General features: G+C 46.7%; 1 protein-coding gene across 1 annotated transcript; it reads left to right on the top strand.

Annotated features, from left to right (window-relative positions):
• Window positions 1-19,028: 19,028 nt before the first annotated feature.
• On the top strand, window positions 19,029-70,694 carry PPP1R1B (protein phosphatase 1 regulatory inhibitor subunit 1B). The gene is made up of 9 exons (XM_081168714.1): window positions 19,029-19,391; window positions 25,490-25,550; window positions 32,237-32,259; window positions 43,519-43,594; window positions 56,068-56,241; window positions 60,258-60,308; window positions 62,321-62,392; window positions 67,444-67,587; window positions 69,769-70,694. Exons 1-9 carry the CDS (start codon window positions 19,311-19,313, stop codon window positions 69,870-69,872), a joined length of 786 nt encoding a protein of 261 aa, XP_081024840.1. The 5' UTR covers window positions 19,029-19,310; the 3' UTR covers window positions 69,873-70,694.
• The last annotated feature ends 995 nt before the right edge of the window (window positions 70,695-71,689 follow it).

The raw sequence follows: 71,689 nt of genomic DNA, 5'->3' as shown, positions 1-71,689 counted from the left end.
TCCTTTTCACATGTACTGCTCTCAAGCCAGGTGTCACCCATCTTGTATTTGTGCCTCTCATTTTTTTTGCCCAAGTGCAACACTTTACATTTCTCCCTGTTAAAATTCATCTTGTTTGTTTTGGCCCAGTTTTCTAATCTGTCAAGGTCGTTTTGAAGTGTGATCCTGTCCTCTGGGGTGTTAGCCACCCCTCCCAGTTTGGTGTCATCTGCAAATTTGATCAGGATGCCCTTGAGTCCATCATCCAAGTCGTTGATGGTTGTGTATATGCAGATATGGCTGTAGATATACAGTGGTACCTCGGTTTACGAACTTAATCTGTTCTGGAAGTCTGTTCTTAAACTGAAACCATTCTTAAACTGAGGTGTGCTTTTCCTAATGAGGCCTCCCGCTGCCAGTGCCCTTCCACCATTCTGCTTTCATTCTTAGACCGAGGTAAAGTTCACAAACCAGGACACCACTTCCGGTTTTGCAGAGTTCGTTAACTGAATAGTTCGTAAACAGGGCTGTTCTTAAACCGAGGTACCACTGTATTATATATATATCAAGAGAAGTGGGTAGCACCGTGGTCTAAACCACTGAGCCTCTTGGACTTTCTGATCGGAAGGTCAACGGTTCAAATCCCCGTGATAGGGTGAGCTCCCGTCACTTTGTCCCAGCTCCTGCCAACCTAGCAGTTCGAAAGCACGTCAAGTGCAAGTAGATAAATAGGTACCACTGTGGCGGGAAAGTAAGCGGCGTTTCCTTGCGCTCTGGTTTCTGTCACAGTGTTTCGTTGTGCCAGAAGCAATATTTAGTCATGCTGGCCACATGACCCGGAAATAGCTGTTCAGGGGTTCTTTACCTTTACATTTTACATATACTATTAGCAGAGCCAGTGTTGAGGTTAGGGGACAAGACCACCCCCTGCCGATGAATGGCTTGCCTAGCTTTCTCCCCACGTTGGGAGAACCCTGTGGTAATTTGACAGAAAAGCTCTTCAAGCATACAAATCAATAGTGATTTGTAAGCCCAATGTGCCTGGAGTCCTAAGAGTGCTCACCTTTAAGATCAGTAGGACTTACCAAAGGGAGAGCTTGTTTGAGTCAGAGCACTGATGTGACTGATGCCGTTCTTATTAACATAGAGGTTTTCAATCCCAGTCACTTAGTCAGATAAGGTTCTAGGGGGTTCCAGACAGTCCTTCGGATTCTTGTCAAAGTTCATTTTTTGCAGAAGGCAAGGCAAAGTTAATGTTCTAGGTAGCACCCTGGACAGCTCTGTGTGGTGCTAAGGCTGGAGATTCCTAAGTACAGTGGTACCTCGGGTTAAGAACTTAATTCGTTCTGGAGGTCCGTTCTTAATCTGAAACTGTTCTTAACCTGAGGTACCACTTTAGCTAATGGGGCCTCCTGCTGCTGCCTTGCCACCAGAGCATGATTTCTGTTCTCATCCTGAAGCAAAGTTCTTAACCAGAGGTACTGTTTCTAGGTTAGCGGAGTCTGTAACCTGAAGCATCTGTAACCTGAAGCATCTGTAAACCAAGGTACCACTGTATAGGCTCAGATGTTGCTTCAGCAAGAGACCATCCCAGACTGGGACCTTCAGAGACCTTCAGCCCCATCTGGGTGGTTAGCTCTGCCTTCATTGAAAGAAGCCTCTTCCAATTAATAGAGCATTGCCTGCTTCAGCAGCCACTTGTCCCATCATAGAACTGTAGAGTTGGAAGGGACCACAAGGGTCATCTAGTCTACCATGACTGACCACCTCATCGAGGAGCCCCTACTAAGTTCCAGGGGGACACAATGAGTGGATTCCTGAGATATCACTTCAGTCTCCTTGTGCCTTTCAGGCTTTTATGCAACTCTAAAGCTGCTTTGCATGCAGGAACTTTTCCTGCATGCAAATTGCATTTGCTGGGTTGGGGTGCTCAGTTCTCTGCGCTCCCCCCTCATCATCTCCCCTCCCCTCCCAACAAAGTTGATGACTATTCTGTAACAAAAAGAGACACATTATGTTCCATCAAAACAACCCAAAGTCATAAAATATAATTTAATTCCTCGAGGAGGGTGAAGCTGTAAGTGGTAATTATCACAAATGTTCTTCTATTTTTATGCTAACTCTCTCTCTTCTCTCTTTCTCTCTCCCCGTAACTAAAATTGCCGCTGCGGCAAAATGCAGCTTTTACCACCAGCTACAAAACCAGCATGGGGGCGGAGGGGGAGGCGTTCCAGTGTCCCTGGATCCATGAGATGAGGGTCAGCAGGAACCAAAACGAGATGAATGTCGCTCGCATGTGAGAAAGTGATGATCTGGGGAATGGGTCCACATGGAAGGGTCCCCTTTCCTTATGCCAACAGGATGCCCTCCAGGTGTCATCAGACTCCAACTCCCATTAGCCAGAGCCAATGTGTCCAGTGATCAGGGATGATGGGACTTGTAGTCCAGTGAGAAATGGAGGACGCCACATTGGCTACCCTTGGTGTCTTTGACCCACCATTCCTGCCAAATTTGCAACTTCAGCCTCTAATTAGTTCTAAGCAATGTGGTGGTTGCCTCACTTAAATGATAATTGGGGGGGGAGAACACCCCTGGATGCTTCTCCTGAGTTCCCTGGATGTCCCCCCAGAGTCCTTCTGGCCATTCCCATCCTCTTGAGCTGACACTCCTTGCTTGTTGCTGGCCTGAGCTAGCTGAATGACCAACTGGAATTGAGTGATCTGCAGAAGCCGGCGCAATATGTTGATCATTTTTTACTTCCCACAATGCCCTGCTGTAGCATCACTCTGGGGCAATGTGCAACATTTTTAATGGTGAGCTGGTCACATGCCCTGTGAAAACCAAGCCAAAGGCAATTGTCAGCCCAATTGTGTAGTAGCTATTGAATCTTGGCACCTGCAAAGACTCAAAGTCAAGGGCAGCTTTCCCCAACCTGGTTGCCCTCTGGAAGTTGCTGAACCACAACTCCCATCAGGCCCAGCCAACATGGACAATGGTCAGGGATGATGGGAATTGTAGTCCAACAACATCTGAAGGACACCAGGCTAAGAAAGGCGAAGTGGAGACTTGTGTTCACATTAGCATTTAAAAACAACAACATGAGGATGATATATCTCTAAAATTCCCTTAAGGCAAAACAGGGATGTTGTTATTTAGTCGTCTCAGTTGTGTTTGACTCTCCGTGATTCCATGACCCAGAGCATGCCTTGGAAACTCTCACTTTCTTCACAAAGCTTCTCCTTTTTTATGTGCATGGAGTTTTCTTTGCAAAATACTGAAGTGGTTTGCCAGTTCCTCCTCCCCGTGGATCACATTTAGTCTAAACTCTCGGCTATGACCTGTCCATCTTGGGTGGCCCTGCATGGCATAGCTCATAGCTTCTCTGAGTTATTCAAGCCCATTCACCACGACAAGGCAGTGATCCATGAAGGGGGAAACAGGGCTAGCCTCTGGTAATTTGAGAACAACAACTGGAGTGTATGATTGCAGAAAGATGCTTACTTTGTGCGTGGCCAAGAGTGCAGACAAAAGAACTGATGGGAAGGAAGTCAAACGACCATGTGGCTGGTATGGTTTGAGAGTAGTAGAGGGAGGCCAATGAACCCGGAAATCAGTTTTTGGCATCTCTTAAGCAGATCGCTTCGTGCTCTTCTGCACTCGCAGGCCCCATTTGGGGCGTGGGGGACAAGTGGTAGGAGATCGTGCCGCATACTTGTCAGGCATCAAATCCTGTCAAAGCAAAGGTGGGGGAGTAATCTCCGCGGATAAGTTTTTCTGCAGTTTCAAAAATCAAGGAAATATTATCTAATAGTACTTAAAACACACACGTGAACGCACATGCAGCACTTGTTGCTATAACAACCGTGCGGCCTTCTCAGTCTCCACTGTGCAAGCTGCATCTCATGTCACAGCTTCAGTCAAAGTAAAGGGAAAGTTTTCTTTCCCCTCCTATCTTCAAATGTAACCAGTCTCTCTTCACAGGCAGCCCTTTTTCAGGCAGCCTCGGCCCAGTATATCTGAAGGAGCATCTCCACCCCCGTTGTTCTGCCTGGACACTGAGGTCCAGTGCCGAGGGCCTTCTGGTGGTTCCCTCATTGCGAGAAGCAAAGCTACAGGGAACCAGGCAGAGGGCCTTCTTGGTAATGGTTCCCACCCTGTGGAACACCCTCCCATCAGATGTCAAAGAGATAAACAACTACCTGACATTTAGAACACATCTGAAGGCAGCCCTGTTCAGGGAAGTTTTTAATGTGTGACATTTTAATGTATTTTTAATCTTGGTTGGAAGCTGCCCAGAGTGGCTGGGGAAACCCAGCCAGATGGGCAGAGTACAAATAATAAATTATTGTTATTATTATTTCACAGAGGTTTTAGCTTCCTGCTCCTTCTAAATGTCCATATCCACAATTCCCAAATCTATTTCCCCTCCACTTCTGTCATTTAGTCTTCCGTCCAGTCTTGTATCTCTCGCTGCCTCACTGACATTTCCTTCCAAATGACTCACCGGTGTCTCAGACTGAAAATGGCAGCACCTCAGAAACTCCACCAACCAGGAAGGCAGCTGAGGCCTGGGCCTAGCAAGCGCCATGTGACTCAGCTTAGGCCTCAGAGTCCCTGTCCATCCTTGAGCTTACCCAGGCTATCTGCTTTATGGTGTGGATGTGGCCAGCTTTTGGTTGGTGCCATGGTAAAGGTAAAAAAGGTAAAGGACCCCTGACAGTTAAGTCCAGTCGTGTCTTTAGTAAGCAGCAATAAGTGGAAATAGGTGAAGGCAAAGGGACCCCTGACCATTAGGTCCAGTCGTGGCCGACTCTGGGGTTGCGGCGCTCATCTCACTTTACTGGCCGAGGGAGCCGGCGTACAGCTTCCGGGTCATGTGGCCAGCATGACTAAGCCGCTTCTGGCGAACCAGAGTAGCGCACAGAAACGCCATTTACCTTCCCGCCGGAGCGGTACCTATTTATCTACTTGCACTTTGACGTGCTTTCAAACTGCTAGGTTGGCAGGAGCAGGGACCGAGCAACGGGAGCTCACCCTGTCGTCACGGGGATTCGAACCGCCAACCTTCCGATCGGCAAGCTGCTGCTCCCAAGCTCTTGCATGGAGTCCTGAAGACCTTGCTTGCCACTGCCTGTGGGACATACTTACTAGAACCAATCCAGCAGTGATGGGAACCATCATGTTCATGTGTTCCACGCTTGCCCCATTCACATAGAGTTGTGGTCGAATCGGCCTTCGTCAACCTGGCAACCTTGAGACGTTTGGGGCTGATGGACGTTATAGTCCAACATATCTCAAGGATACCTAGTTAGCCAAAGCTGGCCTTATTTTTATAACAGGTGAGCTGATCTCTCCCTCCTCACTTTTTAGCACTTTAGTCGGAAGAGAGCCATTGGCTGTAGAGGAAAACGTCTGAAGTCAACCAGTTCAAGGTGATATGGTGTGAGAAGTGGGCAGAGTTCAGTAACACATACATCTTGTGTGGGCAACTTATTGTAAAAAAAGGGGGGAGATCCACTCTGCCTTCCCCGTGCCCCCCCAAATACTGGACACAACTCGGTGTGCCTGCTCAGGGGCCACTGCAGTCCAAAAGAGCTGCGAAGGGAACAAAGGGAGCCGTGTTAGTCTTGTTGCAGCGGAAACAACAAAGCATCACTTTAAAGACCAACACATTCATTAAGGCGTAATCTATCCTGGACTAAGTTCACACTTTATCAGATAAAGTGGACTCTAGCCTTTGCGGCTCTTTCTAGGCAGTGAGATGGGCAAAAGGGCAACCCCCCCCCGCCCATTTCTTAATTGGCAAAGTACATGTTTTCTTTTCAGATGCTTCCAGATTCAGCTCCCAGCACCTCCATTTCCAAAAAGGAGTGGTCAAGGAGCACATTCCCTCAAGGGTGATCTGACAGGGTCCGAATATCAGGAGCAGGTAGAGGCGGTGCCGGATTAAACCCTGTGGAGGCTCCTAGGCAGTCAAAACCTCTCCTGCCCCTCGCAAATTATCTTCTAATATTGATTGTCATATTTTTCAATATCAAATCAATATTATCTTGATCCGTTGTTGTGGGGTCCCCATAAGGTGTGGGGCCCATAGGCTTACTCTGCCTATTTTGTAATCCAGCACTGGGTAGAGGCAGAGATAAATGTGGCTTAAGCCACATCCCCTCTCATATCTTAAACCCCATTCTCTCTCTTTTCTATCACTCCCTCTTCTTTCTGCTACCTCCTCCCTCCCAACCCCCTCCATGCTCCATTTCAGCCACAGATCCCTCTCTTTCTTATTTCTGTCACCCACTTCTCTAACCCACCATTCCTCCCCACTCAGCAGACTACCAGGGGAAGAGATTATCATTTTTGCCCGATATCTGAACTGATCACTCGGCAGAAGGCTTTGGATATTAAGCCAGAGCCCCATGAAAATATAAGTCTGCAGGCTGTCTGTCCCTGGTTTCAAAGGAGAAGGCAGAGAACAAGGCTAGGAAATAACTCTTCTTGAGACACTGGGCTATCCACCACAGTAGGCAGCAGTAGGCCAGATGGACCAATGGCCTCATGAGGTGGCTTCCTATTTTCAAGTCACCACCACTCACCCTTTTGGGGAAAGCAGCTGGAGGATGTGCTGGGACTGAGCTCAGCTGCCTGGCTCCTTAATGCGCATGGGTGGCACTGTGGTCTAAACCACTGAGCGTCATGGGCTTGCTGAGCAGAAGGCCAGCAGTTCGAATCCATACAACGGGGTGAACTCCCGTTGCTCTGTCCCAGCTCCTGCCAACCTAGCAGTTCGAAAGCACACCAGTGCAAGTAGATAAATAGGTACTGCTCCAGCAGGAAGGTAAATGGCATTTCCGTGTGCTCTGGTTTCTATCATGGTGTCCCGTTGCACCAGAAGCGTTTAGTCATGCTGGCCACATGACCTGGAAAGCTGTCTGTGGATAAACGCCGGCTCCCTCAGCCTGAAAGTTAGATGTGCGCTGCAATCCCATAGTCACCTTTGACTGGACTTAACCGTTCAGAGGTCCTTTACCTTTTAATGCACATGCATGACCTACTCAGTCCAAATATGCACACTAAGTGGAAATGCTACTACTTACCGCCCCAACGCTGCCGCCCAAACACAAACACGCACACCAGAATTCCCGGTTTATTAAAAAAATGCACAAGCCCAAACATTTAAACTGAAAACAAGATACTGTCAACTGACCCAGAGGTCGAAAAGCTGTCTAGGCTAGGTTTCCCCTCGCCCTCCATCAGCTGTAACCCGAATCTTAGCTCAAAGTTCTGTTCCCCAGGATTACCTGGAGGGCTGATCATGTGTAGGGGATACTCGCCGTGTAAGCCAGCCCTATAAGAACAGGCAGGGAGCCTCATAGGGCTTCAAAACAGCACTCCTTGTTCTGCAAAGAGCCTGCCATATATATATGCTGCCTTCACGCTTTCAAGCTTCTCTCCAAAGCTGTGAGGATTGTATAACCAGGCAGGTATAATTGGCAGGCTTTCTCTCTCCCGCCTCCAGCTTTTGTACAACATGCAGGCAGAGTCTGCCTCTCCAGAGGGCCCTGGGTGACTCACGCCTCTGCTGTGCCCACCTGCGATGGGCTTTCTGGACCGCCACTGATGGGAAGCTCTTTTGCTCACTATCCTGGGGAAAGGGGAAATCCTCAAAGAACCGAAGGGAAAAGAGGCAAAACACAGAAGCATGTGAAAGGATGTTTACTAGTGTGAGTCAACACTGGGCATTTTAAAACCATGAGATTGTGGTGATCTCTGGAACATCTTTAGTGGCCTTTGAGATGTTGATGGGCTGTCTCCAGTGCCAGATTTAGATGGAGAGGCCCTAGGCTACTCCACTTTTGAGGCCGCTCCCCACCCCCACCCTGACAACTAGAAAAAAATTGAGTGAAGCCAAGAATGATGACGGGTATTTAAAATTCTGCAATTCACAATTTCTCCTCTAAAGAACATAAGATATTATTGTTAAATACCATGGTGATTTTAAAAAATGCTTAAAATTAACACTGAGAAACTTCTGCAATAACTGAACTTTGTAAACCTTCTGCGGCCTAAGCAGGCCGGGTCATCCTCTTATATACCTGCTGGGATTGACAAGGCATCTGACCCTCACCTTAATCTCATAGCTCTACTGTAGCTGCCTCTGATTAGTTCATTTAACTCTTGGGGAAAATAATTAGCATCACATGTCATGTGCATGGAAGTTCCTGAACCAATTAACGAACTAGAAAAATTACTCTTAATAGCACCAGTTTTCCTATACCTTAATAATGCTGGATAGTTTTGATGAATTGCAAAAGCATTTTTAGTTTGCTTTCTGTTGCCACTCTGGAACTTTTCTTTATTAGTGCCACTTTGTTTTGTACGATTCCTTGCAAATGAAGGAAAACAACTTTTCTGCTTGCATATGTTGATAATATAATTTTGGTTACTAAGGACAAACAAGATTTTACAAAAACAAGATTGGGTGCAGGCCTGTCCAGGACATAGGCGTCCTGACTGTGACAAAGGTGACCTGTGTGCTTGCTTGCTTGCTTGCTTGATTAACAGCTGTTGGGAACTTTAAGGTCCCTGCTCTCCCTTCTTATGGTCTTTGTAATGGACCTGGAGACTCCAATAGAGAGCATTCCATGTCAAGAAGGAGGGCAAATGGGCATCCTATCAAATGACAGGGCAGGAGCTACACAGAGCAGGGCCTCTTCACTGGTGGTGCTCATTGTATGCCTTGCTCTTCCCAGACCTGTTCTCTTTTGGCCTGTATTTTGGAGCTTTATAATTTAGGAAGACTTTGGAAGAACTGGTTGACAAGTCTTATCAGTTGCTGACGTATGAGCGGATTTTATTTGCTGCTATTCTGTGTTTCTGGTGCATCAGGGTTTACACCAGCATAATAGAGTTGGTCAGGATGCCAGAAGGGATACAATTGATGAGCTTTCTCCATTATCTGCACAGCAGGGGGTGTTCAGTCAACAGTGCAAAGGCTGAGTGGAAGCATTCACTGCTGGTTACCTGCTTTCAGCAATAGGGGTCACTGTTTGCTAGTACCCAGTTAGTTACTCTAGAGCTCCCTATTGGTGGCTCTCTGATAATTCACAAAATACACAAGATTCATAAAGCAGTAACATACCAAATCTCCATTGCTACATATTGGGTGTATATTTCAGCGGACTTCTTAGAGCTCATCTGCACTTTCTTTTGTTCCACAATTTCGAGGCACAGGTCAGAGAGGTTTTTTCTTTTGCCCGCCACTTTCCACAGGGAAAAACCCCACTGTTAACTGTTGAAACAGAACAAAAGTCAATCCTCAGAAAACTTGTTTCTCTTTTGTTCCAGTTCTGCAGTAAAGAACGAGTTTTTATTTTGTTTTTCTGAGGAAAGCGGCAGGATAAAAGAAAAGCCTCTCAGACCCTCGCCTGGAAATCACATAATAATAATAATAATAATAATAATAATAATAATAATAATAATAATAATAATAAATTTTATTTATATCCCGCCCTCCCCAGCCGAAGCCGGGCTCAGGGCGGCTAACAACAATCAAATAATCAAACAATCAAATAGTCACACAATCTAAAAATATTTCATTATAAAAATTAATTAAATCAAATTGATGGCAACCAATTAAGCAAAATTCTGTGCAGGTTGCCAGAGGAGGGAGTCAGGCTGCGCCCTGACCAAAGGCCTGGCGGAACAACTCTGTCTTGCAGGCCCTGCGGAAAGATGTCAGGTCCCGCAGGGCCCTAGTCTCTTGTGACAGAGCATTCCACCAGATAGGAGCCGCAGCCGAGAAGGCCTGGCTCTAGTTGAGGCCAGCCTAACCTCTCTGAGGCCTGGGACCTTGAGGATGTTATTATTTGCAGACCGTAGGTTTCTCTGTGGGGCATACCAGGAGAGGCGGTCCCGTAGGTACAAGGGTCCTAGGCCGTATAGGGCTTTAAAGGTTAAAACCAGCACCTTAAACCTGATCCTGTACTCCACCGGGAGCCAGTGCAGCTGGTATAATACCGGATGAATGTGATCTCACAGCGAAGACCCCATAAGGAGTCTCGCCGCGGCATTCTGCACCCGCTGGAGTTTCTGGGTCAGTCTCAAGGGCAGCCCCACGTAGAGCGAGTTACAATAATCCAGTCTGGAGGTGACCGTCGCATGGATCACAGTGGCTAGGTCAGGGCGAGAGAGATAAGGGGCCAACTGCTTAGCTTGGCGGAGATGAAAAAATGCCGCCAAACATGGCAAACAGAATAAAACATGGGACAAACAGAAGTGAGAAAGAATCCTGAAAGCAGGGTGGTCCAACTTTTTATACCAAGTAGGCTGCAAAAGTACTTTGATGGAACTGCCTGGTCATGTGGGGAGGGAGGGAGCCCAAAATTTGACACCTCCCTAGCCCTCGTGCTGCCTTCCCAAAGCCGGATAACGGAGGCGCTGGGCTTTGGGAAGGTGGCGTGAAGCTCTGGCAGGGTCCACCTCCTTCCCTAAGCTGGAAAAGTGCTAACTAACTTTTGGGAAGGAGAAAGTAGGACTCTAGGACCCTGTGAGACCCCTTATACCTCTTTCCCAAAGCCCAGAGCCTTGCTTACTTGGCTTTGGGAAGGCTGTGGGGTGAGGTGTCCAATGTTGCTGAGGGCCACCAAAAAGGCCTTGAGGGCCACATGAAGAAGCAACAAATGGGACTCCCCCTTCTCAAGTCAACATGCATCGTACCCAAGATGAGGCAAATTTTATGTTGGCAAGCTGTGGCAGAAAACCCGTCTCACCCTTACAGTAAAAACACAGCAACTATAAATTATTTAGCCATTCGATGCCCTTTCATGACACTCAGAATTAGCTGCCTGAGGCGGCCGCCTCATTCTGTCAAATGGTAGGGATGGCCTAGCAGAAACAAACAAACCCAGAGATGGAGTTTTCTGAGATTGTTCAAGCCTTGCATTGGACAGGAAATGGTGTACCTGAGTGGGAATCCATGAAAGACTGCTCTTTGAGGGCTGGTGCAAAGGAAGGAGCTGCCTGCAGGCAAACAGCCCAAACATAGGCTGTTGAAAGGACAAACATGATGAGACTGTATCTCAGTGGTAGAGGAAGCTCTATAATCCAGAGGAACAATAGCATTATTAAATTCCACTTAAGATACAATAACATTTATTTTAAAAAATGGAAAGTTACTCTTAGTTTACCAAGTGCCTTATTAAACATTATATACAACCATGCATGTAAGAAAAGCCCAACAGTTTTTCTCCCCTGCAGCTTGGGGAGGGGGGATTTCGAAAGGTAGGCTAGAGGCTGTTTAACCCTTTCACCCACCCACTGCTTTTCTGTGCCAAGTCCCATCATGGCCCAGCTGCATATTTACTCACAAGTAAGCCCCAATCTACTCTGTGGGGCTTTCTCCCAGCGAAGCACCCATAGCATTGCAGCCTCTGTGACACAAATCGGGGTGGGTTGGAACGACTTGTGCCGCCACAAGCCCGATGTTGTCAGGGTACAACTTCCATTATCCCTGACCATTGGGCATGCTGGTTGGGACTGATATGTCTTATGAGTCCAGCAACATCTGAACAGCTAAGGTTCCCCATTTGCAATTTAAACGTTCTTCATTAAAGTGAAAGAATATAGATTTTCTGGATGCAGTTTTTTAAAATATAAAATATATGCAATTATATACAGGCCTGAGTCTATACATAGCTCTGATAATAAGGAATGCATGAACTGTTCAATGTCTCTCACATCTCTCATACTCTCCAGGGGGCCCTGGCAAATCATTGCCTTTCAGGGAAATCTTAGGAGTTGTGTCATTTTCCTTGCGTGCAGTCGCACGTGGTGGAACAGCAGCGGGGAGCTAGGACATGTTGTCAGACTACCATTCCCATCCTCTTCACTACAGAGTTCTGCAAGGCCAACACAGAGACGAAGGAGAGGGAGGGGGCTGCCAGGCAGTGACAGCCTCCAGATTGCTTGTAAATAGGGAGGCTGGCTGAGAGCAGACTGGGTTCGGTGGGTCAGTGCCCCTTTTGCCCCAATGGACCCTCCTCCTCTGGGTAGCTGCCACTGGCTGCTTGCTCCTTGGTTTTGCCTGGCAAGAGCAAGCCAACAAGGCAGAGGAGCAGAAGCAGTTGGCAACACTGACAGCATACCCTCCCACATTGCCCCAATGAAAATAGGGACATCCTATTCCATAATAATGATGATGATGATTTTATTATTTATACCCCGCTCGCCCATCTGGGCGGCTTCCAAAATATATAAAAACATAATGAAACATTACACATTAAAAGACTCCCCTATACAGGGCTGCCTTCAGGTGTCTTCTAAAGGCTGTAGAGTTAGTTATCTCCTAGGCTTGGGGGACACAGAACCCGCTACCATCCAATGAAAATAGGGACATCCTAAGGGAAAGCAGGACATTCTGGGATCAAATCAGAAACCGGGATGGCTTCTGTAAATCCTGGGCTGTCCCTGGACAGTAGGGACACTTGGAGGGTTTGTGACAGTGAGTGGGTAGACTCTCAGAGATAAAGGGGGTGTCTTGTGAGTGTTTTGCCACCCCTCACAAAACCTGGAGCCAGCACTTTCATTAAATGAGCTGCAGCGATATTTCCCCCATTTTGTCCAGCAGAGCAAGAGGGCAGCTTAATTATAACACGGAGAAGGCCACAGCCTGGAATCCTCTCTCATTTGCCCACATCCCTCTAAAAATATATAAAGAGAACAGACAGATTTGCTCCCACACACAAAACTTCTTTTTTTTGACAACAATCCAGGTATGTAGAAAACAGAGCGGAGCTTCTGGCTGGACGTTTCTGTCAGGGTAAATATTTTTCTTCTTGCTAGAACGGTTGGAAGCCAGCCATGGAGGCAGTTGAGTTGCCTTGAAAATCCCAGAGTTTTCAGCTGCTGAGGACTTTCGTCCCTGCTTTCTGAGCCATGCTAAACGTTCTGTAATGAATCATGCCCGCCAAATTGTGGGATTTTGCTGCCTCTGGGAGATCCCTTGGAAGGGGACAGAGATCTCGGAACCCAGCAGAACCTAGCAGAGTTCTTCTTCTTTTTTGAAAACATCACCACAAAACATTTATGAATGGGGGCACTGGGGTGGTAAACTGTTTTACCAGAATTCTGACGGGGACTGCCATAAGTCAGAATATTGGTTGCCAGGATAAGCTTGGGCCCCTGTGAAATTTCTAATAAGAAGATTCAGTTGGGTTTTGCTCATGCACAGATCCTGACTGCCATACCTAGAAGTGGGAAATGATATTCCCCCTGGTCATTAGATTGGCTTATGATGAGGCTGTATTCTCCTGTAATAGTAGGGATAATAACACATTCCCTAACTGATAGGTCCACAGAATCATTTTCTCCTCCTGAAAGTTGACTTCTTCAGAAAGCCTGTCCTGTTCCAACCAGCTTTGTCAGGGATGGCCCATCCTGTTTTGCCACCTGAGGCGAAATGAGAAGGTGCCGCCCTGAGCACACACAACATGAAGTGCAGCCCACCCCCAATGAAGCTTTGCTTACCTGGGTCACACAAGATCATGATGGCAGCTGCCATAGCCATTTCTCCTCACTCCTCTGGTGGCAGAGGAAGGGGGCATGGCAATGGAGACGCCCCTTGAATTCTGCTGCCTGAGGCAGCTGCCTCAGTCTGCCCCATGGACAGGCCGGCCCTGAGCTTTGTGTTAACCCAGGGATGAGGAACCTGTGGCCTTCTAGGTGTTGGTGGACTACAATTCCCATCTTCCATTGCTGTTGGCCATGCTAGCTGGGGCTGATGGGAGACTGAGTCCAGCAACCTCTGGAGGTTCAAAGGCTCCCCATCCCTGCTTGGAAGGGTCAACAGCACCCAAATCCCACCCTCTTGAACCAGAAAGTGACCAATAATCTTGTCGACACAGATATTGATTATGGGGGACATCCAGTTTCCTATTCTGTTCCAAGGAGAATTCAAAACAGCCTATACCAAAGTAAGGACATTCATGACTTAAGTGTGCCCTTTCTGGAGCAGAGGCTAGCATTCGTTTTAAATAGAGCCCTAACTGTTTGAAACCGAGGGCATGTTGTGTTTGAAAACCATCCATTTATAATCCTTTTGCTTCCTACTGCAATCAATGGGACTTAAAAGTACTAAACATTGGCTGCATTGTCTCCCTGCCACTGGTAAGCTCTCTGGGGCAGGGTCTCACCTTGGTTGCTTTGCACAAAATAAATGCTAAATAGTAGTAGGCAATGGGATGTTAAAACGACTTCTCCAAGCACCAATAAAATTCACAAAGGGAAATGTTCTTACACCTCTGTCACCTTGGGCAATGCTGTTGCCCTGACTTCTCAGGTCCCTTCTGCCAGCACCAAGTGTCCCCCCCCCCTCCTGTTGGGTCACAACCAATTCCTGGGGCTTATTTTATTCTGTCAGACGCCTCCAGAATAAATATCCAAGCCAAACAAGGAACGATGTGGCTGTTGGGTTAGAAGGGGCCACCCGGATTAAACTGGAGCCAGCAAGCTCACTAAGCTTGTTTGTGGAGGTGGCTTCTGAAGCCAAGGTTTTCCAGTTTGTTCTGCACATCTTGCTTGCTGTAAGTCAATGCCACAATGTCCAGAGCTGCTTGCCCCCTGGGCAAGCTGTTTTAGGGGGGCACCACCTTTTAATGGTGCTGGAATTATGGTGCTGGAGGAGACTCTTGAGAGTTCCATGGACTGCAAGAAGATCAAACCTCTCCATTCTTAAGGAAATCAGCCCTGAGTGCTCACTGAAAGGACAGATCCTGAAGCTGAGGCTCCAATACTTTGGCCACCTCATGAGAAGAGAAGACTCCCTGGAAAAGACCCTGATGTTGGGAAAGATGGAGGGCACAAGGAGAAGGGGACAACAGAGGACGAGATGGTTGGACAGTGTTCTCGAAGCTACAAACATGAGTCTGACCAAACTGCGGGAGGCAGTGGAAGACAGGAGTGCCTGGTGTGCTCTGGTCCATGGGGTGACGAAGAGTTGGACACGACTAAACAACTAAACAACCACAACACCGTTTAATGGAATTACTTGGCACCAGTAGAGGGCAAAGTGTTGTATCAAAGAATCATAGCATTGGAAGGGACACTGAAGATCATCTAGTTCAGAGCTTTATAAACTTTCCATGTTGGTGACACACTCTTTAGACATGCATCATTTCATGACACAGTAATTCAGTTTTACTAGCAAACCAGAGGTTAGTTTAACCTCTAGTTTGCTAGTAAAACTGAATTACTTTCCAGCCCCGGGCAAAGCATGGGGAACATCCGTGCGACACACCTACACACTGCAGCCGACACACTAACGTGTCACAACACAAGGTTTGGAAAGCTCTGATTTAAACCAACCCCCTGTAATGCAAGAATATGCAGCTGTCCCTTACGGGGATCGAACCTGCAACCTTGGTGTTATCAGCACCACACTCTAACCAGCTGAGCTATCCTTTGTCACAGGCTGCAGTGCTGTGCACGTTTGCTTTAACTTAACGGGTCTCACTTCTGAGCAAACGTGTATAGGATTGTGCTGACAGCCTCTGTTTCCCGAGGAATGTAGAAATGAAAAACATTGGAGAAAAAGGTGGTGACAGAAGATTTTTAAAAGGCAGAGCATGACAGACAGAAAAAGTTGAGCCATGGGTGAGTGCTTTGATTGCAGGCAGGGCTATACCTATTGATTCTGCATTTTCATCACACAGATCTGATGTCGAACACAGAATTCAGTACCCTAACAATCTTAGTGGTTCACCTTTAGGTGTGTTTATTCTTGCCCTCTGATATAAACTTAGTGACGCAAGTAAGGCCCCTCCAGACTCATGTTTTATTATGGGTGTATTCTGCAACATGGGTGTATTCCGCAACAGTGCATTGGTGGTGGATTTGTTCTGCTTTATTGTTGTTCTGCGATGCTTCCTCAATGTTACCATGCTACTGCTGTCCGAACGGACTACAGTGGGACCGAAAAACCCCAACCAAGAACATTTGTGACATGGAAAGTTACCGTATTTTTTTGCGCTTTCACTGTGCAGTGATCCCTCTTGCTGTTCTGGCTTCTGAGATTCAGAATTTTTTTTCTTCTTGTTTTCCTCCTCCAAAAACTAGGTGTGTCTTGTGGTCTGGTGCGTCTTATAGAGCGAAAAATACGGTATCAGATTTCAGCAGGATGTTACAGGATATGCACTGGTTGGAAATGAAGCAGTATAAGCACCTGAAAACATCTGCAGGTACAAATAGTATTGAAAGCAGGATGCTTATGACCTCCCCAATGGCATAATGAACATGTGGAAGGGCCCTCGGTCTGCTTTTAAGGTTTCCTCTGCTGTTTTAGGTATTCTGAAAGTAGCCTGAAATCTGGTGTGCTGAAGGACGGTAGAAAAAAAATGATTTAAATTATCAAACAAAACAAAAAAGCTTATTGTGGGACATCCCAAAACCCAGAGAAGAATGTGAGCAGGTTTTCTGGTCAGCATTCCATACGGACTATACCTTTAAAGCACATTCAGAGTGCATTCTTTCCCTCAAAAAATTCTGGGGCCTGTATTTTGCCCCTCACAGAGTTCCAATTCCCAGCAACTGTAACAAACTACAGTGCCCAGAATTCTTTGAGGGATAGAATGTGCTGCAAATGTGCCTTTACGGTACAACGTGTGCCCAGCCACTAGTGATAAAACAGAATAAATGAATAAATGACAAAAGCAGAATAAATGAGTAAATCTCAATGGCTGGGAGCCTTCATTCCAGGTATCACATTACAATTTGTTTTGCATTTATCCTCCCCCACTTGAAAATGGGCAAAGGGGTCAAGCGGATGTTTGAACTGTGGACAGAGACAGTACAAACGTCCAAGTTTTGTTATGAGATTAGGATAAGGCTGTGCTCTGGGGAGATATCATATCACAGTGTTTTTTAAACCTTTTTCCTGGACACGTTGAAAATGGGGCTCTTTCCGGGGGGAGTGTGTCTCCAGTTGGTTGTCTTGAGGGCAAATAAGGGGTCATTGTTTCTCCCCGTCTAGGATATCCCTTCTGATATTGCTGAACCCCACTCCCATCAACTCAGCCTGCAAAGGACGATGGGAATTGTAGTCCAACAAAATTTGGAGAGCCACAGGCTCTCCATTCCAGCTCTGCATACCCTTCAACATTTCTCTGGTGAAAACAGGGAGGTCCTATTCAATGAGAATAATAATAATCCACTTACCCATCTGATTGGGTTGCCCCAGCCACTCTGGGCAGCTTCCAACATACATTAAAAACATAACAAAAGACTAAACATTAAAAAACTTCCCTATACAGGGCTGCTTTGAGATGGCTCAGGAGTCAGGCAACTCCATACCCTCCAACATTTCTCTGATGAAAATAGGAGCATCCGAAGGAAAAGTGGGACATTCCAGGATCAAATCAGAAACTAGGATGGCTTCTGTAAAGAGTCTGTCTCTGGCGTTTTAACGCATTCACATGAAACCTGTTGAATTCTGCCTCTCTCAGAATTAAGTGCACTATTTTCTCAGCCTTACCTACCCCGCTGGGCTGTTGTGAGAATAAAAAAGAGGATGTTGAGAAGAATGTACACCACTTTGAACACCCCAGAGAAAGTATGTCTGCCCCCCCATGCCATATGATGTCATATGATGTCACATCTGTGATGTCACGTATGGGGCAGGTGGAGACACGGTTGCCCATGCACAACCAGGAGCCTTAAAGCCTGTTCCTGATGGTGTGTCAGCAAGGGAAAGCACCTTTGGGCTTTACCACCCATTAGCTGGTGGGAGCCGGAGCCGGAGCCGAATCCTGCTGGATCAGGGGCACAGGGAACGCCCTCTCATAGCCAATGCCTGGCATAGCTCTTGCTCCCAGGTGTTCGTAGGCTGCTTGCGGTCACCTGTTGGTGAAAGTGAGGTAGGAGCACAGGTAGGTAGTTAAAAGAGCCTAAACCCATGACCAAAAAAAAAGTGTGCTTAAAATTCTCACATGCCCCTTTATATATACAGAGGTGGATTTAGGTATCTGAGCAAATTACTGGTGGCTGGGGTGTGCTATTTTTCTGTTTGCCCTGCAGCCCTGCAAGCAAAAGTTCTCAACTAAGTTTGTTTTTAAAGTGGGATGGAGACAAGGGCAGGAGTATGATAATCCAGTGCAAAAGATTATGGACCAGGAACTGCAAGATCAGGGTTCTAATCCCTCCTCAGTCAAAAGAGCTCACTAGGTGGCTTTGGGCCAGTCAGTGCCTCTCAAGCCTAGCCTGTCTCGCAGCGTTGCTGTAAGAGTAAAATGGGGGAGGAGAACATTGAGCTCTTTGCGGGGCTCTTTGTGGGGTATATAAAACATGGGTTGTGAATGTAAAAATTACCATATTTTTCTCTGTATAAAAAAACATTTTTTTGCTTTATTTGTGTGTTTTTTTGTCAAAAGTTGGGTGTCGTCTTATACATGGATCGTTAAAAAAACTTTGAGAGCGATTGCCCCCCTCCCAAAAAAAGGTGAGAAAATTGCTGCCACCGCTGATCATCTGGATTTTCACTTCTAGAGATTTGGCAACCCAAAAGATTTGTTTTTTGTTTGTTTTTTAATAAAAGGGTTCAAAAAAATTGGGGGGCGTTTTATACATGGAAAAATACAGTAATAAATAAAAGGTGCCAGCACTAAAGCACTCTGCACATGTTCAGAGGCACTCTCTTTTTCTTCCTCATTATTTCAAATCTTTCCATTTCAGTATGTCCTGGGGCTGAAGACCTGAACCTAAAGAAAGGGGGAGGCTCTCAGGCTGATGAATCGAAGCCTTGCCAAAAGAGCCAACTTTGGGTGTTTGCTCCCCCCGTCACCTCCAGAGCTCTGCTCATTCACACACACAGCTGAAGGCGGGCAGTTGGCATCCTTTGACTGGCGTCCTTTTAATGGGCACCCAGCCGAGGGCTTGTTAAGAGGCTGAGTCCTCCTGGTGCCCACCTGCCTTGGGAGAAGAGGATTAAATAATTCAGATTGCCGCTGGAGAGCAGCCAGCTGCCCCTCCCCTCCTCTCCCCACCCCCTCTCTTCCCTGCCTCCTCCTGCCCTCGCGTCTCTACCTACACAGTTCCCCAACGCAGCAGGAATGAGGTTTGAGCTCAGCTACCCTCAGTTGCCTTTCGCAGAGAGGGAAGTTGGCACCGGGCACCTCTGCTGCTGCTGCTGTTGTTGAGGGGGGTCCGTCTCTCCCAGGGAGCTGGATCCAGAAGGGGGCTGGCAAGAGATCCAGAGACCCCCATCCCCATCCTTCACAAGAGGGGCAGAGTGAGTGGGGGGCACTCTTCCTTGGCGTAGGCTGGAAGAAGACACGGGCTCTGCTACAATGGACCCGAAGGAGAGGAAGAAGATCCAGTTCTCTGTGCCTGCTCCTCCTAGCCAGCTGGACCCCAGAGCGGTGGAAATGGTAAGGGGGACGAGGGTTAGGGTCAGGGGGGGCAGCAGAGGCGGCTTGGGACTTAGGAATCAAGTTGCTGGGAAGTGTGAGCTGGCACTGATTTGCCGGAGTCTCTCGCAGGCAATCTTTCAGCTTGCAATGCAAATAAGCACATCCAATGTGCTTCATGTTCTAACACACACAGAGAGACGGGAAACACAGGAACTTCGGTCTTAAAAATATATATATTACAGGGAAGGAAGACTTGCTGAAATCTGTGGGACTTATTTCCGAGTCCTCAGGTTAAGCGCGTCTATGAAATGCCCTTTGTACGATGCATATTTCTTATATCGAATGTGTGTGGCTTCCACTCTTTTCTGCTGTGAGCATTTTAGTGCTCCTTTTTAAAAAACGTGTTAAGAGTTTTCTTGTAATTTGCATCATTGCCGTTTTAACTTTGTGTAAGCCTTCCCAGAAACCTGTTGAAGAGCGGGGTGTATGAACCAGCTAAGTAAGAGAATTTAGTATTTGAAGCATTGTGTATTTACGTAGGGATTTGAGTGACTTGCATGCAAGTAACACCTGTGAATGCAAGACCAAAATGAACTAATGAACCCAACTAGGAAAATACAGTTAATGCATTGGAAATGCTCTTTATTCCCTCCTTCCACAGGTGCACATACACGCCCAGATGTGCACTGTTCGCTCTTCTTGCACAACCATCCCTGATTCCAAGCTTATTTATAAAAAGTAGGCACTTTTATCCCACGATGGCCATTTAAGTATACATTCCTGCACACCCCACATTCAGTGTGCGTCCAAACTTTCTTTTCATGCATTTATTTTTACTCCAATGAGCAAATTCTCACATCAGATGCAAATCCCTGATTTTCACACTTGCCTTTGCGCTTTTTGCAATTTCACACTTAAACCATGCAATCACACACATACACACACGGCGAAGAAATCAACACTTTGAAAATTGTAACTTTTGTCCACTTTTTTACAACCATGGTTTCTGGTCCTTATGGCTTTGGAAACTTCTCAGTGGAAGTGTGAGGACAAGTCCTGGTGGAATCTCTGAAATCAGAAACAGGGCTCTTAAAAACAGGATCTCCAGAGATCAGGGGGTGGAGCATCTGCTCTCTACTCTTTGCTCCTCCCTGTGACCAACCGAAGAGAATGTGCGATGCAAAATAAGCAAATATATGTGTGTTTGCAGATGCCCACTTTTCCAGAATTTGAGTTACCTAGATGCAGATTTCACTCTCTCTCTCTCTCTCTAATTAGTTAATTCCACATGCCCACGTAGTATACATAGCCTCCGGCCAGAAGTTTTCTGTGAGTGGCGTTGAGCAAATAAGTCACTGGCTTGCAAACTCTGTTCACCATCCGTAAAATGCCAATACTTACAGCCTATCTCTTGGGTTTGTGTATGTAAGGATATGCACGCCCACATCCACACACACATAATCATAATGTAATTTGCACACTAAAAGTGCTACAGAAATTACAGTGGTGCCTCGGGTTAAGTACTTAATTCGTTCCGGAGGTCCGTACTTAACCTGAAACTGTTCTTAACCTGAAGCACCACTTTAGCTAATGATTTCTGTTCTTATCCTGAAGCAAAGTTCTTAACTTGAAGCACTATTTCTGGCTTAGTGGAGTGTGTAACCTGAAGCGTATGTAACCTGAAGCGTATGTAGCCCAAGGTACCACTGTATTATAATTTCTAGAGCCACGATCTAGTAAGAAAGATGCACTTTCGAATGTGAGAGTTAAGCACGTGTTTAAACCTTTCTCATGGAAACTAGTGGAACTTAACTGTATCAGTGTTGAGGCTATAGACTGTACAGCATTGATGGATTGCATTTATAGACCATCTTTTTTCTCCACAATAACTTTGTGAGGTAGGTTAGTCTGAAAGGCAGTGAATCTTCCTTTCTCTTACACACACAGAGCATGGATTGGCTAGTACAGGGGAAGAATTACAGAACCACAGCCTTGTAGAGTTGGAAGGGACACCGTGGGGCATCTAGTCCAACCCCCTGCAATGCCCAGTGTGGGGCTCAAACCTACGACCCTGAGATTAAGACTCTCGTGCTCTGCTGACTGAGCTATCTCAGGAGACTGTTAGATCTTGGTAGCAACCAATTCCAAATCCCAGAGGGGTACTAACAGCAACCAAAGCAAAGGAGAATCCTTTTGGACCTCTGAAGACTAACCAATATATGGCAGCTGGCGTAAGCAGGGAATGGATTATAGAAAATATCTTGTCAGATGCACAAAGCTGTCAGCTATATATGCATACATTCCATGAGTGCAGCTGCACAAAATTGTAAATATAAAATGCTTCTTGCAGTGGGTGCAGCTTAACGGTTAACACCACCTGTGCTGCTTTAAAGGGTCCAGCCTTCTCCAATAACCTCTTATTACTGCAGTGGAGGTAAAGGTAAAGAACCCCTGGACAGTTAAGTCCAGTCAAAGGTGACTATGGGGTTGCAGCGCTCACTCATCTCGCTTTCAGGCCGAGGGGCATGGGTGGTGCTGTGGTCTAAACCACTGAGCCTCTTGGGCTTGCCGATCAGAAGAGGCTGAGTGGTTTCAGACTGCTAGGTTGGCAGGAGCTGGGACAGAGCAACAGGAGCTCACCCCGTTGTGCGGATTCGAACCGACAACCTTCTGAGTGGCAAGCCCAAGAGGCTCAGTCCGAACCCAGCAGTCCAAAACCACTGAGCCTCTTGGGCTTGCCGATCAGAAGGTTGGCAGTTCGAATCCGCGCAATGGGGTGAGCTCCCTTTTCTCTGTTCCAGCTCCTGCCAACCTAGCAGTCCGGAAGCACGCCAGTGCAAATAGATAAATACCGTAGGTATTGCTGTGGCGGGAAGGTAAGCGGTGTTTCCGTGCGCTCTGGTTTCTGCCACGGTGTTCCGTTGTGGTATAGAAGTGGTATAGTCATGCTGACCACATGACCCGGAAAGCTGTCTGTGGACAAGCACAGACTCCCTCGGCCTGAAAGCGAGATGAGTGCCGCAACCCTGTAGTAGCCTTTGACTGAACTTAATCATCCAGGGATCCTTTACCTTTACTGCAGTGGAGAAGCGAGCCTTCGGTCTTCCTGGGTCTTTGGCAATGGAGTCCAGTCAGATGATGGCAGTGCCTCATCCTTGAGAGAGGGAGGCAGCGGACAGATACTGGCCTTGCAGGCTTATGAATAAAATATTGGGGGGCCCTGATAAACCCCACCCAGCATAACTGATCACATGACACAGCACACACACATCATTTGAATGGCAATACCAGTGACGGATTTACGTATAAGCTAAACAAGCTATAGCTTAGGTCCCCACTCTCTTGGTGGGCCCCCAAAAAATTAAAGAAAAAATAACCTGGATATACATTTCCAAAATACAAGATAAAAAAACAAATAAAATAAAGCCTACATACAGCAACAGTGTTTTGTATAGGCTCCTATGATGTAAGTCATGGGCCCCGCCTGCTAGCCTGCTCCCTAAAATATCACTGGTTTGCTCATTTCTATATACAGGGTGCCTGCATTCTGCATGGACTGGTTACATGGCAACATGTGCAAATGGCTTTAGATACTTATTAGGTCCATAAATTACCATATAGCATATATTCAACACAAAAAACAACAACAATTTGTTGTTGACAAAGGACAGCTGGACATATGAAGGGCCCCATTACCTTCAGTAGCTTAGGGCCTCATCAAACCTGAATCCGGCTCTGGGCAATACCCATCAACCTTGGGGGGCTCCGGCCCCCTCAAATATTTTATGGGGGACCAAAGGGACCTTGGATCCTAGGAGTTGACTCCTATGTCTGAAAAGGGCTGTCCCTGAATGCCCTTCCCCTTCTGCATCAGGGTCTTCACCCCTAACCCCTGAAGATGAGGAACCTGACTCCAGAGTCACCATGACAGAAACACGTGCTGATAAGAAGGTGGAGAACACCAGGAAGTATTCTTTGTTTCAGATTCACGATGATTTGTTCTCATGATGCTCTTGGGGTCGTCACACACAACCCAGCTGCCTGCTCCTGCAAAGTTTTTTAGAGTTGGTCACATACTTCCTGTCCAATCGGTGCACATACTGTAACTCCTTGATGAAATTCCATAACTTTTCATACTACATATGTTCTGGTTTATTTCTGCCTTGCTTTTGTTACGCTATAGCCCCTCCAGACAGCAACAGCACTGGGGGAGAATCGTGGAACAAATGAAAGCAGAATAAATCCACTCCCTACAATGCCCTATGATTGTGTCAGAAACATGTTGCAGAATACGATAAAATGGAGGTAACCCGAAAAGTGATGGGATTTCAGCAAGAAGTTTCCAAACAGGCAATGATGGAAAATGAAGTACAGTGGTACCTCGGGTTACATACGCTTCAGGTTACATACGCTTCAGGTTACAGACTCCGCTAAACCAGAAATAGTGCTTCAGGTTAAGAACTTTGCTTCAGGATGAGAACAGAAATTGTGTTCTGGCGGTGCGGTGGCAGCGGGAGGCCCCATTAGCTAAAGTGGTACCTCAAGTTAAGAACAGTTTCAGGTTAAGAACAGACCCCCAGAACAAATTAAGTACTTAACCCGAGGTACCACTGTAGTGTTAGCACCCCAAAACTTTTGCAGCCACAGGCAAGATTAGCAGGGTAGCATATTATTATTATTATTATTATTATTATTATTATTATTATTATTAGGCTGCCCCAATATCATCACAAGCACAAATAATGAAGAATGCACAGGGAGGGGAAAGGAGGCCTCGGGGGGGGGGGGCTTAAGAGTCCTTCCCACTCTTCCCCACCCCAACGCTTTCTCGTATGCTGAGCAGCATAACAATAATATATTACAATAATATGAAGAGCTGAGCTGGCTGCTTCTTTCCTCATTCGCATCTGATTTGTCTTTATTTCCTCCCCTCTGAGCAGCCAATGGAGACCAGCAGGGACCCAGTCATGTTCTCTGGCATGCCAGGGAGCTCTTGCCAGCCAATTCAGCTGCCTCCTCCCAAGATGCAGGCATGGGCTCTCTTCCCAAGCCACTTACATAGCTGAGGGAGGCATCCCTGAAATCCAGGCACCTCTGGCAATTACCTAGGGCTGTGTTAAAACAGCACTTTATTCCAGTTTCCTTACCTGATCAATTTTTTTTTGCCTTTTACATCTCCTTCCACATTAAGTAAAGGCCACTTCTGGCCATCTAGCAGAATTTAGTTGACATTTAGCACTCATTTCGCTGTTAATTGCTTTGTCCGCAACCCCGTTAACCTGGAAAATTGCAGTATGAAATGTGGGGTGGTGGTGGTTCTGGCATAGAGGTCCTCCCTGCTGTGTGAATTGGGGAGGGGGGCAGAAGTGCACGTGCACATGAAGGGTGGGGTGTGTGTGGCAACAACGTGTTTGATGACGTCCGCTGTTGAGTCACACCACACCCACCGGTGGGAATGAAATGTAGAGCGGCAGGGTGGTATATCGGTCAAAAAGCCACAGTTTCGTAATGCAGCAGGTGATGCAATGAGAAACAAATGTTATGGACAGGGACAGAAGTGCTGGCATTTCAGCTAGGGAGACAAATGCAGCCTCTATAGCTCAGTCGGTAGAGCAGGAGACTCTAAAGCTTAGGGTCGTAGGTTCAAGCCCCACGTTGGGCAAAAGATTCCTGCACTGCAGGGGGCTGGACTAGATGACCCTCGAGGTCCCTTCCAATTCTACAATGCTATGATTCTGTGGTCCCCCATGTCTGAATGCACTCTAATTTGCCTCTATGGCCGTGGAAGGAACAGGATAGGGAAGCCAAAAGCAGTACCTTAAATTGTGCCCACAAGGCTGAAGGAGGACAGGGCATGGGGGAAACTGGCGGTCCCAGTGCTCATTCCCAAATCCAGGAATGGGGCCCTAGTTGCAGCTCCCAAACATGCTCAAAGTCTTGTCTCACAGAGAAGACCTTGCGGTACCTGGCTTGTGAATTTGTACAGGCAAAATTGGCGGGAGTAGTGTGTTCTCAGAACCTCACCCCCTTAAAAAAAAAAGAATGCATTGCCCATCTTTTTCCTTCTCATATTCCTCTGCAAAACTAACAAAACCTCCATATGATTTCCGTTCCAGATCCGCCGACGAAGACCAACTCCAGCCTTGCTGTTCCAGCTGTCAGAAACATCATCCCCTGGTGAGTCTTAATTCTTCTTATCAGGCCAGGATGGGGGAAGGAGAAGAGGACAGGTGGCCTGGGGTGTGGACCAGACAGGCCTTTGGCTTTTCTGATATCCTTAGGTCCACAGTGGCAGCATTTCAATATGTATATGAACATTCAAAAGTGGTTTATATCAAGTCAGAATGTTGGCCCATCTAGACCAAGAGTGAGGAACCTATGGCTCTTCAGAAGTCACTGGACTACAATCCCATCATCCCTGACCATTGGCCATGCATGCTGGGGCTGATGGGAGTTGTAGTTCAGCAACATCTGGAGTACAATGTTCCCCGTTCCTGATTTAGATCCTTCAGCTGGAGATAGCAGGGGTACAGGCAGGGGTTAGGCAGGAAAACAGGTAACAGACTGTATGGCAGAGACCTTCTTTTGCAAAAAAACAAAATCCAGACACTGTTTCCTTGAGAACAACAACAACAAAATTTTTAAATATTTTTGGGATAAGCTAAACAACCTTCCTTCCGATTCCTGTTCTCGATTTATAAAATCTCTGCATGTGTATGATAAGATGCATACCGAACATTTCAAAATTGTTCAGATGCCTGTAAACCCCAGTAACCCAAGGCTGTTCTGGAGCTGTTACATTTGATTGGCTTGGTTTTACAACTTTTTTTTTTATTTGTACAAACGACGTCAGCCGAAGAACTCTGGTTACAGAGCAACTCAGAAATACAACGCTATAAATCAGCAGTCCCTTACCCTGCTCCCCCCCTCCCCAAACAACCACACCTCTGTCAGGTTGGCTGGTAAAATCTCCAAACTGCAGATGAATAGAAGTTAGAAGCTGAGAATTTTGTGGTTTAGGGATGTAGGCAAATACCTTGTACCAAGCCAGATGATTGGTCTGTCTTGCTGAATAAAGTCTACGTCAGCCTTCGTCAATTTGATGCCCTATTGGCGCTTTCAATTACAACTTCCTTCAGGTTGGCGAAAACCGGTAGGTGCTGGCTGGCAACTTCTCAGACAGGGATCCTTCCCAGCCCTACCTGGAGATGCGGGGGCTTGAACCCGCTACAGCCTTCTTTATGAACCCCTCAGCTGTGACCCTTCCCCACCTAGTGCGTTTGTGGCTGGGGTGAGACCCGGCCTGGAGTCTGGCCAGTTCACAGTCTTAGCTGCTACAGTACATTAGCTGCTTAAAAATAAGTGATATACTGCATAAACACACGCTAAACAACTTAATGATTCAGAAATCTTTTGTAAGGAAAATGTAAACTAAGAACCAAGGAAGGGAAATACCACCACCCCCAACATGGAAAGCAGAGGCAACTGCCAGCCGCTGCCCCCCACCCTCCCCATAACAAGCCTTGCTTGTCAAACTGCATTGCAAGAAAGCTCATCGCTGGAGTTTCTTTCTGTGCTCAAGGTTCCATCCAAGCAGCTGGAAAATAAGACTATGTTCCTCAGTATCTCTTGCTAGAAGTGAACAGCCTTCCAGCCCTTGGTAGTTCCTTCTCTGGACAATAGCCTCCCTTGTTGTACAGGGACAGGCAGGGCATGAAGGACAGAATCTACCTATTCCACGGACTGATTCCCTCCCAAGGAACTTTCCGCAACACATCCTCCAGCTATGTTTATGTGGCCAGGAAACTTTCACAGTCGGAACGGTGGGTGAGCAGTGTTGTTGCTTAACTGCAGCTGGAATTTGCCAGTGGTTGGCTCCGTTCCAGACCTCAGAGTTGGGCCCCGCGAGTGCAGTTTCTCGCAGCGCACATTGGGGTGTCTTAACACACAACAGCTTAATTTCTGAAATGAGACCTTGCGTGCTTCCAGACCAGGAGGCTTTATATCACACATAGTGTTTATGAGTCTGTGATTGACGTATATTTCGCAAGACCTCTGTATTATTATTATTATTATAGGATTATTATACATGCACTGTGCAGAGGTCCTGAGCGAACACTTCCTCTGAGCTGCCTTGTTGAAATTCAGACGTGTCTTTAGTAAGCAGCAATAAGTGGAAATAGGTAAAGGCAAAGGGACCCCTGACCATTAGGTCCAGTCGTGGCCGACTCTGGGGTTGCGGCGCTCATCTCGCTTTATTGGCCGAGGGAGCTGGCGTACAGCTTCCGGGTCACGTGGCCAGCATGACCAAGCCGCTTCTGGCGAACCAGAGCAGCGCACGGAAACGCCGTTTACCTTCCCGCCAGAGCGGTACCTGTTTATCTACTTGCACTTTGACGTGCTTTCGAACTGCTAGGTTGGCAGGAGAAGTGGAAATAGACACACTTAAAAATCGAAGAAGAGTGTGCTGGATCAAGCAAAGCATCCCGTTCTTACAGTGGCCACCCTGTGGGAAACCTGCAAGCAGGATTTGACCAAAAGTGCACTCTCCTCTCCTGTGGTTTCCAGCAGATGGTGTTCGGAAGCATTGCTGGCTTCAACTGGGGAAGGCAGAACATAGATCATAGATCATGGCCCTTTCCTCCACGAATTTGTCCAATCCTCTTTTAAAGCCTTCCAGGTTTGTGGCCATGCCTGCCTCCTGTGGGAGCCAGATCCGTAGCTGAACTATATACTGCAGGAAGAAGTACTTACCGTATTTTTCGCCCCATAGGGCGCACCGGCCCATAGGGCGCACCTAGTTTTTTTGGGAGGAAATAATTATCCCCCCAAAAAAACCAGGTCAGGGAATCCAAACCAGGTCGGGGAACAGTGGGATGGCGGCGCTCCGCCTCCCCGCTGTCCCCCGAGCTTGTGGGGCTGCCTGATATCTGCACGAAGCCCGGGGCGCGCTGTGCAGCACGCCCCAGGCTTCAGGATGCAGGCTGCTATCTGCAAGCCTTGGGAGCCCGACAGGAACTCCCGCGGAGCTCCCAAGGCTTGCGGAGAGCTTCCTGAAGCCTGGAGAGTGAGAGGGGTCAGTGCGCACCGACCCCTCTCGCTCTCCAGGCTTCAGCGAAAGCCTGCATTCGCCCCATAGGACGCACACACATTTCCCCTTCATTTTTGGAGGGGAAAAAGTGTGTCCTATAGGGTGAAAAATATGGTACCTTTATCTGTCCTGAATCTTCCAGCATTCAGTTTCATTATTGGGGGGGGGGCTTTCTCCATCCACTATCTCCATGCTGTGCATCCCATAAGGAACAAAAAAGGCTAGGTTGTGCTCAGGTGAGGAACAAACAGAAGCAGCAGTGTGGTGATGGAGCCCACCCACAGAAATGTCACATAACAAACAGCCCGTCACAAAAATCCACTTGTGACTGTGGACATACACAACAGGTCATTTTATACTGATCTGAAATCCAGGTGGAACCACTAAAAGGCAGACACATTGGTGGCGGCGATATGTCCACGATGCAAAAGCATCTGAGAAGTTCTGCAACAAACTCCCATCAGTGTCAGGGTCAGGGTGGAGGAGGAATGGTGCAGACCACCTCCCCAGCCTGACCCTTCCAGAGAAGAAGGAGACAGTTCAGAATGACAACAGAAGTTTAAGGGAGGTCACACCTCAGAGGCAGATGAAGGGAAAAGCTGGGAAATAATGGGAGAGGAGGAGGAAGAAGAAGAAGCAATAGGGGAGAAACAGCTGATGGACTCAGTGTCTTTAGAAAGCATTCAAGACCCGCCCCCTTTCTCCCAGAACACGGTGGGCCTTGAAAGTAGGAGAGCAAAGAGCTCAAAGGCAAAGGGCATTTTCCAGCACCCATAGCACTGACTCATGAGGAAGTGGGAGAGACGGAGGGGGTGGGGTTTCACCCAGAGCAACGCCATTATTCCGAGAGGCCACACTCTCAAGCCTCTCTCTGTGAATATTGCATAAATGCAGATGGTTAGGACTTTTCCTTGTTTTGTCCGTTCCTGGCAACCTGCTGTGGGAGTTGGATCCTTGGCTGCCTGACAATCAGGATGCACTCCTAGCCATGTTCATGCAGAGGTAACCAGAGGTGGTGCCCATGGGTGAAGATGTGCCCACAGAGACCTTCTGTGCTGTCCACGCAGTCCCTTAGACTTGAAAGAAGCAACTCTTTTGTAGCCAGTAAAATAGGTGTGCTTGGTCCCTGGGTGTGGGTGGTTACCTATATTTTTTACCTGTTTGCAAATGTCCCCATGATTGGCGACCCCTTGCTAACGTATTCCCATAAGCCAGGCATGTCCAACAGGCAGATCGTGATCTACCAGTAGATCACTGGATGTCTGTAGTAGATCACCGGTAGATCAGTGGCTACCCCCAAAGAAGCTAAAAAACTTTGGCTCCCCTAAACGGGGCTTTCTTCCCTAAAAAAAGCTCAACATCTGAACCACCAAAAACAGGATTTTCCTTCCTAAAAAAAGCTCAACGTCACTTTCCTCCTCCCTAAAGAAGCTCAACAAGTTTGACCTGAACCCCGCAAAAGGGGGTAGATCACTGCCAGTTTTTAACTCTGTGAGTAGATTGCAGTCTCTTGGAAGTTGGCCACCCCTGCCATAAGCCATTGCTTTAACTCTGGAAGATCTAAACTCCAGGTGGTTACATACTGGCAGTGGCGTAGCGTGGGGGGTGCAGGGGGGGCCGGCCGCACCGGGCGCAACATCTGGGGGTTAGGGCTAGGGGGCGCAAGTCCACGGGTTAGGGGGCGCAAATCCACGGGTTAGGGGGCGCAAATTACTTGCCTTGCCCCGGGTGCTGACAACCCACTCTACGCCACTGCATACTGGTGATGGAAAGGAGCGTGTGAGATGCAGATTGCTGCCTTGTACCAACTCAAACCACTGGCCTATCCAACTCAGCGTCACCTGCTCTAACCAAGCCATGGCCCTCTGGGGATTTCAGGCAGGAGTATTTCCCAGCCCTGTCAGAAGATGCCTGGGCCCAGGCCCTTCCATAAACAACGAATGTGCTCCACCACCGATCTGTGGCCCAACATACAGAAACGGGTTCTGCGGAGCTCAGGCACATTAAGTATGGTTGCGATCTCTTGGGATCATGGACACGTTTAATTGGAGAGGTTCTTCTTCACACAGAAGATCTGGGCAGCTCATAACCAAGACACAAACAGTATTTTTTTTAAACGTGAAGATAATTTTCAGAAAACAAGATACACAGAGAGAGCATTGTTTATCCCTGGCAGTTGAACATTTTTTCCAAGCCAAAAGGTCTGGCAGAGGCCCAGGATGAAACCTGGGTTTTGGCTAACCACTGGAGGGTGAGTTCCAGAGTTCCACCTTTCTGAGTCCTCTCCTTGTTCTAAACGCCATGCTCAGCTGATCTAAAAACAGGGATGGGAACCTTGTAGCCCTCGAGATGTTTGCCGGACTACAACTCCCATCATCCATGGCAATTGGCCTTGTAAGCTGGGGTTGTTGGGAGTTGGAGTCCAGCAACAGCTGGGCAGCCAGAGGCTCTCCACCAAAAACAGGGTGGGGCAGAGTGCCCGGATGCTTCTTTAAGGAGCTACGGAGAAGAGGCCATTTCAGCAGTCAGGCTTGGCAATGAAACGAAGCTCTACCCCATCCCCATACCTTCCAACATTTCTCCAGTGAAATAGGGATTTCCTATTAGATAACAATAATAATTTTACTGTTTATACCCCACCCATCTGACTGAGTTACCCCAGCCCTTCTGGGTGGCTTCCAACACATATAAAAACATAATAAAACATTAAACATTTTAAAAAACTTCCCTATATAGGGCTGCCTTCAGATGTCTTCTAAAGGTTGTATGGTCTCTTATCTCCTGGGCTTTGGGATTGCATAACTCCATACCTCTGACATTTGTCTGATGAAAATAGAGACGTCCTAAGGGAAAGCGGGACATTCCAGGGTCAAATCAGAAATTGGGGTGGCTTCTGAAAATCTGGGACTGTCCCTGGAAAATAGGAACAATTGGGGGCGGGTCTATGTTCCCAGTTGCTGACATGGGCCTGATTTTGAAGAAAGGCCTGTGCGTTGGATTGCGAGTGGGGTGGCTTCTCCACAAAAAAGGCACAGTTACAAAAGACTACGTATTTGGCTTTCACTGACTTATGCCCACCAATAGCTCCATTCATCAGTGGACCCCATGAAGCTTCAACAGGGAGGCAGCTGCTCCCACGCTAGGCATAATGGATTTAACCAGGTTATTACTGCTGAATAGGAGGTAAAACATTCCAGCCTGGTTCATAAATCCAAGCAGCTGAGCAGGTACTCTCTGAACACGACTGCAGGCAATGCCATGCAGGAAAGCTATTTGCGTAAGCGGCTCACTGTGCTGTTTGGGGTGGTTTAAAAACATGCTGATGAGCTCCCATGGTTTGCAGAGGCACTGTTGAAATCAACCCAATGCGGGGAGCCAGTCACACAAATAGATTGCTGTGCCAAGCTGCCTCCGCACAGCCAAGTTGCCAAGTGGTCACCTGCCTGGTTGCTTGAATGCATGAATGAGACGCCCTGTGCCACCAGCACAACTTTGCCACAAAATGCCTATGAACGTGAATCAAGTCCTTTGCACCTCTCCCGGTGTCCTGGAGCAGGCCTCCCCAACCTGGTGGCCTGCAAATCCCAGCGGCCACCACCAATGGCCAGGGATGATGGAAGGTGTCCTCCACAACGTCTAGAGGATGCCACATTGGGTATTTCTGTCTCAGATTGCGGAAATTCAGATTGCAATTCTACGCCTCTCTGTTGTTTGCTTTTACTGACACTGCTCTCTTTTCTTGTTTGTTTCTTTCTTCACCCGCTCGCTGCAGAAGACGAAGGTTCTCCATACCAGGTCAGTATCACCAGTTATACATAGGAGAAGAAGGCATGCAAAGGAAAGGAGCAGTTGGGTGAAAAAGGCTACAAGGGCATATCTGGTTTAATAGTAATTCCTTGTCCCCAGAGATTCCTGGAGATGTTGGGTTGCCTGTCATGCTTATACAGTCATACCTTGGGTTACAGACACTTCGGGTTGTGCGATTTCGGGTTGCGCACCGCGTCGAACCCGGAAGTACTGGAACTGGTTACTTCCGGGTTTCAACGCTTGTGCATGCGCAGAAGCGCTAAATCGCGACCCACACGTGTGCACACGTGGCACTGCGGGTTGCGAACGTGCTTCCCGCATGGATCACGTTCGCAACCCGAGCGCCCACTGTATCTCAGCTTTCTTCCATCCTGATGGAATGGCAATTTGCACAGGCAGGATTCCTAGGTGCTGTGGTGTGCGGCAAATTTTTTCGTAAGGGGAACAGCTAGGGCCAGAGGCGCCAGCTTCCAAGTGCAGTCTAAGGTCAACATTGTGCACGCAGGAGTATTGCACCTCCCTCCCTAAACAGGGCAGAAGCTTCCTGGGCTTTGGGAAGGCGGTGCCAGGCCGCTGATGGGATGCCAGAGCTCTGCTGCCTCCTTACTCAGGGCTGGATTTAGGTTTGATGAGGCCCTAAGCTACTGAAGGTCATGGGGCCCTTTATATGTCCAGCTGTCCTTTGTCAACAACAAATTGTCACTGTTTTTTGTGTTGAATATATGCTATATGGTAATTTACGCCATGCAACCAGTCCATGCAGAATGTAGGCACCCTATATATAGAAATGAGACAACCAGTGATATTTTAGGGAGCAGCCTAGCAGGCGGGGCCCATTACTTACTTCATAGGAGCCTACACAACACAAAACACTGTTGCTGTATGTAGGTTTTATTTTATTTGTTTTTTATCTTGTATTTTGGAAATGTACATCCAGGTTTTTTAGTCTTTAAATTTTTTGGGGCCCCCCAAAGACTGGGGCCCTAAGCTATAGCTTGTTTAGCTTATACATAAATCCAGCACTGCTCTTACTCAGCATTGCTTGGGAATTCTAAGAAACCAAAAAATCAGTGCTGTGCAAAAGCTTCAGCCCTCCATCTTAATTTAAAATGGTGCCCCATCGTATCCAAACATGGACAAAAACCTGCTTCTTGACCTCAGGAACCATCATGAAGACTTTGGTTCGGATATCTCAAGAGGTGTCCAACTGCATAAAGCACAGACAGCATTCCAAAATACACAGTAAATTTCACAGTAATGGCACGCCAGCTTTCTTTCAGGGAGGCTTGTTCCCCATCATTGATCTCATTGGCTACATAATGATAGTATTCTGAGGTGCCCCAGTTTTCTCCAGAACACATTCTGAAAAGCATTGCTGCACTATATTCTGGAGGAGTATGTTATACGCCGCCCAAAACGGTGTGCATTTTCACTCTGCACGTGTGTGTGTGCCTGCCTAGGAAGGAGGCTGCTTCTGAATAAGTGCAGGGTGCTTACTACCCCTCAGTGCTGTTGCGTAATCACAGCCAGCCTCCCCCTCCAAGTATCTATGGGTGTGAGGAGGCAGAATTCCTGAATATGGAGGAGTGGTTGACTTCCTTACTGCTTCTCTGAACAAAGGCTTAGAACATTTTAAGGTGAACTGTTTAACGTGGAAATCAAAACTCCGGCTTTTATGAAATCAGTGGGTGGGGAAATGGTTCTGCTTGAAGAATATTGCATTTTCGCAGCATTCAAGCTTCTGCTTGCATGAGTCTCAGAGACAGCGCATGAGAGCCAGTGTGGTGTAGTGGTTAGGAGCAGTGGATTCATAATCTGGGGAACCGGGTTCGCTTCCCCGCTCCTCCACATGCAGCTGCTGGGTGACCTTGGGCTAGTCACACTTCTCTGAAGTCTCTCAGCCCCACTCACCTCACAGAGTGTTTGTTGTGAGGGAGGAAGGGAAAGGAGATTGTTAGCCGCTTTGAGACTCCTTAGGGTAGTGATAAAGCGGGATATCAAATCCAAACTCTTCTTCTTCTTCTTAAATGGGGGGTGGGAATTGTTGGTTCAAGGTGAATAATTCTCAAAATAGGGAGAGGTTGAGGTTTTGTTTATTTGCTAATTAGTGGATCAGTGTATTTATTTGTTTATCATTTGAGTATTGCTAATATTGCTCGCTACTATTTATGTAGCTTGTCCCCCACCCACAGATGTTATTTGTAAAATTAATGTATGATATGATACCCCCTTTCCTCCTATAATATTATGTATTGTGTATTTTTCTTTGCTGTAAATCACTTGGAGACCTTCAGATGACAAGTGACTAATAAGTTTAATAAATATTATTATTATTAATAATAATGGTGAGCAACTCAGGGTTTATCTACACCTCTGCTTGCCCCACTGCTCCCCCACCCCTAGGGGAACCTACTCTTTGGTGCTAAATCCAAACAAATGGCAGTTGGGTTGTCTGCAGACTGCCATTTGTTCCGATTTAGCTCTAAAGAGTGAGGGAAAGTCTGGAAAGCATGGGACAAGCAGAAAAACACTTGGACCCATGCTTTCCAGGCCCAGGACAAACAGGAGTGTGGACGAGCCTTTAGCTTCGTGCACTGTGCTGAATAGCAGCCCTTAGCTAGCAAAGAGGAAACTCACAGGAGAGCTGGAATGAATTAACCCAGGAATTCTCAAACTTTGTGCCAGTGCATGCTAATAAATCATTGTGGCGAGGTCAAGTAAATACGTAACAGAACCCAAAATACTTGATGAGGGGTGCCAGCTCAAATAAAATACAGTCATACCTTGGGTTGATTGTGCTTCAGGTTGAGCGCGTTCGAGTTGCGCTCTGCGGCAACCCGGAAGTAACGAAGCGCGTTACTTCCGGGTTTCGTCGCTTGCGCATGTGCAGACGCTCAAAATGACATCACACGCATGCACAGAAGCAGCGAAAAGCAACGTGCACGTGCGCAGACATGCCATCGCTAGTTACGTTTGCTTCTAGATGCGAATGGGGCTCCGGAATGGATCCCGTTCGTATCTAGAGGTACCACTGTAATCACAAGATGCAACGCATGCACACAATTTGAATGGCAGCTTGGGCTGGGGGGCAGGCCCCCTCAAATGTTTTACTGGGGGAGGGGTGAAAGGGCTTCAGCCCTAGCTGGCTCCTAGGTACTTGATACAGTGGAGTCTGCAGCAGTGTAGTTAGTCGCTCAGGCGCCTGGGGGCAGAGCAAGCCATCCATGGGGGCGGGGTGAGCTGGGCAGGGTAGGGTGGGGCGGGGCGCCCTGGGGGGCCTGCATGGAGTCCACCCACCGCTCCCTGCATGGGTGCCTGCTCTGAGGTTGCCTCTTTCCATCAGCCTTCGCTGGCTTGCTGATTCTCCCTCATCTCTGCAGCAGAACGTTCAATCACACTTGTCACAGAATCACAGCAGAATTATCCACCCTCAAAGCAGGCTGCACATGACTGGCGTCTCTGCTCAGGTCGGCATTGCTCAGATCGGCAATTCATTTAGAAACTTCAGCAGGCATCAACTCTTGGCAACCTCTGAGACAGTTGCCAGGGCCCCAGCGCTCTGGCAGACCCACTGATACCTTGGGGTCCATTATCATCATCATCATCATCATTATTCTGGCCTGATGTTCTGAAAAGCAGCAGGTGACTAGATTGAGCCCCCTTTTCCCCCCCACAGTGCCCCCAACCTAATATCGCTGTGAGAAATTAAGTGTGGTTAGACCCATCAGCCCATTCCTGCTTGGAGCTAAGGAAGTCCATCGGGCCCACTGACAGAAGAGGGGGCCCACCCAGGGCCCGTTGCCCAGAGGCCCCACAAACCTGACAGACACAGGAGAGGGTAGAACCCTTTGGAGGGAAGAAGTAAGGGAAGAAGAGTGTAAAAATTTGTCCACATTTGAGCATTATTTAGCTGTTAATCAAAATCCACCCCTGCATCTATTTACATTTGTATAGGAAGCAAAACTTTGGTCTTTCCCATGCACACCAGTAGGCAATCCCTTTTGTGTTTGTCCTTGCCTTCTCATTTGCTGATTCTATTGTGCCAGTTAAGTACCTACAGGGTGTGCATATAGATAGCTGTGCTTGGGGTTTGTTTGTTTTTTTAAAAAAAGAAAATTCCCCACCCAAGAAGTCTGCAAAAGCCCACACTCGGGCTTTTGAAAATTGCTTGTGCAGTTTTCTGTAAAGCTGAGGCATAGGAGCCAACTCCCAGGGGCCAATATCTCTTTGACCACCACCACCCCCATAAAATATTTGAGGGGCTGGGGGCATTGCCATTCAAATGGTGTATGTGTGCCATGACTTGTGATCAGTTATTTGGTGGAGGACTGCCTGTATTTTTTGCTCTATAAGACTCACTTTTTTCCTCCTAAAAAGTAAGGGGAAATGAGTGTGCGTCTTATGGAGCGGGTGCAGGCTGCGCAGCTATCCCAGAAGTCAGAACAGTAAGAGGGATCGCTGTGCAGTGATCCCTCTTGCTGTTCTGGCTTCTGAGATTCAGAATATTTTTTTCCTTGTTTTCCTCCTCCAAAAAACTAGGTGCGTCTTATGGTCTGGTGCGTCTTATAGAGCGAAAAATACAGTACTTGCCCCCTCCCCAATACAGTATTTTATTCAGGTTGGCACCTCCGACTGAGGGATCAAAAGTGTGTGTGTGTGTGTGTGTGTGTGTGTGTGTGTGAGAGAGAGAGAGAGAGAGAGAGAGAGAGAGAGAGAGAGAGAGAGAGAGAGAGAGAGAGATCTTCTAACGCTAACACACCAGCAAAAACACAGTAAACTCCATTGTGTGCAAACCCTGAGAGTGAAGTCAGAATGAGTGCTCAGTGTACAGTAAATAATCTACCCTCTCTGGATGCTCAGTAAGCAGGTCGTCTGCAAGCAACTTGTAATGGGTATGAGTTACTCGTGCGTAAACTGGTGCCTTTCTGGGTTAATTTGCCTTGTTAAAACTTTCTGACTGCACAGCCCCTTCTCATGGTGGCTGCCTCAGTCACTGGCAGAATCCGTCAGTGGGCGTTTCTTGAACCTCTTCCAACATAAAAGTTGTTTGACACCCAGTCTCCTCCTCCTCTCACTGCGCGGGAGTTTTCTGCGCAGGGAAGGCGTGGGTAGCGGAGGACCTGGGCTCTCCTCACTGATATCCAGTGAAGAGTCCTGGAGCCCTTTCTCCACTTCCCCCGTCTGCCTCCCTTTATCCCCGGTGTTGCGCTGATTGGCTTCCCCCTCTACTGAGCTGTTTCTCCCCCTGCTGCTGGGTCCTTCGCCAGCATAATCTGGGAGCCTCCCCTTCGCCTCTCGCTCCGATGTCAGTTCCCTGACACAACTGTTTCCCAGAACGTTTTTAAGATGGAGAGGGAAGAGAAGAGCAGCACAGCTGCCCTCCTGCCACACAGGAAGGCCACCCCTGTGGCAAAGCTGACACCCCCTGTGCTTTGAACAGCAGCCTGAAACTTAAACCCAGCACGTGACACTTTTCACCGTCACTTATCTCCCACACTCAGAAAAGCTTCGCCTGCTAAATTTCTGTTTCTGCCAAGCCAGATGAAATAGATGAGGCAGCCACCCTGTCCATCGGTGTGGCCTGAATAATTGCTCTTTTGGTTTTTTGAACTGAGACATGGGAAAAAATCCAGCATTCTAAAAGGTGGCAGAGAGACACAGGACACAGTTTGAACTGAATAATCCTGTTGCTGAGAGAAAAAGGTGGCTGACTTTGGAAAGCAGAGGTAGACTCTTCCTTTCTTCAGATGCTAGGTATCCTTCAAGCTCCCCCATTACAGATCCTCCATGTGTCCCTATGTTCCAGGGATTTAGCTGATTTAGAGAAGCCATCCCGGTTTCTGGTTTCCTGGAATGTCCTGCTTTTCCCTATTTTCATTGGAGAAATGTTGGAGGGTATGGAGTTATTTGACTCCCGATCTGTCTGTATAGGGATTTTTTTTTAAAAAAAAAGGTTTAATATTTTTTTACATTTTTATACAGTGGTACCTTGGATTAAGTACTTAATTTGTACCAGAGGTCCGTTCTTAACCTGAAACTGTTCTTAACCTGAGGTACCACTTTAGCTAATGGGGCCTCCTGCTGCTGCCGCGCTGCCGGAGCACGATTTCTGTTCTCATCCTGAAGCAAAGTTCTTAACCCGAGGTACTATTTCTGGGTTAGCGGAGTCTGTAACCTGAAGCGTCTGTAACCTGAAGCGTATGTAACCCAAGGTACCACTGTATATGTTGGAACCTGCCTAGAGTGGCTGGGGCAACCCAGTAAGATGTGTGGGGTATAAATAGGAAAATTATCATTATGGAATGGGGCATCTGTATTTTCATCGGAGAAATGTTGGGAGGTTATGCCATTATTTCAGTACAGTGGTACCTCAGATTACATACGCTTCAGGTTACAGACTCCGCTAACCCAGAAATACTACATCAGGTTAAGAACTTTGCTTCAGGATGAGAACAGAAATTGTCCTCCGGCGGCGCAGCAGCAGAGAGAGGCCCCATTAGCTAAAGTGGTGCTTCAGGTTAAGAACAGTTTCAGGTTAAGAACGGACCTCCGGAACGAATTAAGTTCTTAACCTGAGGTACCACTGTAATAGTAAGTGCAGGAGAGGGGAGGGAAACATGAAGGCCAGGGGACTGCATCAACTGTGAGACTCTGCGTTTCTTCATTGAATGCCCTTCACCTGGGCATTGCAATCTGCAATTCTGCTGCGCTAGAAGACCTTGGAATTTACTCAAACAAACAAAGAATGCCCCATTGGAAAGTCTGGCTCTTGAGCTTATCCCACCCCTCTCTCACACACACAAACACACCCAAGCCTGCAGAGAAAATTTATTCCTGCTTGCATTTTTCCATGACTTCCCCTTGATCTTCAATCACATTAAATTCCTCTTTAATATGCGACAAAGTACTGTTCTGGAATGGGATCCTGGGGACAGCAAGTCAGGAGCCAGAAGCTTAGTGCCTTTGAGAAAGACTGGCTGCTTTTCAAACTCTCCCCATGACTTGTCTGTTGTTTTATCAGATTATCCATTTAATCGCTGAGTGTGCCGCCCCATTCACCAGTTGGCAGCTTGCTTTCCCCCCCCCCCTTTTTTTTTCTGGGTGGGGGGAGGTAAAGCCCTTGGCGGAGGTCAGACAGAATGCGTACCTTTTTCACCTGTTTCCCAACCCCAAAATGAGCAGGGAACATGGACATTTTCCAAAATGCGATCAGAGCTTTTGTCCAGTGAACAACAACAAAAAAAAAAGGAAAGGAAAGAATTTTGCTGGTTTCCAGACCTGGATAGCTAGGTAACGGCTAACTTACACAGCAGTCAAAAACTGCTTTGAAAAAACTTTACTGCGATTAATCATCTGGGTTTTAGCTTGTTTGAGTAATTAAATGTAAAAGTTATTTCCAAAATCTATATATTTTCAGATTTCTTTTTTTAAAAGCTACTGAAATATTTAAGCTACCGAAAGAACGTGTGAGAACTCACAGTTTAATGCAAAAGAAAGGCCATCGTTTTTTACATATGTAAAAAAAATAAAAATCCTTCCATTCTGTATTACAGTTACATCACAAGAACCAAAATAACCTCAACAAAGTGTGAACATAATTCTCAGCCCTGCCTTTCAAATATCTCCATCACCAATTAAACAACTAACACTTCAGTTGCTTAATTTTCTGATTAAAGGCTGCAAATTTAGTAATGCAGATATTATTTATTTATTTATTTATTTATTTATTTATTTATTTATAGTTCCATTTAAGAAGCCCTGTCTAACGCCATAAACACCCTCATTCTCTCTGTGAACTGGAGTTCGGGGAGGAAGTGGGGCCAGTGAAATGACCTGCTTTGGGCAGCACCAGGGAAGGGAAAGAAGGGGGTGGGGAGGGAATAGATAAAGGCAAGATTTGGTGTCTAAATGATGCAGCAAGGAGACATTTCAGGGGAGGAGACTTTCCCAAGGGCTCTGCTTCGGGTCCCACCGTGCCTTGGGCCAGCACTGGTGAGAAGGACAAAAGCAAATTATCTTTTTCAAGAGAAGTACACTTTCTGCCACTTCTCAGGATCATCCCTGGGACTGTTTCAGCAGTAACCCTGCTCCTGCTTTTCCCAGAATGCCTCTGTCCACACCACCCCTTTCTTTTCCCTGAGGTAAACAGGTGTCGTCACTATCCTCTAAGTATTACCGATGTGGGTCAACTGCCCTGTGCCAGATGTTCCTCCTTGGACATTCTCCCTACACCCAATAAAACTCTTTACTGTTAAAAAAAAGCTTTACATTATTTTTTGTTGTTGCAGCTGTTCACAGCCACTGTTCCCTCCATCTGCTGCTGCATTTATTAACTTACAATAATGTTTATTTCACTACTTATTATTACATTGATATCCCATTTCCCCTTCAAGGGAAGCTCTTTGCTGTGGCACATGGGTCTTCCTCCTTCCCCATTTTATCGCCAAAACAACCCTGTGAGGTGGGCTAGGCCACTGGCCCAAGGTCAACCAGGTAGCTTCATGGGTTGAGTGGGGATTTGAACAATGATCTCCCAGGTTCTAGTCTGACGTGCTAACCTTTACACCTCATAGGCTCTCAGGGGTGCTAACTTGAATAAAATATTGGGGTAGTCCAGGTAATAACCGCCCCTGCATAATCGATCACAAGATCACATAATCGATGCATGCCATTTGAATGGCAAGACCCATCAACGGGGGGGCGGCCACTTCAAATATTTAATTGAGGGTGCGAAGAGACCTTGGCCCCTAGGAGTTGGCTCCTATGAAGGCTCCTCCCCTGTCAAAGTGTGTGCATGTTTTTTAAAAAATAATACTTATTAACTTTCCATTTTATAACATAGAAATGCAATCTTGGTTTTTTCACAAAGTTCATGAGCTCAAAGGAGCTCGAGTGATGTGAAAAAACAAAGTCAATGTGTATTTTTAAAGGCTTTCTTCTCCATCACCACGTGATCCCAGCCGATCGGGGATAATGTTGTGAATGTGATGGTGTCATTAGCACCATTAGGTACTGCATTGCCCTCTTTCGTGGCATGAGGGGAAAGTAAATGCATCTCCACTGCCGAGGCATCATGTTCAACATGCTCTTCCTTGACATAAGACGCTACAGTGAAACTATCACAGGCAATGTGTAGGCCTGGTTGTCTTGGCAACAAGGATGCCTTCTCCCCCCTCCCATCAAATCCTCACAAACCTTTTTGTATGATTTTCTCTCCGCCACCCCTATCCCGCAGGAAAGATGGGGCACTTGTGTATTGAAAGCAACTGCCTGCCTCCTTTTGGCTCAACGCCGCTTTCCAAATCTGTTGTGGTTTTGCCTCTGCGCTGTGCATGAGGCAGTCTTTCAGGCAAGGTTTTGAGGTTGCCGAGAACAACATTACAGCCAAAACAAGCATCGCTAAACAAAGGGAAAACATATTTAAGGAAAACCGAAGGTAATTCCAGACACTGCAAAGGAAACTTAAAAATAGCAACTCTCCCCTCTCCCTTTGTTTTATTGAGACACCCTGAACAGCTACAGGATGCTTCTGACCCTATAAAAATTCTCTTGGGGAGTCTTTGTGGTGTGTTTTGCTTACACTCATCTGACCACTTACCATATTTGGCATTGGGAAGGAAAGTACACCAGTGTCAGATTAGGACGACTCTGTGTCTTTCCAAACAGGAAGTCATGTTATTGGCCAGTGGGGCCAAGATTCCCATTCCTTGGAATGAAAGGGGATGCCTCAGTCCTTGCTGGAAAGTAGACTAGCAAGAGATCAAGAGATTATCACAGTGACCACTTGCAAGGAGCCCATAACTAGGGATTGAAAGACTGGTCAGTTTCAGTTCTCTCATCTTCCAGTCTTAAACCCAGTTCTCCAGGTTTCTGGAGCAATTTGTTTTGTTAGAGAACTGTTTCACAAAATTCGGAGAAGTGCAAGTTTTGAAGGATAGCTGAGTTTTGGCTCTCGTGTTGTTTCGGTTTGATATACATGTCCTTAACTGCAAACTGAATTGAGTTTCCGATTTCTCCCAGTGACATGGCAGTAAACACTTACGCAGAGCTTTTAGGGCATAGCAACATAGAACGTTGAATGTTAAATGCATCATGGATATTAAATTATAGGAATTAGGGGTTCCTTCCAGACAGGTGTGTATTGTGGGCTGACAACAGCTCCTTGTGTATGCAACTTTTTGGCAGAGCCCACGCAACGTCATTAGTATCAAAATGCCAGCCCCTGTTCTCCCTGTAATAATAATAATAATAATAATAATAATAATAATAATAATAATAATAATAATACTTTGGATTTTCCCATTCTAGGGTAAAACATCTGGTGGTGCTCTCCAGAAGTTGTTGGACTACAACTCCCATCATCCCTGACCATTGACCTTGCTGGCTGGAGGCTGATGGGCATTGTAGTCCAACAACATATGGAGGGCACTATGCCGCCTATCCTAGCCTAGACCCGTTTTTGTAATATTTAGAAAACAAGCATTTCGAAAAACCTTGCAGGCAGTAGGCACCCCTTAGAAGTGCCTTTTTCCTTTCTTGCTCTTATTAGATTATGACTGCTATATTATCGAAAAACATGGTGCACTTTCCCTGCATCCGAATTATCACCTGCAGTTTTATGCAGATTTTACTGATGAACTCATCATCACATTGGCATTTATTTGTGTGCCCCTCCACAGGAGGTCTGGAGGGTGGCAACACAAGAATGGGCCTTTTCTGTGGTGACTCCCATTTTGCTGAATGTTCTCCCCTGGGAGGGTCACCTGGTTTCTTCATTGCATATCTTCAGGTGCCCAGCAAAAACATTTCTCTTCAACCAGGCCTTCAGCTGTTAATCAATTTATGGTCGTGTGTGTGTGTGTGTGTGTGTGTGTGTGATTATCTTCTCCTCCTTTTACTCTTATTATATAATTTATCTTGTGTTTTATGCTGTAAACTGTCCTGTGGTCTCCTGATGAAGGGAAGTATATAAATTTAATTAATTTCGATAGCCGTGTTGAAAACCGACAAGTTTCAAAAGCCATTTCCAATGTCAAAGAGTTGGGGAGCAGCCGCTGAAAACAAAATAAGAAATGCCTATCGAAACACACTCAGAATCCTGGATCAAAGCCAATATTTTAATTTAACAAGTGTTTATATGTTGATTTGTTGAAAATAAAATATTGTTCATTGTCACATTCCCCATTCTTTGGGCAATCTTTGGAGAGCTGTGCCTTTGACCTGATGACTCTTGTTTTCTTTTCCTAGAGAGCTTTGGGTGAAGGCTACCACCTTAAAAACAAAAGGAATGCCCCCTGTGTCTACACCCCACCTTCTCTTAAAGGTAAGGTAGCTTTGAATTGTTTGTGACTTGCAGTTTTAAGTGTTAGTGCAAAAGGGCTTCCTTCTGTCTGTCCTGAATCGCCCACCATTTGACTTCATTGGATACATCTGCACACATACACACAAAGTTCTGGAATTTAACACCTTTTAACTGTGTGTATATTGGGACGCAGGTGGCGCTGTGGGTTAAACCACAGAGCCTAGGACTTGCCGATCAGAAGGTCGGCGGTTCAAATCCCCATGATGGGGTGAGCTCCCGTTGCTCGGTCCCTGCTCCTGCCAACCTAGCAGTTCGAAAGCACGTCAAAGTGCAAGTAGATAAATAGGTACCACTCCGGCGGGAAGGTAAACGGCGTTTCCGTGCGCTGCTCTGGTTTGCCAGAAGCAGCTTAGTCATGCTGACCACATGACCCAGAAGCTGTACGCCGGCTCCCTCGGCCAATAAAGTGAGATGAGTGCCGCAACCCCAGAGTTGGCCACGACTGGACCTAATGGTCAGGGGTCCCTTTACCTTTTTAACTGTGTGTGTGTGTGTGTGTGTGTGTGTGTGTGTGTGTGTGTGTGAGAGAGAGAGAGAGAGAGAGAGAGAGAGAGAGAGAGAGAGAGACAGAGACAGAGAGAGAGACAGAGAGAAATTCCACTTGCAACTTCAGTCCATGCATAATTCCCCAGAAAAACATTGACTGCAAATGCCGCCTCCTTCTTCCTCTTCCTCTTCCTCTTCCTCTTCTTCTTCTTCTTCTTCTTCTTCTTCTTCTTCTTCTTCTTCTTTCTCACAGTTGCATGAAACTCCCTTGCTGCTACCCCTCCCTCCGCCCGCCCCCGCCCCCCAGGCTGCCGGGGAACTTGCAGTTCTAAGGAAACAGACTCGGCACGCACTTGATTTGGATATGCGAGGTGCCCCCTCTCCTCCCACCCTATGCTTTTATTTTTATATTTTTTCCATAAAGAGTTGACAACTCCATCTGCTCGGAAAGCTAACCATTCCATAGCAGCGAAGGTGACCTTGGGCACACAGAGAGAAATGCTGGGGAAGGGAAGGAATATGTGTGGGCGGGTGGGTGGGTTATGCATGAACCAAACTTTGCATTACCTTGCGCCGACTTTCTTCATTTCAGATGAACAGAACCAAGATGCCAGGGAGATGGGGTGACTCATAGCAGTGTGTGTGTATACAGTATATAAAATGGGGAGGTGGGAATCTGATCTGGTCAGCAAGCCAGAACCTTATTCTCCCCTACCCCTTGAAGGGTGGGCAGGGTCACCCACCTGTCAGTCACCTGATGATGTCACAATGGCATCAGGCGATGATCAAAGCTCTATGCAGTGCTTTGAAGCACTGCTTATCAACAGGCTTGAAGCTGCAAGAGTGATGACTCCAAGCATCCTTTTGGAAGGATTGAGTTGCCCCATGGAGAACTCAGCCCTGAAGCTGATGCAGCAGACTTTTAAGTCACCCATCAGCTGTTGGGTGGTGACTTCAGGACTACTTTCTGCAGGGATCAGCTGCACAGTCAAGTTCCCCATATGAAGCTTGGTCGTACAGCCTGCCCTACGCCTGCCGTCACATATTATGTGGGCACGGTTTGGGCAAAACAGCCTCACAGGCCAAACTGGGACCCGTGTCAGGACAAATCTAGCCTGCAGGCTAGAGATTCCTCACCCCCATAGAAGACAGCTCCTAGGGGCTGAGGTCCCTTCAGCTCCCCCAATAAAATATTTGTGGGGGTCACACGCCCCCATGTTGATGAGCATTGCTATTCAAATGGTGTGCCTGCACTACATCTTGTGATCAGTTATGCTGGGAGGGGCTTACCTGCCGCCGCCCCCCCCAATATTTTATTCAAGTTGGCAGCCCTGTTATGAACTATACTTCTCTGCATTTCTCCTTAAGCCATGCAGCTTTTAAATGCTCTAGCCAGAAACATATAAAAGTTTTGTTTCTTTCCAAAAGGTCACATTTTAAGGACAATCTGTTCCAAGCAAGGCCCAACTTGGAAGTGGAGGAGGATTAAATGACCCGCTCCCCTACCACTGGAGAGCCAGTGTGGTATAGTGGTTCAGAGCGGTAGTCTCGTAATCTGGGGAACCGGGTTCGCTTCCCCACTCCTCCACATGCAGCTGCTGGGTGACCTTGGGCCAGTCACACTTCTCTGAAGTCTCTCAGCCTCACTCACCTCACAGAGTGTTTGTTGTTTTATGCAAGTCTCCCTCTTTCTTTGTGTGTGATGCATTCCCACTTTTTAAGCAACGCATGAGCAGCTTCTTCCGTCAAACAAATATATAGATATGAAAATGTTGGGAACTCAGAACTGTATGCGATTAACAACATGCAAAATCTGAGCCAGAGAGTTCTCAATTTGAGATGAATTCATAACGCTGGCCTGGATCCCTTTAAGTAGGTGCTTCATTTCAAATGCCTTAAGTTAGATATACCCCCAAACCCTATCAGGCTCCTTTGGGGTAGATGTTGGTATCAAGAAAAGGCCTCTGAAAATTAATGGCAAATTACCATGATCAGGTTTGTCCTCCACAAAAGATGACCCTCCAAGTGCCCCTATTTTCCAGGGACAGTCCTGGATTTTCAGAAGCCACCATGGTTTCTGATTTGATCCTAGAATGTCCCACTTTTCCTTAGGACGTCCCTGTTTTCATCAAAGAAATGTTGGCTGATATGCATTTTGAACATACCAGAAGAAGTTTATAATTAGTGTGACTCCCTCCCACAGTAGATGCAAAAGTAAATGACCCTTCTTCGTCATCAATGATACTTCCGTTACATATTTCCTCAAGGAAATATCCACGTTGAAATCATTGCATAAAGTCTCCCTCACTAGAGCATATTCTGGCATTGTTTAAAAACCTCCCACCCAAGTAGGGATCTGAAGGCAAAACTTGGGTTTGACTTGAGAAATTCTTGGCTCCCTTGGGAAGGAAATAAACACAGGCCTTCCGTTTTGAATGGGAAAACCAAAGAACTCTGGTTTGCAGCTACATTTAACAGCAGTGCAATGAAATCAGAGTCTGTTGAAACTAACATCAAGGTCTCTGCTGTGGAAGGCCTCTCTCTGCTGCTGCCTTCCAAAATATAACGTTGACAGAAACAGCTGACGAGGATCACAGATGCTGGTTTCTTGAAAGCGCAATACCTGGAATTTCTGGAGGTATTCCAAACACTTCTTATTACCTACTTTACACAGAGAAAGAGAGATAGAGACACACATTAAGCGTCAGTTTGTCACTGCATCTCCTTCCAAGCTCTGGGAGCCAGACTCAATTTAAATTATGTTTAAACTCGCTGTCGGTCACGTTAGGAAAACATGTTATTGGCATCACAGTTAAGCCAAGTGTTGGTCACTGAACATACATTAATATCACAGTCTCCTGGGCCATTTATCCCTGGCATGCTAATATTGGAACACCATACAGGCAAGGTTTTTCTAAAACATGCCCCACATTGTACTTAAATTGAGCCTCGAACCTCCAACACCTTGTACTTCTAACTGTGCATTCCCCAGTGCTGCTGATATCTATGCAGCAGTGGGCTGCCATTGACTTCTTACCACCGACTTTTAGTTCTCATTGTGTCAACTTTCAACAGACAGTCCTTACTCATCCCTTCACAAAAGCAAGCCCTTTCTTTCTCACTTTGACACATCACCTGGTAGAAATGAAAGGCAGCCGGTCGAAGCATGGATGTGCGCACACACGCAGAGCTTTCGATCCAGTCGTTTGCATTTTCCAGTTTTAGCACTAAGGTCAGCAGCAAGAACATCCACTCTTCCCCACCCCCTGAGTGACAAGTGGCGCTAACTTCCCAAACGGAGGTTGGAAGCGCCAAGGCAGTTGGAGGCCAATGTGTTTGACAACAAAGCCCTATTTAAAGACCTTCCCTTGTGCTGCGTTCCTCTTCCCACAATCTGCTGTTTGTGTCATGAGCGCTGCCAATAATCGGCAGCGTTTCCTGCAGAACGCAGCCTGGAGAGGAGGCCGTCCCAGGAGAAAGGGAATGGCCACAGCAGGAATCTCGACTCTCTCTAAGGCTCAAGGCCACTTTTGGGTGGTGATGGGGAGGGCAGGGAGGGAAGAACTTGTAACGAGGGTTGCGCCAGGAATTCTCTATCCAACTCTGGGTGTTTGAGAAAGGCGGATTAAAGTGGGAAATGATGCAAAGAGGAACAACTGAAATGAACACAGGAATCGGGAAATCAAAAGAGTTTTACCTATATAGAAATTAGCAGAGTACATGAGAGTGCTCTAAAAATCTGCAAGACGATTTCTATATTATTAGCTAAGATTATGATTGTGGGTACCACCAGACTGTCAGTAATTTTCAGGCAGGATTCAAGAGTGTGATACAACGTTAGGTTTGTGCAATTGAAGTGGATGAAAGAGCTCTGGATCCCCTTCAAATGTCCTTTGTATTGTGCATTCATGGAGATTTCTGCTCATGATAGTATCAGGGCAGTTGTATACCACCGCACTTTCAGTATTGTTTGTGCCTGCAGATGTTTTGGGTGAACATAGGCCTTTTGCTCCAATCGGGGCATGTCCAGTAGCTTTCTGCTGAAATCCTGCAACTTTGTATTATTATTATTATTATTATTAATAACAAATGTTCAGGGGGTGGGAGGGGGTGGGAGAGGGAATGTCCTCTTTTCATTGCACTATAGCGCAGGAGTGCCCTTCCAGACCATAATACAGTGGTGCCCCGCAAGACGAATGCCTCGCAAGATGAAAAACTCGCTAGATGAAAGGGTTTTGCGGTTTTTGAACTGCTTCGCAAGATGAATTTCCCTATGGCTTGCTTCGCAAGAAGAAAACGTCTTGCGTTTTTTGCAAGTTTGTTTCCTTTTTCTTAACACCGTTAATACAGTTGCGACTTGACTTCGAGGAGCAACTCATAGAACGCGGTGTGGTAGCCTTTTTTGAGGTTTTTGGTGATTTTTGAAGCTTTTCCAAAACTTTTCCGACACTGTGCTTCGCAAGACGAAAAATTCGCTAGACGAAAAAACTCGCGGAACGAATTAATTTTGTCTTGCAAGGCACCACTGTAATGCCGGAATGCCATGGTGGCACTGCAAAAAAAGCTGAATGATGTGTGGACAGTCCAATATAAATCCACCACCAATGCAGTATTATTGCATCCAGGACATGTGGCAAAATACTGTACATATGCAAAAGCAAACCCACTAAAAAAAATAAGTTTGTTTTGCCATGCAGAAAGATAACAAGGAAATGCATTGAAAGGTGTGGTTTGAAACAGCGACTAACAGGAAAACTTATAAAGACCCCACAAGCAAATCCGAATGAATGCTCGTTATCATCCAGCCACCCTGAGGACAGATTAGATCAAATGTTCAACAAAGACCGGCAACCCCCCGCATAGCTCAGTTGGGTAGAGCATGAGGCTCGTAATCTCAGGGTTGTGGGTTCAAACCCCATTTGGGGCAAATGATCCCTGCATTGCAGGAGATTGGACCAGATGACCCTCATGGTCCTTTCAACTCTATGATAAATTCTGTGGAAGCAAATAGGGATGAATCCAGACATTGTACATGCCTTTAAACTGGGACAGGGAGATGTGGCCCCGGGAGGGGTCTGGATGTGGCCCTTCAGGCCTCTCTGGGAATTCTCCCCAGGAAGAGAAGCTCACTTTGGTTTGAGCCAGTGCTGTTTTTAGATAGGTGCCTGGGTCATGTCATGGGTTGAAGGCGAACTCCCATCTCACAGGCAGTGGCTCAATTGGCCGTAAACGGCTGGTGCCGCAAACCTGACAGGTGTTAGGCGAAGGAGTAAATAGACTGGGCTGATAGATGAAGCCAGAATTGGGGGGCTGGGGGCTGGAGATGAGCAGTGTTTGGAGTGCACATGCCCCCGGTACTGGAAATGCGCTGCCTGTCAGAAGAATGTGAGAAACCGCATGCCAGAATGGTGTGTGTGTGTGTGTGTGTGTGTTTCACATCCTTCCTGTTCTCCGACAGGGAATGCTCACTGCCAGTTGCTCGCCCCCCACAAAGTGCTGCACTCATCCATTTCCCGTCAGCCTTTGCTCTCATCATCACTCCCCCGCACCTATTGTTCGCACCTGTCTTTCTCTAATTCTCTTCTTCTTCTCCCCCCTCCCCAAGCTATTTGATCTTCTGAGGGGGAGTTGGCACATTGCCTTCCCACACATACCTAAAGCTTTTACATTGTTTCGTGGCTGCTGCTTTTAAAGGGGCTCTTATCTCTCCTTCCCTCCCAGGGAGAACTGGGATGCGGGTAGCGGGGAATCTTGAGGCCGAGGTGGAAGTAATGAGCTGTAGTCTTGCCCACAGCCAGGCTTGTCCGCTCTCCCTTGATTTGGCAGGGGTGGAAAATACATAACGATGATGAGATAAAATGCGAGGTGGTGGGGAGCTGGAGAGCTCACCCGCTTTTTCCCTGAAAAAGCGGTGTCTAGGAACCATACACAGTCACCCAGCAGTACTGCTCCCTAATCCCTTTTTTTAATAGCTAAAAGTAGCTGTGGAAGCCTGAATCAGATTGGAAGAACTGCTTATCCCTTTGCATTCCAACCATTTCCCCCACTAACCCCCCCTTCCTCCCCACGGTTGCTTTCCTATTCACGTGGTGGGGAGGAGAAATGATATAGGTGCCTGTCTTCCCCTGCCCCATGGGCACAGATGGAAATGCCTGCAGATTAGCTCAGTTGGTAGAGCATGAGACTCTCCATTCCAGAGCCATGGGTTCGAGCCCCACATTGGCGGAAAACAGGTTCCTGCATTGCAGGGGGTTGGACTAGATGACCCTCAGGGTCCCTTCCAACTCTACAGTGCTACGATTCTATGAAAAGCAAAAGGTGACCGATGCATAAAAAGAAAGGATTAAGCACCTCCCCTGCCCTGCTACTCCGGAGATCAGTGATAGCCAAACTTGGCCCTCCAGCTGTTTTGAGACTACAACTCCCATCATCCCTAGCTGACAGGACCAGTGGTCAGGGATGATGGGAATTGTAGTCCCAAAACAGCTGGAAGGCCAAGTTTGGCCATCACTGCTGTAGATCAAACATGCTGCCAACCTCCCAACGTATCGTATAGCCATATAGCATCTTGCTTCTCCTTACTAGCATTCCTTAAGCTGTTGCTGACAGGACCCTGCCTGCTGTGTTTATGTCCCTGTCTTCCTTTGAGGTGTGGCATATATTATTCACCCCATCTAAGCAGTTTACAGGGCAAATACCCGGATGGCTGTCAAAATTAGGGCAGGCCCACCTGCCTCCCCAGGGCATGTGTGCCAGCATTATAAGTGGAATTTATGTCTTTGTGTGCATGACACTCTCCAGAGTACAAGAGGAAAGCGCATGTTCACATTACTGCTTCCTCCGCACCCAGTGCTTTTAATTTTTGAAGCCGCATTTACATGGCATTAGCCACAATCTGTATCAATCCTGTAGTTTCTAGTGGGGTAGGAGAGAGCCGAAAAGAAATTACATCTGGCAACCAATGCACCCCTTTGATTTCAGATAGCACATGGGTAGACGAGTCTAAAAAGCCCAGGACACAAATTTTCACGGCCCTCCATCAGCTATGGTGGCTCAGTTACCAGAAGTAATTTATTTAACGTTAACTTTGGAAGTGCATTCTCAATTCTCACCAAACTAAGCCTCTGAATGTATATTTTGCTCTAGGAGGCTTAAGGATACTTTTAGGCAAACTAAGATTCTCCATACTTTAGTTTAAGGCTTTGGGGGCAAATGCAAAAGAGGACAAGGCCCTTGCACCTTCCATAGCTGTGCAGAAGGTGGGATTTCAGCCAGACAAGCAGACGTTGGTGAAGTTCCCTCTTCTGCAAAACTGTTCCCTGTCGCATCTGGACACTCTGCTTTGCATGGGTATCTTTTCGAGCTCATGTTGCCCTGGCTTCTATCTAGTCTTGGTCACCCCTGTCTCAATAGCACAGTCATGTGGGGAAACACCCTTTCTGCAGACTTTGCAAAAGCCTGCTGTCAATGGAGGGATGTGGCCTTGTAATCTTAGCTCTATGCGGCCTTTGTCCCTGGCTAATGCAAACACAAGTAACTCTTAAGTCCTCCCTACAATGCACAAATCTGGGATGTCGACATGAGCCTTAAGCTTACGTTCTGACCCACAAGCAAGCTGCAGTTTCCCCTTCACAGAGCTACAATTCCCAGCACCCTTTACACTTCCCAGAATTATTTGGGGGTCATTGTACCTTAAATGGGCTTTAAATGATGATGTGGATCTGCCCTACAGCCCTTCTTCTCCTGCCTGCCCCAGGGCTCCAGTCATTGGCCAAATAAACAGGTTTTTAAAATCAAAGCAACCCCTCCCCACCCCCAGCAACCTCCATCAGGATGGCAGGTGGATTTCCACACTGTCGGGATAAATAAACGACTTGGCTAAACGCACCCCTGTCCCTTTCAGTCAAAGGATTGCTGAGAAGCTACGATAGCCACCTTCCAATATCTCAAGGGCTGTCACATGGAAGTTGGAGCAAGCTTGTTATCTCCTGCTCTGGAGGGTAGGATTCAAACCGATGGATTCAAGTTACAAGAAAGGAGATTCCAACTTAACATCAGGAAGAACTTTCTGGCAGTGAGAGCTGTTTGATAGGGGAAGGGCCTCCCTTGGAAGGTTGTGAACTCTCCTTATTTGGAGGCTTTTAAGTAGAGGTTGGATGGCCACCTGCCATATATAATCTGGTTGGGATTCCTGCATTGCAGAGGGTTAGGCTGGATGACCCTCAGGGTCCCTTCCAACTTTGCAATTCTATGATGCAATTCTATGATCTCAGCATAGTGTGGAACACAGAGCATGTGACCTATGTGGCTGCTCAGGCTGCTGTCCAGCTGCTACCTGCAGATGGGCATCTTCAAGGTCTGTCCTGCTCCCTGCCTTCCTAGGGTTCTTTAGAATCCTCGGCAAAAATAATCTCTCAAAGGACCCGTTGATGGCATTTTACCATTGTACTGTTGAGAGTGTATTAACCTATGGTCTCTCTGTGTGGCTTGGGTCAAGGAAAAAACAATGCTGTCCAGGGTTGTAAAGACTGCGGAGAGAATAATTGGGTGCATTCTTCCCACCTTGGATCAAATCCATGCTTCCAGGTGCCATAAGAAAGCTGCAGAGATAGTGCAGGATAGTGTGTACCCAGGAAATGATCTCTTTCAGTTTCTGCCTTCTGGAAGAAAGTACAGTGGTGCCTTGCAAGACGAAATTAATCTGTTCCGCGAGTCTCTTCGTCTTGCGGTTTTTTCGTCTTGCGAAGCACGGCTATTAGCGGCTTAGCAGCTTAGCGGCTATTAACGGCTTAGAGGCTTTAAGAAAAAGGAAACAAACTCGCAAGAACTCGCAAGACGTTTCGTCTTGCGAAGCAAGCCCATAGGGAAATTCATCTTGCGGAACGACTCAAAAAATGGAAAACTCTTTCGTCTTGCGCGTTTTTCGTCTTGCGAGGCATTCGTCTTGCGAGGTACCACTGTACAGGGTTATAAAGACTAGGACTAGCCGCCTGAGAAACAGTTTCTATCCAAATGCAATTTTGGTTTTAAACACAGTGTAGTCTTTATGTGAGTATATTGTATTCAATTATGGGGTATCAGAGTTTTTAGGGGCTAACCAGGCTGGGATAGCAGGCTTGTGGGTTTTTGAATGTAGATTTTTTTCAATTTTGTTGTTCTGTATGGGACAATGACAATAAAAATTATCGTATCATATCGTATTGTATCATTTAAACCAGACTGGGGTCAGGCAGCCCTTCAAATAGAGGACTATCCTCTTTAAATTAGGACACATAGCCACCCTAACTCCACCATATATACAAACTTCCAAATTCAGCCCCCCACCCCCTCCCAAAACCTTAGCTGATGAATGATGAGGTCTAAAGCAGGGGTCAAGCAACCTTTTTCAGCCGTGGGCCGATCCACTGTCCCTCAGACCATGTGGTAGGCCGGACTATTTTTTTGGGGGGGGGGTCTGATTCCCAGACCGTCCGTGGGCCAGATTGAGAAGGTGATTGGGCCGCATCCGGCCCATGGGCCTTAGGTTGCCTACCCCTGGTCTAAAGTACCGTATGTTTGACCTTTGGTAAGCAAACAGCAGGGCTTGTGTAAAGGAAAGCAAAGGAAGGTGTGTCTGCAAAGAGGGTACGAAGAGGAAAAAGTTGACACTACCAAATAAAAAGCCTCTTCTGAACAAGGAAAAGATTCATTCTCTCTCTCTCTCTCTCTCTCTCTCTCTCTCTCTCTCTCTCTCCCTTGTGGCTATTTATCTTCCCCAAACAAGGCGAATCACATTCCTCACTGAGGACTAGGTCCCTGCCAAGTTTATTGAACAAGGAAACCATTTTCCCCCTTTGTGCAAACTTTTCTATAGAACTTTAAGCCAGTTCAGGTGGTGTGGGAAAATTCCCGCCCTACCCTGCGTGCCTGTACTTTCTCAAAGAAGTAATCTCTTCTTTTTCTAAATAAATGCACATCAATGTTCTTTTGATCCCATCAAAACCAAAGTTTCGTCTGTCAGATGTTAAGGTGCTCTTATTGTGGGCAGTGTTTCAAATTATCGCCTTCAGAGATTCTGTGATTGAAAAAGGGATAAGGTTAAAAAAAAACCCCAACAACCTTGCTAATCGGACTTTTCAGCTGCCATGGAATGTTTAGGGACATTCTGATTGCTGAGGGTGAAGGTGCCAGATATAAAATTATTTATAACACTGTGGTATCTCTGAGAAAACTGAAAGGTCGTTTTGGCTGGGGGGGGGGGAACGTTGCAGTGCCATGGGTCAGGGTGTTTCTGGCAGCAGGGGGAGAGTAGGAGGAGAGACTGGGTTATTAATGAGATTATGTCTGCTTTGGAGTTTGTCAGTTTTAACAGACCTGCAGATGTGGAAGCTGCACCAGTGGTTTCTCTTGCTCCTCTCCCCACTCAGTCCCTTTACCCCATGCTCTGCTCCCCTCCAGCCAGATGAAGCAAACAAGCTTCTTCTGTGACCCCCCAAAAGCTGGAGGGGAGGTTGGGCAATAGGACTCGGTAGAGAGTGGGGAGGAATGGAGCAACATGGCCACAGCTTCTTGTACAGTTCTGGATTTGCCAAAGAAACAGGTATGGTCTTAGGCTTGTACGACCTAGGACCCCACAGTCCTGGATTTACAGAAGCAGTTCCAGTTTCTGATTTGATGCTGGAATGTCCCGCTTTCCCTTAGGACATCCCTATTTTCATCAGAGAAATGTTGAAGGGTATGGAGTTATGCAACCCCCTTTAGAATACTTCTGAAGGCAGCCCTGTATAGGAAAGTTTTTTTGTAATGTTTAATGTTTTATTATGTTTTAATATATGTTGGAAGCCACCCAGAGTAGCTGGGGGAACCCAGTCAGATGGGCGGGGTATAAATAATAAAATTATTATTATTATGGAATAGGATGTCCCAGTTTTCATAAGAGAAATGTTGGAGGGTATGAGCATGTCAGGGAGAAGGGTAGCTAGAACCTTCACCATGACATGAGGGGACATCATCATCATCATCATCATCATCATTATTATTATTATTATTATTATTATTATTATTATTATTATTATTATTATTTCAATCTCATGGACGTCTCTACCTGTACTCTGAAGTGGTACCACTCAGATTCAGGTTTGCCATCTCGGTGACGCCAAGGCAGATGGTTCTGTGAGGTCAACCAGGTGATATGTATTAGATTTTATACATTTATTTCGACCCACTGGCCTTTTAAAAAATGTTAATTGTTTCCCTGCAGGTCGCTTTAATAAATTCTGGCGATTCATGCAAAGTTTCTGCAGACATTTTACTTCCTACTAGGGTGGGAACTTAACACATTGTGTTTTGTTTTGTTTTTAAAAAGGAAATTCAGCACCAAGAAGAGAACAAGGACATGGATTTGCACATGCTAATACATATATAAAATATACCTTCAATAGAAAATACATCTCACTGGGGTGGGAGAGAGTGTGGCTAGGTCCCTGCTGTGAGCCTGCTCAGTCTGTTTTTTCAGGTGCTCACTACTGATAGGCTATTTCAAGGCCTCCTTATAGTGAGAGCAGGAGAAGGTTGCTTGGAGTGGATGGAAATCTTCCAGAGTTGCTATACACAGCAGGAGACCTGAGAGGCAAAGGGCAAGGGGGGAGAGGAATAAAAAAGCATGCAGGGTTTGGAATCTGGATGGGCTGAGTGTTGCCAGAAGAGGTTGTAAGGATCAAGAAGAAGGAAAGAGGATGATAATTGAGGGCTGGGGGAAAGAGGTTGATGTGCCCAGAGGATCTCCCTTAGCTGCCGTTGTGAGTCTAATGTGGTGCTGCTTCAAGATGGGAGTCAGGAGCAAGACAGCAGTAACTCACAAGGTGTCAGTGAAGTTAAATTCATTATTCGAGGTTCTCCAGTTCCAAACTCCCAATTCTCTTTGAGCCCTCCTAGCAAATCTCACCTGCCGAATTTTCGATCTTTGACAGCTGTGCAGCGCCTAGCACAAAGCCATTTGGAATCCAACAGTTCCTGGATGGATGATGACTACCCTGAGGATGTTGAGGAGGACGAGGAAGATGAAGACGAGGAGGAGGAAGAGGAAGAAGCTCAGGATTCAGATGACACCGTGAGGGAGATGCCCGGCTTTTGCAAGCCTGGGGGTAAGCAATGACAATAGCAAGCAGACACACAAGAGGCGGGGGAGGGAGACTGTGGTGCCAGCAGGGGGCAGCAGGGAATACCCATCTTGCGCTTGGCATGGCTGGGCCTGGCAGCTTCTAGGTAGCTCCTACAGCGGATGAGTCACATGTCAATTTGTTCTGAAGCCACTGTGTTGGTTTATTAAAGTTATTACCTGCACAGCACCATCTTAACACCATCGTTGCATTCGCTCTCTTTGGTCAGTATAGTATGAATGGATAGGGAAGGGAAGGAAAAGGAGAAAGGAATAATAAAACACATTACACTGTAGGAGCCCACACCAAAACCAGGGGGGAAAGTGCAGGAGTATTTTCTGGGAATTGCAGAAAATTGTTTTGCGCTGCCTTGAGTCTAAGCACCATAGCAAAGGAAAGGAAAGTTCAATCATTCATCCGAAACCACAGCAGAGAAAAGGATATGCCTAGATTATGTTCCATAGGAAATGTATATATATATATAAACAACCCTTCAGACTGAAGCCCCATCTAGCTAGTCCCACATCCTGTTTCGAGCCACATGCTTCCGGGAAGCCCACAAGTGGAGTATGGAAAACAAATTGTTTTCCAAGCCTAAAATAGATGAATACTTCCCCACTCTCTGCCTGCACTGCTACTGGCAACAGGAAGCAGCCCAGCTTTCATCTGCAACAAACTCAGATGTCAGTGCTGCTGGGATACAGAGAGGGATGAGCTGTCCACTCCAGCTTCCATGTTTTCCTCTTCTCTTCTCTTCTCTTCTCTTCTCTTCTCTTCTCTTCTCTAGCAAACTTATTCCTTCGTGGCTGCAGCAGGAGAGCCCACTTCCCAATATACAGTGGTACCTTGGGTTAAGGACTTAATTTGTTCTCGAGGTCCGTTCTTAACCTGAAACTATTCTTAACCTGAAGCACCACTTTAGCTAATGGGGCCTCCTGCTGCCGCTGCGCCACGGGAGCACGGTTTCTGTTCTCATCCTGAAGCAAAGTTCTTAACCCGAAGTACTATTTCTGGGTTAGCAGAGTCTGTAACCTGAAGCGTATGTAACCTGAAGCATATGTAACCTGAGGTACCACTGTATAGGGAGAATCTACTGGAAGTTCAAATTTACATTGCTCCATCTCCCTAGAATCTAGTCCTGCTCCTACTGTCTATTTGTAATCCAAGTCTAGATCTTAACTGCCTAGCCTTATGGGTACAAGTGTGGACCCATCCCCTATGACTTCGCTTCCCGCCCGCTCCTTGCCAAGCATTTCCCAGTTGTTAAAAAGCTAAATTTTGCACGCAGAATTAAGTATGCAAAGATAACCAGTACAGACCCGAAAATATACATCGTCCCCAAGACATCTGAGGTTAGTCATCGCAGTCCCCCTGCAACTGGGGGAATGAATTAGCCATGACTCACTTGGGTTCCGCTGCTCAGCCATGACTCATTTACCTGGATCAAGGCCATCATCTGCAAAGTGAATTTGAAATTCATCATTTGGGTTTCTTCAACCCAAAACTTGGCTTTTTGTGGAACTGAGGGGTGCGTGCATGCAGCCTGCCTCTTCTAAATCCTCCCCTCGAGTCTTTCTTCACGAAATGCATAGTTCTTCCATTCATTGCCAAATCGTTTAGCGCTTGCCTTCACTGTTGGTTGCTCTTAAAAGGATAGGATATAGTCATGGGGGCAGGTCTAGTAGCCATGACAAGCCAAATGGAACCTCCACAATTCAAAGCAGTACAGTGGTACCTCGGGTTAAGTACTTAATTCGTTCTCGAGGTCCGTTCTTAACCTGAAACTGTTCTTAACCTGAAGCACCACTTTAGCTAATGGGGGCTCCCACTGCTGCCGCACCGCCGGAGCACGATTTCTGTTCTCATCCTGAAGCAAAGTTCTTAACCCAAGGTACTATTTCTGGGTTAGTGGACTCTGCAACCTGAAGCGTATGTAACCTGAAGCATATGTAACCCGAGGTACCACTGTATACCTCTGCAGGTTGTTGGGGGGAAATAGCAAGCGATGGCCCAGCCGCTCAGTTGCCTACTTTTGACTTCTCAGGGACATCTGGCTGTCTGCTGCTGCAGATACGCCATGTCTAATCCAGTGAATCAGAAACACCAAAGAGTCTTGTGTCACCTTAAAGACTAGTGCATTTATTGTGGCATTTGCTCGAAGGCTTATGCCATACTGAATTCAGCAGCTTTCAGGGCTCTTGACTTGTTGTTTTTTTGCTGCAACAGTCTAAACATGGCTGGTCCCCTTGGAAGTTCTTAATCAAGAAATTGGCTTCTGCCATCATAATGGCACTGCTATTTAAAAAAAAATAAAAAAAATTGCAAGTTTTGGCAACCCCTATGATTTTGCTAAATTCCGAACTATTGTTTCAGACATTTCTTTCCACTCCACGTCAAAAATAAATAAATCAAATTATATTCTCCGCTTTGGCATTTATCCTCCCCTACTTGGTTGAAAGATAGAATTCCTTCCCCTGACTTCTCCCCATTTCTGCTGCCCCCCCCCCCATAAAATGCATTCGCTTCAGCCTGAGGTGATAGCTCAAAGGGTGCTCTGGAGAGCAGGGAGGGGCTGGTTCTCGAGGTCAAGTCGTTCTCAAGCAGGTGGGCTGTTTCCATGGCAATGCTCTTCTATTTAAAGGGCTTTCTCCCGCTGTTCGCCATGTATCCCACTCGCTGGGGGGTTCGCTGCATGTACTGAATACATTTCCCTTCATTTAGCACCTCTGCTGTCAGGGAGAAACCTGTAAATGGTTCCTCCTCTCCCCCCCCCCCTCTCTCTCTCTCTCTCACACACACACACACACAAGCTCCTTACCCCCAGTATGGGGAGAAGCTGCTAGTCTCCTAGGAAACCATCTTCCTCAGCAGGAAAGAGCTGTGAGATGGGAGAGGTGGCATCTATACAAGGCATCTTTCTCTCTCCCGCCTCCAGCCCCTTCTGTCCACATATTCACTCCCTCTTGCTATATCAGAGCAAAAGGTCTGGAGTTTGGGGGGGGGGTAGTTGCTAGGTGTCCAGCAGTTTTAAAAAAAGCAGGCTTCTGTGGATTTCAGATCATCACGAAATTGTGGCCACACGGAGCCTCTTTCAAACTGCATAGGGAGGGCAGGGGGAAAGCGAAGAGGAGGACGGTGCCAAGTTGGTACATGGATGTGGCTGGGGTTTATAAGATCCTAGCGGGAGCTTTGTGATCACACGCTGGCTCTCAGGCTGTGTACACACACATTTACTCTGCGTCTAGTGGGCTCCCATCCCAAGTTTGGGAACTGGCGTACATATAACATTAGCCACAATTCATATTTCCTGCAACATCTTGTGAAATACTGTGCTGGATGTGTTCCCTCTGCCCAAACCAGCTGCAACCTGAATAAAGGGGGAAAGAACCACCTAACCGTGTTCTGCGCCAGTGATGTGTTGACAGGGACTGGAAACTTGGTTTCTTTTTTCTTTTCTTTTCAAAATGCTGCCGCACAATTAGGCAATGGTGTTTTTGGATCTGGCTGAGATGGCAAAGTTAGCATGTTTAATTAGAGAAAAATCATTACTGGCATCTGTTAAGCATCGGAAATTTCGTATGGGCTTTTTGTGCAAGAAAAGAATGCGAACTTGTAATATCTGGATTTGAAGATTGAAAAAAGACTGGTTTGTAGATGGTAGAATGGTTGGATTTTAAGGAATGGATATTATATGTTGCTGCTGGACAGAGAACTGGAAGTCCTTTGACTCATTTCTGTCTTTCTTTAGTTTTTCCTTTCTTTCCCTTTTTCTTTTCTTCAGTTCTCTCCTGTTCTTGTCTTTTATTCTTTCTGACTTTGTTCCTTTTTTGGCTAAGTAGCTATTTTATCTTAGTATATTATAAAAAGATACTTTGTAATGGATTTGTGTTTTTGCATATCTATGAAGAAGTATCAATAAATAAGTTAGTAAAAGGAAAAAGAAAAGATGTTTTGACCATGTTTTCCTTTCCCAACTCATATTTCTTTATTGTCTATTACAGCATCCCAGTTGGGCCCAGCTTCCAAGGCAGCCTTGCTCAGGCAATGCACTGGTAAGAAAACACCTTCCTCTCATGTCAGATCTGCGTCCTGGCAATCTATCCTAGAGTTACATAATCAGAGCAATCAGCACTGGAGCTGTCCAAAGTCAAACAGCCCTGTGGGCTTTGCAGTTGTGCAAAAGAGGGATTCTCTTACCCTTTCATGATAAACTGCATGTGCCAAATAGTCTCGCAGACTATTGTGAAAGTTACAGGAGGCTCTGCCCATCCTTTTTTCTTCTGGTTGCCTTAATCGGAACTTATGAGAGCTCTGGTTAAATAGCAAACAAGCAAGGACACTTCCGGTAAAGATGGCGTCAGGTCAGAAAGTTGGCTCACACAATTTTAACCAATTTTCAATTGGTTTTAACCAATTATTTTATCAACCTTTTCATAACTTGGAACATGCATGGAATGCCTGCCGGTCTTACAAGGGAAATTCAGCAGGTGCCAAATCTACATCAAGTGTTTTAAACTTACAAATTGAATACGCAAGATGTATATAGCATTCCATGCAGAGGCATACCTAGGGTCCCTTGTGCCCTTGGCAAGGACCTGTATTGGTATTCTCCCCCCCCAAAAAAAAAAAAATCTCTTTACCACAATAGCCACAGTAGAAATGACAGCATTGCATGCGACCCAAGTACGCAGAGCGTCCAGAGTGAGGGCAAAGCGAGGAGGAATGGCCAAAAAATTGGCATGCCTTTGTGCCATGGTGTGAGAAGGCTGGGAAGCTTTTCCTGGGTTTATCTCTCCACACCAGAAGCAGCACTGCACCACACACGTATTCATCATACCCCCCGTAGTCTCCATCTACCTTCATACCGCCCTGCCACTTTCCCTACCACTCAGCTCCCAGCTGACACAGATAGCTGAGGCAGGGAAGAGAGAAGATCTCTTGGGTGTTATTAGTCCCAGGTTCATAGGGACAGGAGCCCAGCAGGAGTGGCAAGGGAGAAGAATGTCGAAGAGCTGAGCCGCTCAATCAGCGGATATATCTATCCCAAGATTATACACCCCTTGGATGCAGCTCAGGAATGGTGTGCTTGAATGTTTCACCATACCCCCCCCAAAAAAAATCCCAAACCCACATAGAAAAATGTAACATCCACTTCTCCATGACTATATATGGTAGTGCTCTTACATGCATTTCCCATCTGTACTCTGAAAGTGGTACAGTCTGGCTGGAGATGTATTATGTGTCCAAATATATCTCCTTCTGATCCGCATCTTAGATGTCAGCACTTTGATAGAATGCTAGATTGCTGCTTTCCACACATGTATTGCATTCACTGGGAATTGTGTGGGCGTGACATGTTAATTTACTTCTGTTATCCTTGGCTCTTAATAATTTGCTTTCCCCCCTCCATCACTAAATGATCTGTGCATATACTCTCGGTGTTTTTGACATCGACCGCCTGCTTTTTTTTTGAAAGCACAGAGCAGCGCGCATGGGGCTCCATCACAGCACTGACCTTAGCTTCTGCAAAGCTACAATATCAAGTGCTCCCAGATTGTTCATTGGTCCATATGTTTGTGTGTGTGTGTGCCACCTTCTCACTGTTTGGTGTGCATTTGGCAACGCTGGCTGTTGCTTATGGTCCTTCCAGATACGGGCTTAATACTGCGAAAGATTGTTGAGAGATTGCTGCAAAAAAACCCCAACAACCAACGACTTGCATGTGTGAGGAGCACTGATCCCACAATAAATGTATATCTGGAAGCACCCTTGGAGAAGATTGTGTTGCTATAAAACCAGCTGAATCACAAAGATGCTGCAGCCTCTGTTATCCTGCCTGATAACGTTGCTGCTGGATGCATCCAGATATAATCCAAGACACAACACGAAGGCCACATCGAGTTTAATTGGAAAACACACGTACATGGTCTTCAGACTGGCAAAAGGCGCACGCAGGCAGAGGAGACTACATACAAGCTCAAACGCACACAACGGGGCATTTGTGGGTAGTGATATTTTCTCTCTCCTTTTTCCTCTTCAATCACCATCACGGCTGCCTGAGAAGTCTTGGAAAACAAGCCCAAAGAATCTGAGCATCCCATCTATCCTGCACTCTCCAAATCACAGAAACGGAAAGGTAAATGTGTGTGCGACAACTGCAAGGCTTAAGTGGGATTTATCACTCGGGTTATATGGGCGAAGGCAAAAAGCTTTTGAGAGTTAAAGATGACATGGCAGCAGCGTCATTGCCCATGGGGTGCATACTTTGTTGTTGTTGTTGTTGTTGTTGTTGTTGTTGTTGTTGTTGTTGTTGTTGTTGTTGTTGTTACCACCCCACCTTTTTCCCTGACAGAACTCAAAATAGCTTACAGATAAAAATAAGAACCACTAAAAGCATAGGGGGGAAATCATTAAAAAACAATTAAACATTGATATATTAAAACTATATAATATATAAAACCTGTTAAAACCATAGGAATAATTACAGTGGTGCCTCGCAAGACGAAATTAATTCGTTCCGCAAGTCTCTTCGTCTTGCGAGTTTTTCGTCTTGCGATGCACGGTTTCCCATAGGAATGCATTGAAAATCAATTAATGCGTTCCTAGGGAAACCGCCTTCAGACCAGGTCCGGGGACAGTCTGTCCCCGGACCTCTTCTGAAGGCTGGGGGGGGGGACAAGGGCTTTTCTTCCCACCCCCAGAATTTTAAAAAACCCCGGGACAGCGGAGGACTTCTCCGCTGTCCGGGCGATCTTAAAATGCTGGCGGGCGGCATTTTAAAATCGCCCGGGACAGCGGAGGACTTCTCCGCTGTCCAGGGCGATTTAAAAGCCCCTGGGAAGGCAGGCAGGGGGGACAAAGACTTTCGCCCCCCGCCCGCCTTCAGAAGGTGTTCCCGCCCCCCCCCCCCCGCCCCGCTTCGGAGCAGCGTTCCGAAGCGGGGCGGCTGGGGCAGGTGTTCCCGCCCCCCGCCCCGCTTCGGAGCAGCGTTCCAAAGCCGGGCGTTGGGGGCAGGTGTTCCCGCCCCCTGCCCCGCTTCGGAGCAGCGTTCCGAAGCGGGGCGGCTGGGGCAGGTGTTCCCGCCCCCCCCCCCGCCCCGCTTCGGAGCAGTGTTCCGAAGCCGGGCGGCTGGGGCAGGTGTTCCCTCCCCCCCGCCCCGCTTCGGAGCAGCGTTCCGAAGCGGGACGGCTGGGGCAGGTGTTCCTGCCCCCCCGCACCGCTTCGGAGCAGCGTTCCGAAGCCGGGCGGTGGGGGCAGGTGTTCCCGCCCCACTTCGGAGCAGCGTTCCGAAGCCGGGCGGTGGGGGCAGGTGGGGAGAAGCGATCTCCCCGCAGCCCCAGGTACGGGGGCAGCGGGAAGCGCTTCCCGCTGTCCCCGGACCTGGGGCTGCGGGGAGAAGATTGCTTCTCCCCGCCGCCCCTTGCTTCAAAAGAGAAGACCCGCTGTCCCCGGGGCAAGCTTCGTTTTGCGAAGCAAGCCCATAGGGAAATTCGTCTTGCGAGGCAACTCGAAAATGAAAAAACCTTTCGTTTTGCGAGTTTTTCGTCTCGCGAGGCGTTCGTCTTGCGGGGTACCACTGTACAATAAAAACAGCACAGCACCAGCCCTTTCATTCAAAGCAGTCAGTTCCCCAAAGCCTGTTGGAACAAGAAAGTCTTCACCTGCTGGCAGAAGAACAACAAGGAGGAAGCCAGTCTAGTTTCTCTAGGAAGCGAGTTCCAAAGCCTGGGAGCCGCCACCAAGAAGGCCGTCTCCCGCATCTCTGCCAAGCGCCCCTGTGAGGTGGCAGGAGCAAGAGAAGGGTCTCCCCTGAAGATCTCAAAACCCAGCCAGGTTTGTCTGAGGGAATAGAGTCCTTCAGATAGCTTGGACTGAAGCTGTGTAGGGCTTTATAAGTCACAACCAGCGTTTTGAATTGTGCCTGGAAACCGACGGGTAGCCGGTGAAGCTGTTGTCGCAAGGGAGTCGTACGCTCCGTACGACAAGCCCAGGTAAACAATCCGGCTGCAGCTCTTTGAGCCAGCTGAAGTTTCTGAGCACTTTCCAAAGGCTGCCCCACAAAGATTACAGTAATCCAAATGGCATGTAACTGAAGTCGTGCATCGCCATGGCCAAATCAGATAGCTCAAGAAGCAGGCACAGCTGGCTATGCATGAGAAGATTATGCAGGATTCTGATGCTCTTAAAAAAAAAACTTTTGAAAGCTGCGAACAATGGCAGTGGTGGGCAACTCTCTCTCTCTCTCTGCCTTATCACTCTCAGCTGCCTGTAGGAACTATTGTCCTTCTCCAGCCACTGTCTCCATGGAAACAGAATCATAGGCAGATCTGTACATATTCTGTGAGTACAGAAGAGGAATCTCAATAAAATGTTGTGGCGTGTCCCTTCTCCACAACAGTCCCTTTGAACAGGAACCTTGTACCATTGTTGAGGGCTTAGAGACGAGCCCTTTTTTTCCTTTCCCAGAATCCTCTGCTGCACCATATAGTGGCCAAGAGTTAACTGTCAGGGATAGCTGCCAGCCCTGAACATCAATCAAGGTTTCGTTGCTTATATACTTGGGGAAGAAGAGATTTATAGGCTTGTGGTGTGCCCTCACTGGATCCTGGTGCTCTCCTCTAGGATGCTACTGGGGATGGTGGACATTGGGCAGGATGAGGCCCACCAAGCCATTTGAAGTGGCCTGCTCCGGTCTTCAGAGATCAGTCTGTGAAAGACAGAGATTGCCCTCTCTACTGCCATGTGTAAGGGTTCTCAGTTGCACAGAGAGCCTTCAGACACAGAGACAAAGCTGTTTGATCAGCAAGCAGGTTAAATATTATATACATACATGGCTTAACAGCGAAGGCAGTTGACTTTTCCCCCATTCTGTCACTGCAAAGCTTCATGAAACGAGGTTTTGCCCTATCCGTGTGAAATTTGGCATAAAGAATATGCCTTGGGTGGGTTGAGGGCAGCATAATATGGTGAAATTTCAGAAAATCCTGGAGAAGAATGACTGAATTAGAGTAGTTCACACGTTTTGCGTTCAGGTTCAGGCATCCCATGTTCCCTGCCATTATTATTATTATTATACACAGCCAAAGCATACCTTACATTTACCCATTTGGGGGCCGTTTCCATTATGTCAGGGATCTCCCTTCTGCTGGTCAAAATCTATTGTGTATAAATCTGGAACCGTGAGGTTTCAGAATTCCCATTCTAACCAGTCATTTAACTAAGAGTGAGTTGTTCAAAACATTGCTCATTGCCAAACACTGGCTCTCCCAGAGGGAGCTTGCTTCCCAGAAGAAAAATGGCCATCGCCGAGGAAGAAGCTGCTGTGGAAGACGGTGGGTGGGAGGAATGGAACCGCTGTGCTTGTTTTGGTGTGTGCAAAATGCTTCAGCACGAGTCGGGGTGTGTTTGTGAGTGAATTTCTCTTGCATATGTGTGTGAGAAGAGAGTGTGTGTTAGACAAAGGGAAGCTGCCATGACTGAATGGGATTTGCAGTCTCTGGCTCTCCCCCCCCCCCCCCGGTGATTCCCGCTGCAACTTCTTTTGAGATCTCTGCCCTGTTTGCAATCTGTGATCTCAGCAAAGAACCCTGGGAACCATAGTTTGCCCCTCACAGAGCTACAGTTCCCAGCACCCTCAACAAAATGCAGTTTCCATGATTCCTGGGGGCGGGGGGGAGATATGTGTTCTAAAGACTTTTAGAAGACATCTGAAGGCAGCCCTGTTTAGGGAAGCTTTTTATGTTTGATGGATTACTGTATTTTAATATTCTGTTGGAAGCCACCCAGAGTGGCTGTGGAAACCCAGCCAGATGGGCGGGGTATAAATAATAAATCATTATTATTACTATTACTATTATTATTATTACTATTATTATTATTATTAAGGCACTTTATATGGTTATTGCAAGCTATTCTGTCTTAGCTTTAGGCACTTAGAGTGATAACAGCAATAGACTGCATGCGAGGCCTGGTATTTTTCGGGACCCATTCAGCCAGCTTATAATCTTCATCATAGTTCATTCCATGGTTGAAGAACCATATCAGGACTAAAATACAGTCCATTACGGCAAAAGCGGGGATAATGTTGAGATAATAATAAAAATAGCCTCCTTTAGAGAGCTGATGTAAATATTAAAGGTAAAGGGACCCCTGACCATTAGGTCCAGTCGTGACCGACTCTGAGGTTGCGGCGCTCATCTCGCTTTATTGGCCGAGGGAGCCGGCGTACAGCTTCCGGGTCATGTGGCCAGCATGTAAATATTACTAAGATAATAATTGCAAAGTTATTTTGACATCTTAAAGGGCAGTATAATTCTTATGTATTATGGGGTGTGTCCCCCCTCCCTGTTCCCACTCCCACCACCAGAGGGGGCTTCATGGAATTCAGGGAATGTTCTTTTCAATAAACGAAATAAATTCTAGAGGGGTTTTTTAACCCTTCAGTTTAAGCAGAGGCGGATGGCAGGGGTCGAAACCGGTTTGGTAGCACTGGGTGCAGAGCCTTGGGGAGCCACAGGGGGCATTGCAACAATGATTTAGAATGGAAGGCGAGAGGCAGGATTGGCCAAATTTTGATGTTGTACAGGGCGCCGCTGAAGTGTCAGACCCCAAGGTCCACCACTGGTTTAAATCTTTAACACAATTACTGAGTGTCTTCTGCACCAGAAAGGATGGAAATTGCAAGTTAAGGTACCTGTGCCGGTGCATCTATATGGGGCTCTAAACATTATGGGATGTATCGAAACTGAGGCTCCTTAGAATTTCCACGTTCCATGGCACACGAGAAATTTTTAAGTTCCCTTTCTCTTAAATGGAAGGGGTATTTGATCCCAGTATTAACTTGCGGTGAGGTGTGAATGCCCTCGTTTGATCTCTGTTGCCTATAGCTCTGTGTTCTGTAGCCTCCAGACAATTCCCCTGCACCTGATCTGGCCAAAGCTGTTAGGCCAAGGCTCCAGTAGTACTGGGCTGAGCATCAGGGAAACATCCCAGTGCTGCTGTGGAGAGGAGAATCTCTCTCTCTCTCTCTCTGCTCTTCCAACCATTTTTTGGCCATGTCCACCAATGTGGTGGTGGCGCCTTCAGGCCACAAGCTGAGGGTTAGCTACCCCTGCTGTAAAGGATGCTTGCAGGGCAAAAGATGTTTTGTCACTTCTTGCTTGTCAGCGTGACGCTTGTTCCCGTCAGGTGGGCAGAAAGTATCCTTTGCTGGATCCGTAGAGGAAGTCCCCAATGAATCTGAGCAACCAGAAGGTGCTGAAGGCGAAGCCCAGGACCAGCAGAACCAGGAGACAGAGGTGGGACCGGAGCAGGGAGACCCGCCACTAACAGGTAATGTACCTGAACAAAGGAGCTCTGTCTCTGGTGGTTGCTTATCAGCACAGTGCCTAGCTTAGCCCTTGGCTTTTAACATGTTGCATTCCTAGTGTTGCAATAGGTGGTGTTTTGTTTTTTTTTAAAAAAAGTATGTTTTGTCTGTTTGCCTCACAAGAACCCTGAGTAAGGCTGAGTAAGGGGCTGATCCATGGGCAGAAAAAAAATATTTATTTGGTTTTTCATATTAAAGTTTTACAATCACATATCCAACATCCAAACAAGATTCCAAAGAATCTCCTGGATTTCCCTCCTCCCCTCAGTGAGTCCTATTGTAAATCATTTCCTCCTGCATCTTTTATAATAATACAAATCTTTTACATCTCCATTATGTCCAAAATTCACTACTGAACTACAAGTGTTATTCCAATCCTACTAACGATTTTAGCTGTTTACAATGGTTTTTAAGATAAATTATAAATTTCTCCCATCCCTTACTAAAATTTTGGTCTTCCTGATTTCTGATTCTTCTGGTCATTTTTGCCATTTCGGCATAATCCATCAACTTAATCTACCATTCTTCTCTGGTCAGGATTTTATCTTCTTTCCATCTCTGGCACTTCTATGAACTATTTTAAGTTCACTTTACAACGCAAAGGATAAGTATAATGCTGGTTTAATATTGTGTCACCACCATCTCTCAAACTGGGACCTCTTCAAGAATCTGCTGTGGTACATGAGATTATGCTCTGTGATGTGAAACATGAAAGATAATGACTGACTCAAGCCCCCCTCCTCCTGTGAGTTTCACATCAGAGTAGTGATTTGAACCCTGATTTCCCTGGCCCAAGCACAGTGCTCTGTGTTCCGTATTCCACACTGGCTCTGGTTTAAGATTATGGCTGGGAAGTGAATGATCTATTTATGACTAAGAGTATTTATCTCCCGCATTTGGGTCCTACAGAGCGACCCACCAACCCACCACCAGCAGAAATGGCTTCCTTGCCCTCAGCTTCCCTATATAGCTAAAAAGTTGCCTTAGCTGACTGGTCTAGAACTACCTGATTTTCAAGGATCTTGGTCTGCATTCTAAATTAGCCGGGTGCCACTCACGTTTTGCGACTGGCAACCAGCCCTTTGCGACTGGATGGAGATATCCTTGTACCACCTTTGGTGCCTAGCATCTCCACTTGCCTGGCTGCAGTCAGCTGGTCTGCCAGGCACCCGACAAAATACCCGATCCGTCCAGCAGCACGGTCAGATGGACAGGGTGCAAAAAACAAATTGTTGATGGTGGTGGTGGTGGTGATGATGTGGTCTGGGTGATGTCCCATGTCCAGAACAGAAATTAATCCAGTGAATATGATCATTATTCACTGTTGTTGTTTTCAGCCTATAAACAATATAGAATGATTGTGTAATCAGTCATGTTTCCCCTTTCCACTTTGCACTAGCTTTCCTTTGCATTAAAATGATTGGTGCAGAATAACATAATGATAATGCAATTATGAAAAGTTCAATCACAGTGGGCAGTGAGATGAAAAATGTAAGCTTCATCCGAAGCCGAACGCAAAACAGAAGGAGTCCTGCACACGACTGATAAAGGGTAGAACGGAAGTTGATGCCTTCATAATTCCCTAACTGTGACATCCATCTCATCCCCTCCTTGAGAGCCAGTGTGCTGTAGTGGTTAAGAGCAGTGGACTCGTAATCTGGTGAATCAGGTTCGATTCCCTGCTCCTCCACATGCAGCTGCTGGGTGACCTTGGGCCAGTCACACTTCTCTGAAGTCTCTCAGCCTCACTCACCTCACAGAGTGTTTGTTGTGGGGGAGGAATGGAAAGGAGAATGTTAACTGCTTTGAGACTCCTTAGGGTAGTGATAAAGCGGGATATCAAATCCAAACTCTTTTTCTTCTTGCTTTGGATTCTACAAGGGAAGATTGTTTTTTAAAGTTAGTTTAGAACCAGTTTTGACTGTCACAGCCATTCAGCAGGAAACCCTGGGAACAGGAGCCATAGGAAAGAGCAACGGGCTTCTTACATGGAAATGTCAGCACCTTCACAAATGATGGCTGCCAGAGGAAAAAACATCTTTAAAGTGATTTGAAACTGGTGTAAAATTTTGTCATGTACAGATGCCCTACACGTCGAGAACTTTCCCCCTCTAAATGCTTATGTTTTTCCTCTCCTTCTGTAGATCATGTTATGGAACTAAGTCGCTCCAGCTGGGAAGAGAGACCTCCCTGCGCTCTTAGCGCCGAAAACCGTTCCTCCCCACCCCCTATCCACACCACCACCTAGCGCAAGCAGTGAAGGGGTAGAGTCGGGAGCTGTCCCATTGATGGAAAACTCTCCTTTTTCACCAAGATGGATTGGGTTATTTCCTTTTAACAACTATCTTCTCTTTTCTGTTCCAGATTCGTCTTTCATTTCGCAGTGTTTGGTTTGTGTTCCGTGAATTATTTATCACAAGGGAAAAGGAAGTGGGGGGAGGGGGAGCCAAACCTCCACATTCAGAAGGAATATATCATCTTTCTGACGGCCAGAGGCTGGCCACAAGTGACAAGAGGGTGGCTATCTTTACTGTGCCTTTGCTTGTGAGGTTCCGGGGTTCGGGTGTGTGTGCATAAGAGCTGTCGTTGTCCACAGGGCTGCTCGTTTGGTGTAATCCAGCATGGCGGTTCTTAACATTTTTTCACCCATCCAGATCTGAAATTCTAAAACTAGTATGTGAGACCAGTGAAAATAACCAGGTAGCTGGCCTGAAGACCATCGTTAGATTCCCAGAAATCTAAGTCTGAAAATGTACAACTCGCAGCTGAATTCGAACTGATAAGCTGGAGGGGATATCTGCAATTGATTCACTTCTGAGTCCCTGCCACCACCACCACCTCTCTCTCTCTCTCTCTCTCTCTCTCTCTCTCTCTCTCTCTCTCTCTCTCTCTCCTGCCTCCCCAATGCCCCATTCATCTCTCTGGAAGCTGCAAATTAAAATCTAATCATTTTGTATAGTTGAAACTGCTCTCCCTCCCTATGCTCTTAGACCCTTACTCCGCCGCCTGTGTATTGGGCAATGCCTTTCCATGTGCCTCTCTGCTCTATTAAAGCTTTGTAAATAAACAAGATGTTTGAAGAGTGTTTTATGGAGGGGGGGGGGGGAATGGTCACCAGCCCTGAGTAAGCCAGCTCTTTCCTTCACTGCATCAGCCAAGCATGACAGAAGGAAAGGGTTTCATAACGGCAGGAAGCATTTTATCTTTTGCAAATCAACCCTAAGTGCATGAGCCATGATTCATGGACAGGAGGACAGGGTTCGGGAGGTAAAAGGCTTAATTCCCAATGACTCCCAATTGGTGGACTAGGACCATAGCTGTCAACTTTTCCCTTTTCTTGCAAGGAATCCTATTCGGAATAAGGAAATTTCCCTTTTTTAAAAAAAGGGAAATGTTGACAGCTATGACTAGGATAACCCCAGTCTCTGCATCTCCCTTAAAACAGTAACTCTTGCTGCCAAAAGGCAGACCAGCTAAAACTCTTGTGGTCTGGAATTTTGTGGGGGTTTTCTGCAGGAAAGAAATTCAAAGGCTACTTAACACTTGTGCTTCCAAGACAGCCTCTACTTTTTTTGTGGGAGGAATTCAAGCCGATGTCGGAAATTCAGGTGTACGCAATTAAAACGGATTAAAGGGCTCGGTCAACCTGTGCACAATAAATCTGCTTTTGAAAAGAATCTCAACTTTTTACTGTTTGGAAATTGATGAGGAAATGCCTTAAACAGTGATGGAAAGGTATGTAAACGACCCACAAACCAGGATGTAGGACAATGTTCTTTGTTGTGTAACTTCCTTGTGGCCCAATAAACATCAACCCTCAATAAAGATCAGATATAATATAACTTCTGAGTAAGCTTCATTCAAGCAACTCAGGATGCTTACAAATAGGTAAACTGGAGAGGCCCTCAATCAGCAACAGTTGACAGGGCTGAAGGATCATTTACAACCTCCCTTCACAGTCTGCGTAAGAGAGCCTTACATATAAATAGTCTGAGTTTTTGATGGGGTGAGTTAAGATCATGGTGGCTGCCTGTACACTCGTATTATCTACGTATTAAACTTGAA

Source organism: Podarcis bocagei, assembly GCF_964188305.1.
Source record: "Podarcis bocagei genome assembly, chromosome: 13".
NCBI lineage: Eukaryota > Metazoa > Chordata > Lepidosauria > Squamata > Lacertidae > Podarcis > Podarcis bocagei.
This window is presented reverse-complemented; position numbering and strand designations above follow the sequence as displayed.

Coding starts and splice junctions, on each gene's coding strand:
- PPP1R1B (XM_081168714.1), top strand. CDS start 19,311: ATGGACCCGAAGGAGAGGAAGAAGATCCAGTTCTCTGTGCCTGCTCCT. Junction 25,551..32,236: donor GTCAGAAACATCATCCCCTG/GTGAGTCTTAAT, acceptor CGCTCGCTGCAG/AAGACGAAGGTTCTCCATAC. Junction 43,595..56,067: donor CACCCCACCTTCTCTTAAAG/GTAAGGTAGCTT, acceptor GATCTTTGACAG/CTGTGCAGCGCCTAGCACAA.